The sequence below is a fragment of the Melitaea cinxia genome, chromosome 20, assembly GCF_905220565.1.
Source record: "Melitaea cinxia chromosome 20, ilMelCinx1.1, whole genome shotgun sequence".
NCBI lineage: Eukaryota > Metazoa > Arthropoda > Insecta > Lepidoptera > Nymphalidae > Melitaea > Melitaea cinxia.
Window position 1 is genome coordinate 2,801,017 of NC_059413.1, and position 72,089 is coordinate 2,873,105.

General features: G+C 33.1%; 2 protein-coding genes and 1 long non-coding RNA gene across 3 annotated transcripts; all 3 read left to right on the forward strand.

The window, feature by feature from the left end:
* Window positions 1-29,549: 29,549 nt before the first annotated feature.
* On the forward strand, window positions 29,550-32,338 carry LOC123663633. Its single transcript, XM_045598301.1, has 3 exons — window positions 29,550-29,771; window positions 30,274-30,445; window positions 32,100-32,338. Exons 1-3 carry the CDS (start codon window positions 29,550-29,552, stop codon window positions 32,336-32,338), a joined length of 633 nt encoding a protein of 210 aa, XP_045454257.1.
* A 1,612-nt stretch (window positions 32,339-33,950) lies between these two features.
* LOC123663634 lies at window positions 33,951-35,765 on the forward strand. Its single transcript, XM_045598302.1, has 3 exons — window positions 33,951-34,038; window positions 34,512-34,639; window positions 35,598-35,765. Exons 1-3 carry the CDS (start codon window positions 33,951-33,953, stop codon window positions 35,763-35,765), a joined length of 384 nt encoding a protein of 127 aa, XP_045454258.1.
* A 6,705-nt stretch (window positions 35,766-42,470) lies between these two features.
* LOC123663412 lies at window positions 42,471-43,109 on the forward strand. Its single transcript, XR_006744654.1, has 2 exons — window positions 42,471-42,548; window positions 42,906-43,109. It is a non-coding gene; the product is annotated as an uncharacterized LOC123663412 (long non-coding RNA).
* Window positions 43,110-72,089: the final 28,980 nt, after the last annotated feature.

The following is a 72,089-nucleotide window of genomic DNA, read 5'->3' on the forward strand; positions in this document are numbered from 1 at the left end:
TATTAAAAGTTGAGATTAAATCTAATATATCAAATTCTCGTGTCATGGTGTTAAACATTGAACTCCTCCGAAACGGCTCGACCGATTTTAATAAAATTTTGTGGGCATATCGTGTGGGTCTGAGAATCGGCAACTTCTATTTTTCATACCCCTAAGTTATAAGGGGGGGGGGGGATTAAGCGGGTTAATAACATATATGGCAAAGAAACGTTTGCGGGGTCAGCTAGTACTTATATAATAATGCTCATTTGTGTAGTTATCGCTTTATACAGACTAATTTTCAGAATCGCATATTGTAGCTTATAAGACGCATTTGCATCTAAATTTACAAACTTTGGGAATTTATGAGTCTAAGGGCCTGAAGTTACTGATAAAGCTATCTCATATAACGGTATCTAACAGATAAAAAATTATAATAATTATACTACATTTTTCTTTTTGCCACCAATCACAACTTTATCCATCAAATATTTTCACAACCCAAATCCAAAACCTACCATTTGTTAGTTGAGGTGAAACAGGTCCTATTTACTCCTATTCCTTGCTGATATATTTATCAGTATTTATGCGTGAAATAAACTTTAATACCAGCAGGTCGAAGAGGCCCTCAGACTATTTTATAAAATTAAAGAAATCATTTAACGAAAACATTTCATTAAAAAATCTACTGAAATTCAAATCGGATATGTTTCATAGAGTATTTGACAAAAACTAATGGCTTATTCAAATTTAAATGTCTTTGCTCTGAATTTATCGAGCGTTATAAAGTCAATTCTTTTCAAATCTCCCCAGCGTCGCATTACAGCTTATCTGCCGATGTTGCAGGCGTCCGGACCCTTCGGACGTTATCGCGATACTGCCAGATTTTATAACAATAACACCTCCCCACCCCATCCTTATCTCATCAACCAATCAGGAGGGGAGTGATATGTGCGTTTGAATTTCGAACATCGTAGTAAATTTTATTTTAGCGCGAAAAATTTAGAATCAATCATTTTGCAATAGTGTTTTGTATTTACTTGATTGCTTGTAGGTCGTGACTGTATGTGCTATGCTTATTGTATTTGGAGGTAAGTCAAAAAACTTCACGGTAAGAAAACCCACTGTACTGAATAAGTAGAGCATATAGAAAACGTTGTTTCCTAAATATTAATAACTATATCAAGCTATCTATACCTTGGAAATAACTATTACACGCGGGTTAAGAAGAAACTATCTTCAAAGTAATGTTCATAATTTATGACATATGTATTGGACAAACTTATACTGTAAAACCCGATGACCTAATTTTTTACAATGTTATCGTTCTCTCAAACTTGCTTTAAAATTACATTGCAATAAAAATAGATTATATTTGAAAAATAATTAGTAATAAAAATTAAACATCACTATAGTTCGGTATTTTCCTAAAGTAAGCAACTTAATGTTTATGTTATAAGTAGGTAATAGCCGACTGATATAGCTACATTTGGTTTATAAATATACATCTAAATAACACATATACAAATACCAATATTACTCCCAGACTTAGGCGGGAATCGAACCCACAACCTTCAGAGCAGTAAGCATAGGGCAACTACAAATTGCGCCAAAGGGCTAGGCAGGTTTGAAAATGATAGGTTGACTTTCCCAAAGTTGAAGATATGTTCAAGGTTAACAATATTTTAATAGATGTTATAAATAGTCGACCTTAAAAAAAATAGGTGTAATTCTAGATCACTCTGCCCTCATTTGAGTATTTTGGCCCGCAACTCTATTTTTTTTAAATACGATAACTTAGTTTGAGAGGTTAGAAATTTTATACGTCAGATAGTTTTATCGGCAACTGATAGGACTTGTCCACAGAAATATATGTTTCATGTTTAAAATTAAAAAAAAAAAAGCGAAACAATAATAATCTACAATATATTAAAACTCTATTATTTAACATGCTCATACATAAATCGTAACAAGGGTTGTAGTGCCCCAAAAATTAATAGTTGATAAACGTAATCGAATCGTACCATCCGCGCCATACGGCGTCCTGCGTCTTCCGTCTGATCACACCCTGGAGGGCGGTTAGCATTCGCGAACATACAGGCCAACTGTTACGTTGTTATAGATGCACATGTGCTTTGTGCAAATTAACTTCAGTGGTTGATTTTCTATAGTTATTTGAGTTTTTTCTGAGTTGTTAGTGATATTCTTGTAAGTATGGACATGTATTTATTTTCTAATAGGTAGGGGAAAAGCCGGATAGTTGCCTCGATGGGATGCTTCAGTTTCGAACTCACTATGTTAGGCTTATTGATAGTATTATCATTACATCATAATCAGATGTGCTTCCCGAGCAGAACCACATAAGCCATTCGAGTGCGCACTGGTGTTTTGTTCGTGTGAGCAAAAATATTCCGCGACGTAACTTTTAGCGTTGTAATTATATTGGTAAATAATCTCTGTTGAATTTTTTGACGCGACACCATCTAATAAAGCGATGAGCGCCGGCTACATGTACGAGAAAGGATGACTCGTTGTAGTGTTACACTCATTGTCCCGTTACGTTTAGTGGAAGTGAGATAGACGGGGATAGATCTATCTTCCACTGGATTGGCCTGTGCGTCCGAGGAGATGTTTTGTTATGACGTTATCACGTTAAACTATCGTCCGTACCTACTTTACAGACAGCCAATTTTTTATTACTGGTTGATATTTCAGATTTTTTTTTTGCATGCATTGGGGCTTAAATTATAATGTTTTATTGTTAAAAGTTTTAATTTATTTCGCAAATAGAAATGGTAAGTATTCGTATCAAATAGGATAGTAGCCTCATTGACTTTTGCGGATATTTGCCCCTAGAGAAACTCTTGGGAGTATTACCTATAACACAAGTATATATTCTTTGACGAGCAAAGACAGTTTTTTTTGTTACTTTTTAAACTAATTTATATTAAATAAAATAAGAACTTGTTAGCAATATGCTTCGTAAGGAAAGCCAGCCGTGATGCCGCGCCACATCAACACGACAGAGGGTACTGAGAGGACAGGACAGAGGCAGAAGGCAAGGAGAGCACTTGTGTTCGAAGAATTGGATAAAAATCAAAAAGGAGTCAGCGAAACATCCCGGATTTATGTGATATCCTCGTGAAATTTAGGAAAAACTAGCAACTGGTAACCCTAGCTATGTCATCGAATTAAAGTATTATTAAGTAGTATTAAGTAGATACTTATTCAATTGTATTTTTGATACTTTTAGGAAAGTGCCCTACCCTTAGTTTCTAAAATTAAATAATTTTGGTAAAAAAAAAACATATGGAGGAGGATTAACAAGAATCAGGACTTATGCTGTTTTCAAGTTCTTGTTTTTTCAACCAACTTCAAAAAAACGGGGCGGTTCTCAATTCGACTGCACTTTTTATACGTGCATTTATTCGTACCCAATGCCGTACTTCCGCGATTTTGTCTCCGTCTATCTACGGCAGGGTATTACTGTACGTATATTTATTTAATAAGAACACAAAGAGTGCCCTATGGAAACTTTAGCAAGGAACAATTGGGTAGGTACTGGAACAAAATAAATTAGTGTAACTAAATAAAAAACTAAATCTATAATAATTTAGTAAATAAAATTGGATATATAAATTCCTAACAATATTATAAACATAAAATGTATGTTTATTTGTAATCAACAAGATAAATAATACTGATTATAAAGATATGTTTAATTTAGAAAGTTACTTTGACTAGAAGTAATAGACGGTCCCAAGCCGTCTGCCCAGCGTGGTGACTATGGGCAAAACACATGAGTTCGTACCATTGCTGGCGCGAATTTGTAGAGGCCTATGTCCAACAGTGGACAGCGATAGGCTGAAGTGAATGAGTGAGTGAATATACGGTCTACAAACTTTTACGGAAAATACGGAACACAAAAAACGGAAATACACAAAAATATACAAAATACGGAACAACATTATACAAAATACGGAATTAATTATATCATCATATAAGCCTATTACAGTCCACTGCTGGACATAGGCCTCCACAAGTTCGTGCCAAAAATGGCGCGAACTCATGCGTTTTGTCCATAGTCACCAAGCTGGGCAGACGGGTTGGTGACCGCAGGGCTGGCTTTGTCGCAGCGAAGACGCTGCTGCCCGTCTTCGGCCTGTCTATTTCAAAGCCAGCAGTTGGATGGTTATCCGGCCATCGGTCGGCCTTTTAAGTTCCAAGGTGGTAGTGGAACTGTGTTATCCCTTAGTCGCCTCTTACGACACCCACGGGAAGAGAGGTGGCTATATTATTTAATGCCGTAGCCACACAGTCAAATAATAATAATGTTTTCTTTATTATACACCAGAAAAAAATCATATAAATTATGAAAATTGGAAAAAGTACAAAAGGCGCCATACTTAATTTGATGGTAAATATAATATACCTTTCGTAAGAATTTAGGCGTACTGAATCAAAACAAATAGTTATAAATATAAAACGTCAATAAGTAATGTTGTACCCAAAACACATGTCATATAACACATCGCTATTGTTCATACCACCAAATATGAACGTACAAATGCAAATTTCAAGTTCTCTTTACGTTAGAAACAGAAAGGAAATGATTCTTGTATTACGAAGAAAATCCCTTTCACACATCTTACTAAAACATAAAAATGTGATAAAAAATGTAAAAAATCTTGTTATTTTTTCCTCCTACATCAAACCTAAAACGCAAATACGACAATCCATTACGAATATAATTTTGGCTTCTAAATTGTTACCATTTAGTTAAGGGTTAAGAAGCCATACATTGTCACAATGGGGTGTCTTTTTAACGCCGACTATTTTGATGGGATGGGTCTTTTTGCCCCTTTGAATGAAGGGTTAGTGCCCCCATAATTTGAAACGTTTTTTATTCCATTCTGACGGGTAAATCGGAAACTTAACATTGATATAACAAAGGTTTTTGAATTGTACACGACTCTTAACAATTTTTTGATAAATTACTATCAATTAGTATTTTAACGCCTGTTGATAGTGTTTAAGTACGAAAAATAAGTGAAATACTTCTCAATGCAAAATATTACTTTTTAAAAATCTTTTGGTCTTATTATTTATCCTTATAACGGCCGTGGTATATATTGAAATGGAAAAAAAGTTACAATATCGCACCGATCTTCTAGTAATATTACTTGTACTACTTATATTTTTGATCTGTGAAATTTTGCCACGTTGTATTAGACGAGTAACAAATCATTACATGGTAATAACAAAGTCGCTTTCCGCCGTCTGTATGTTTAGATCTTTAAAACTACGCAACGGATTTTGATGCGGTTTTCTTTAGTAAATAGAGTAATTCCAGAGGAAAGTTTATACGTATAATACATGTATAATATAGTAGAGGAACACTGATAGTTTTTGCAACTGTGCGAAGCCGGGGCAGGTCGCTAGTATATTATAAAAATACACGTGAAAAAGACTCAAACCATATACCTACACGTTACTCAATGCTTTTTATTTATTTATTAAATTCCACGTAAGAAAAATGTATACCGCAAGCAGTGTTTAATTGTGTATTAAAACTAGATACCAATCATCCCAACAATCGTTGAACAGTTACCATAATCTCGGCAAATCTAATCATTCATCATGCACATCTGTGTTGCCATCAAACGAACGTTTATAAAGTCGGCCGTGTCGACCAACAGTTGGTGTCCAACCGGGGGTTGTTTAAGGTTAAACTTAGGGTGACATTTTACTGTCGTACCCGCGGAGTTACTATGGCTGATACTGTTATGTTTAAAGATTTTACTGCGGTACCCGCTGACTTAGGTAATTTTGCGAATAATACTTAAAGATACTTTTTAAGAAATAATTAATATATTATTACTATTTTTTGTATTGTTCTAGTATTTTAAATTAGAATAGTACTGTCTCTTTTTGTTTTGTTTAATTTACGGAATTCCTAGTTATTATTAGATTTTTAATCTGTGCTCTTTTAGCACCATTAAAATATAATAAACCAATAGAAGCTAAACTTGACGTAAAGGACCAGAAAGTAATGAAATATTTGTTCTATATAGGATCAGGGTCAAATTTTTTAATGTGCCCACAAATAATTCGTGTGTGTTTTAATTTTTATATATTTTAGACTTTTTGTAACTGCAAATATGTATTGTAAAAGTTGTAGGTATTATGGTAAAAATATTTAAATTTCCAAGTCAATTGGTTTTTTTTCAATGACACAATTTGTCACCGATTTAGGGTAGAATTAAATGGCTCTTTGTTAGGTGACACTTGTTAGGGTTCATCCACACAAGTTGAATATTTAATTGCTTGTTTACATTGACAAATGTTTAGTTCAGGCAATGCGGGTGCAACTTTACTTCTGGACGTATTTATTACATATGATTGATTGTTATTATTTTGTTTGCTTTTTACTATGTACATCGAAGTGAGTATATATTTAGTATCTCATAAATTAGAAACAGAAATAATTATTGATATCTTTATTTTGGTAGGGCAGAGAAGACAACGTTTTGTTCAAAATTTGCAATAATAATCTGACTAAAAAAATACCTTAATTTTACAGAAGAATACAGACAAATAATATTATCCTCAAATAATGATGTGTTCTTGTGGTGAGTAAGGTGCCCAGAGAATCTGTGATGTGCTGCCCTGACAACGAGAGTAAGGTCGGTGACGCGCTAGGGCTGGCGGCGGAATAGAAAAGTTGCTTACCATCAGGCGGAGTGAACGATTTGTTTTTTCCACACTAGTGAACTTATCATCATTTCAGCCTATCGCAGTCCACTGCTGGACATAGGCCTCCACAAGTTCGTGCCAAAAATGACGTAAACTCATGTGTTTTGCCCATAGTCACCACGCTGGGCAGGCGGGTTAGTGACTAGTGAGTGAACCTATATAAAAAATTAAAAAAAACATTAAAAATATTATGACAGCATAAAATCTGCAGCATTCAAGTCCTATATACCTTTAATCTTTCTTACATTTTAATTGATTAAATATATACCATTGTTTTGCATATTATAATTCTTAACGAATATATTACTCGTTATATTTAAATATTGTAAGGAACATGAACATCATTATTAGTTATTATATAGCCTTCAATATAAACTCTTATTATGTTTTAAGTTGATTTAAAATAACAAATTAGCTATGCAGGTACACTAAGTTGTACATATGCTACGTTTATGTACCGTTTGACATCCTCGCTCAGGCAGCCAGGCACCCACACGGCTCAGTTCTAAGCTTAAAAGATTTACCTAATTCGACGTGACACGGGCTTGACGAGAAAAAACGTAAAAAACATAAGTTGACAGCTCTGTACCTTACGACATCGTTAAATCCCGTCCTCCTGATAAAGATCTCTGTGACACCTTTAAAAAATATACAAAAAATAAAAGTGTCAGATAGGATCCACCTGGGCTGTGCTACTGTATTCAAATCTATTTTTTTTTTCCGAAACCCCGCAGTTTTCGGGAAACCACCCTTATCGTGTGAGGTCGATGTCTTTAAGATCAGTTTTTGTTGTTGAGTTTTATGGTCATTGTTGTGTGGTTAGTGATATTGTTGTTTGCGGCTATAAATTGATACTTATTTAGATAACATCGAGTGGGCCTTTTGAGAATAATTATATCCTTAAAAAGGTTTCATTGAATGAAATGCAAAAATATAGTTTATTAATTTAAATTTAAATTTAAATTTTAAAGTGTATTAATTTTTTATAAATTATCTAGCTATGTTCTGAGATTTTCTTATCGTTTATTTTATTTTGATATATATAATTATTATATTTAAGAAAAAAAGCGATACGAAGTTCGCCAGGTCAGCTAGTATATGTATATGTTTAAAAAATATTCAGCTATACAAAATATCGCTTTTTGTCTATATCCGTCATCTGTTATTTTTAGTGCAGGATTGGCACAGTGGTCGCAGTAACAGTCTGCTGTGCTAGTGGTATCGAGTTCAATTTTATTTTTTATTTTTTATGTCACTAGGTCGTCAAACAAGCGTACGGCTCACCTGATGGTAAGCGATTACCGTAGCTTATAGACACCTGCAACACCAGAAGCATCGCAAGCGCGTTGCCGACCCAATCCCCAATCCCCCCAGGAGCTCTGGTCACCTTACTCACCAACAGGAACACAATACTGCTTGAAAACAGTATTATTTTGCTGTGATTTTCTGTAAGGTAGAGGTACTACCCCAGTCCGGCTGCTCCAAAATTTCGCTCCAATTCCGCTCATAACAAATGTAGTCCATATAGGTCTTAATAGAAAAAAATCATCTCAAATTTCCACTTCATACGGGTAAAACTTTACAAAATACTTTTGGAGCAAAATTTCCTTACGCACCGCTTGACTTGAGGCGTAAGATGGTAAATGCGTGACGAGAGCGTTACGGAAAGTGTGATCGGTAGAGGCGAACGGAAGTTGAGAGAGAGAGATATAAGTTAGATGGAGCTAGAGAAGTTTTAATTCAGTCGTGTAGCGCTCGTTTTTTTATTCGGTATTGATTGTAAATGCTGGAAAATATTGTCTGGCTTTTGTACTTAAAGCTCGACAATGACGAAGCAGTATTTAGTCATTCTGTTGGAATACGTTGCTTTATTTTTCGTAAAAAACAACCGCTGTGGTGTGGTCGTGCATCTGCCGTTTACGCGCTTAAATACTTACGGTTTACGGGTTCGGTTCACGCTCAGGATGGATAATTGTATTTGTATAAATATTTCGTTTCGTTTTGGATGTCTGTCCTTGTGAGTTTCCCCACTATACCTCGAAGAACACGTTAAGCTGTTCGTCCCGGATGTTATCATATACACCAGAATAACAATCGTCACTCTAACTATAGTAGAGACTTAACTATAGTAGAGAACATATCCGCTAACCCACAGTAGAGCAGCGTGGTGGATTAAGCTCCAATCCTTCTCCTACGTGGAGAAAGAGGTCTATGCAGAGTAGTGGAATGTTACAAGGCTGAATCGATTTACATTAATAGCTATAGGTGTAGATCTAGTAAGGTAAAGTATAACTTTCAAACTGGTTCAGTTTTAAAATCGTTACACTTTTCTCATGCCCTCAATTTTAGAGCATCAACTTTGTTAATTTTATTGTGACTATTTTTACACAATTCGTAGTAATATGTGTCAGTATATCAATAAACAAGACTATCACAATTTCTATTCTATTACATGTGAATAAAGTTCTAAGTTCTACATTTATTGTATAACGTGTCTCGCCCATCCCATTATTGTCTGCAGGATCGATCTCAGTAGCGTCATTGTATTCAAATAACTAGAATTTAAATACAAAAACGCGATTATGTGACGAAGGAGCACGTTATAAGCAGTTACGTCCGCTGCGAGATTGGCATCTTGTCCATTTTGTGTATGTTACGCACTACCCGACGCTAACGTCGCGATTATGTTCATTAACCGACTTCTAAAAAAGGAGGAGGTTCTCAATTCGACTGTACTTTTTTTTTTTTTTTATGTATGTTACATCAGAACTTTTGACCGGGTGGACCGATTTCGACAAATTTTGTCTTAATTGAAAGGTGGTGTGTGCCAATTGGTCCCATTTAAATTTATTTGAGATCTAACAACTACTTTTCGAGTTATATCTAATAATGCGTTTTTACTTGACGCTTTTTTCGTCGACCTACGTTGTATTATACCGCATAACTTTCTACTGGGTGTACCGATTTTAATAATTCTTTTTTTGTTGGAAAGAGGATATCCCTAGTTTGGTAACCTGATAAGGAAACCAGGATCTGATGATGGGATCTCAGAGAAATCGAGGGAAACTCTCGAAAATCCGCAATAACTTTTTACTGGGTATACCGATTTTGATAATTTTTGATTTAATCGAAAGCTGATGTTTATCATGTGGTCACATATAAATTTTATCGAGATCTGATAACTACTTTTTGAGTAATCTATGATAACGCGTAGTTACTTGACTATGTTTTCGTCGATCTACGTTGTTAAACTCGTCGATGTAATTGAAGTCGGTTTTTTTTTCGTTTGCGAGCAAACACAATTATTTTTATACAATGAAGGTATGTGTGAAAAAAGTAGTCAAGTGTGATTCCGGATTATAATCTATCTCTGTGTCGCATTCCATCAAAATACGCTAAGCCATACTGGCGTGATTGAGTCACAAATGTCTACTTATCGAAAGTATAGAAAACCGAAAAATATAACTCAAGAAGCAGTAGAGATCAATGAACTTACCCATAATATCGATATAGATCTCTATAATTATGTGAAAATACATATTAAAAAAAAAAAAAAAAAACGAAGCGATTCAAGAAAAAGGTGGTAGAGCCCTTGCACTTCACTTCGCTCGTCTTGGCGATATATATGGGACATATTCTAAGATAAATTCGTATTCGCTAAATGTAACATTTCTATTAATATTCATTTAATTAGTTCTTTTTATTATCTATCATCATTACATCATTCATCATCATTACAGCCTATACAGTCCACTGCTGGACATAGGCCTCCACAAGTTTACGCCACAAATAACGTGAACTCATGTGTTTTGCCCATAGTCACCACGCTGGGCAGGCGGGTTGGTGACCGCAGTACTCTGGCTTTGTCGCACCGAAGACGCTGGTGCCCGTCTTCGGCCTGTGTATTTCAAAGCCAGCAGTTGGATGGTTATCCCGCCATCGGTCGGCTTCTTAAGTTCCAAGGTGGTTGTGGAACCTTCTTATCCCTTAGTCGCCTCTTACGACACCCACGGGAAGAGAGGGGGTGGCTAAATTCTTTAGTGCCGTAGCCACACAGCACTTATTATCTATACAAATAAATTAAATTTGAGTGTCTGTTTTTAATATTAAAATAACCGCTTTTTACTAAATGTATGTGGATGTATACATGGTACATATACAGAAATAACATTTTTTACACTTTTTGTCTGTCTGTCTGTTTATTACGGCTAGTCTCTGAAACGGCTAGACCGATTTTGACGGGACTTACACTGGCAGATAGCTAATGTAATAAGGAGTAATTTAAGCTACTTTTATTTTAGAAATTTATTTATTTTATAACTCTGCGAACTGAAGAATAACTTTTTTGTTAAACGCAGCGTTTTACTAAACTCGTGCGTCGTGCGAGGTTCCTTGTTTCATTCGAGATTGAAATGCCCGTAATCTGTCTCGTTGCAGTTGGATCGCACTAATATAACATGCCTTTGTTCGTTTGTTCGTTCTTCCGGTTTAAGTTCAAGCTCACTGAGTTCCCATGTTGCTATGTATGGTGATTTTAGTTTTTCGACGAATAAATGTTTGATTCGAAAGATCAAACATTTATTCGTCGCTAATTCCAGATCTCAGACCTCTTTAACAGATTCAAAATGTTCTTTGTGTGCATCTTTGTCTTCAATATCTGACCTACTACTAAAATGAGTCCATATAAAATGCTTTTACGCTTCAGCCTGTAATATCCCATTACTGGGCATTGGCCTATTTCCCCATGTAGGAGATGGATCAGAGCTTAATCCACCACGCTGCTCCAATGCGGATTGGCGGATATATACTATCCCTATCCCTACTATGAGTAACGATCGCTATCAGGTGTACATGATAACAACCGGGATCGACGGCTTAACAGTGGGGAGACCCACAAGGACTGCACAAACACCCAGACCACGGCAAACACCTGTATGGCCAATACAAATGTTTGTCATGTGCGGGGATCGAACCCGCAACCGCCAGCGCAACAGGTACAATCCATGGCTGTAACCGTTGCGCCAACGCGGCGTCATAAAATGTCATTAATTGACACATAGGCGTGAGAGAAAAACAGTCGACTAGTTGTATCATGTGTGTGAGTCTTCGGAGAATATCAACTACGAGACCCATACATACCGATTAATGATCAATTTTGATCATTGGTGCGAACATTTTGACGTTTATCATAGAGTCGTTACATAGAACTGTTACTTATATTAAGTTTTAATAATGGCTATTTTTTTGTGTTCTACAGACGACTTCCGTTCCTCCAACAGTTCCATTACCACCCTGGAACCCAAAATGCCGACCGATGGCGGAATAACCATCCAACTCCTGGCTTTGAAATACACAGGCCGAAGACGGGCAGCAGCGTTTTCGGTGTCACAAAGCCAACCCTGCGATCACCAACCCGCCTACCCAGCGTGGTCACTATGGGCAACACACATGAGTTCACAGTTTTGGCGGGAACTTGTAGAGGCCTGTGTCCAGCAGTTGACTACGATAGGCTGAAATGATGTGGTGATGAGACAACCTAGTGTAGTGTGTTCTTGTGTAGTGGTACGTGTCGTCGAAATACCGGCGGGCAAGTGTTAAATTCCTCGTCGAGAAAGAAATTTGTTGATAGACATATCGTTTCTAGTGTATTTTCTTGTGAGGTCTTCTCACTGCGCCTCGAAAAAAACATGTAAAACAGTAGGTAGGTACCGTTTGTTATCATAGACACTTTTTAGGGACCATTACTCGTATAAGGGAAATAATTTGCCAAGTCTCAGTAAAGGAGCGTAGTAGGCTGAGATCTCTCTCTACTCTCCGGAGTCTTCTCTTAGATGGAGAAAGAATCTGCGAAAATTCGTCACTATTAAAATACTCAAATTAAAAATAAATAAATAATAAATTCTTCACGCTGAACAGTTATGATAACGTAGTTAGTTGAACGTTGTGTCGGGGATTCGGAACCAACACAATCACAAGCGCACAGAACCCAACAATAATCTATGTAACCTATACAAACTTTTGTCACATATATAGGTTCAAAACTGCGACCACTAGCGCTACGCCACCAGGTACTGTGATCACGTCAATAATATATAAATTTGTAGGTATGACAGCAATTGTAATGAATTTTTAGGGATATTCCTAATCTAACATATTTCAGATTTGGCTAGGCAAATACCTGCAGCTTGAAACTGATAACTGAGAAGACTTCCCCAGACAGTTAAATAATAAGAAAATTAAAATTTGCCGTGCCCATAATATTATTACCGAAAGCAACAGTATAAAACGATCATACATAGTTTAATGTTTGCATTTATTTTTATTGGATTGCCTTAATTTTTTTTTATATATACGTAGTTAATATCAAATGTCATTAAAAGGCTTTATAATATTACAAATGTGAACGATCAAGAACTTAATCGTAAACCTATTAAATTAATAATAAAATAATAAAATTTACTATTTCTATTGAATCTATGAATCATATCGTGTGTCATTGGGATTAAGGCGCGCGCGCAGGTAGTCTGAATGAATTGTCAATGTCTTTCCGATCTGACAGCTCGATTAGGGCTATCAAGACATTATAACAGATACAATAATTATAAAAAGAAATATTATTTTGTCTGTGTTATTGTAGGTTAAGAACAAACAATTAAATTAACACAACTCAAAATGTCTCTATTTAATTAAGTTAGGATTCTCAATCTCATCGTCATGTGACATGACAATTGAAATTTCCGAAACTACTTGTATCTGACTGACACAGCTAAACGCCATAAAATGATTAAAAAAAAAACAAAAAAAAAACAAAACTGTGATATTATGCTAGACAACTAACGAATGGACCTGCATTTATTTGTTTTTTCCCCCTTTTTTTATAATATTTAAAACGTTGTAAGCAATGAATGGGGTATCCAGTTTTTACCGGTTATAATCAGTTTTAGGATATTTCTATTCTTTAAAATAAAGTTCATGCACAGAAAGTAAAGTTTTACTAAATGTTTGTATTGTAGGTGTTTTTTTTAGCTATATAAAAATGTCTGTGTTTTTCTACGTCTAGACCATTTAACGTTGAGAAGACTATTGATGAATAAAAACAAGAAGTATTAATAAAATAAACATGATTTATTTCAGTAAGTCAATTGTGAATTATATATTTACCTAAGAAGCTTCTAAAAAATGGAACGTAACTCTTCTAATGTTAAAGTTGTATTCATTTTAATATATTTTTTTGTAATTATTTGGTATTTATTTGTTTGCTTTATTTTGTACTTCTTGTTGGCTTGGTTGTCTGTAGCAAATTGATCTTTATATGGAAATAAAACTTCTTTACGTCGTGAAGCTAAGTAAGCTGGTGAATGCGTGACGAAAGCGTTACGAAAAGTGTGATCGGGCGAGGTGAACGGAAGTTGAAGGAGATATAAGTTAGTGAAGATAGAAAGAGAGACTTACTTTTCGTATATACGAAAAAATAAAATATAATATAAAATATAAATATGTCAGCAATAGCACTGTCGTACGCAATTAGTAAGGAATTTATAAACAACAGATGCACATCGTTCGATAGTCAACTACCCTCACTTATTATATTACTCGAGTTATTCTGACGTGTATAAAACGAATAGTGCAACCGCCGCTAAGGCAGTCTTGGCTCTGGCTTGGCACGATACATTTGTTGTATCCTGCTTGTAGCTTAACCTAGACTCATTCGATAATTAATTTGTGCATACGAATTAATTGTTACGTATTATGGCGGATAACTCGAGCAGTGAAGGTGAGCGTTGATACGTATCTCAAAGGAGATCTCCTTAAACCTACACCTGGGTCGCAAGTCCTAGGCACTGCTCTGAGTTACTCCCTCCGCCACACGGTAGACTCGCAGACATCCACGTGTTCGGTGGACGTTACAATTTTGTTATAATCTTTTTAAGTACTACCTACATAATATTGTAAAGAGTACGAGTATAACCTACGCCCGCGCCCTGCAAATATAGAAAAGGAGCTTCCAATTTAGTCGAAAGACTACAAATATAAAAATATAATAAATAAAAAATAATATAATATAATAGTTAAAGAAGTTTTACTTCATTCGTGTGATCTGAAGTACCCTCGTTTTTTTATGATTGGTCACGAACTCACGATCTTTCTGCCTTTCTCTCTACGAATCCTTTGCTTATTGCTAAGCTGCTCTGGTTGAGCGATAAAACAGCCCTTCGTACTCATTTTGTCCTTCTATATGTTTCGGTGTACAATAAAGCGTATTTGTATTTATTATATCAATGCTAATTGCTAACGATATCTACTATACTTTTAATCGTAATACTATTATGTAGATGAGATTATAAAATTTATCTACAACGATCGAATCGTAAGTAAAAATGTATAATAATCTCGATGTGTCAACCCTCAATTTCTGTCACATTTAATCCTCGTCAGCATAAAGCAACACGGGTAGCGCGTGAGAACGTGTGGCCCACGACGAATGCCCTCCACACCTCCTCAAGGTCATCACTAATTTAGTACCGTAACATAAATTTTATCTATACCTCAGTGAGAAACGAAATAAAATCAAATGAAATGAAATTGAAATATTTATTTTAATTTTCGTTTTTTCCTTTATCAAGAATAAGATAAAGAGAACATGATATATGTATATCATTAGTATGACAAAATAAAAGTGGAACAAGTAAAAACAAGCTGTAAAAATTATGCACAATGGGTAAACATTCATTTAAGTACATATAAATATTATCGGATGATTTGACAATATATTACATAGATTTATGCGAACAAAGTTGCGGCCCATAGCTAGTCATACTATAAACATAAAAAAATCGCAAGCCTCAGGGCATGCACACTGCACCTCCGAAATCTCACCAGACGTGGCTCTGACGGCGGCTGCCACTCAAAACGGCTTTAACCTAATCCTGGGTTGGATTAAGGAAAAAATACACCGACGGACCCCTTGTGTCCCGCGCAAGCGTTCATGCTTCGCCGCGTATATGATCAACCAAATACGAAATGCTTTTTCATAAACAAATGCCTGACGAAAATGAATCTTAAGCTTATAGACATAGGGTAATGCCGTTTGATGTATGACGTTAAATAAATCTTGTAAAAAAAGTTCGGCATTTGACGCTTGAGGTTTCGCGTTATAATGTAATTGTTGGATAAAGGTTTGTGTTTTGTATGGTGTCTGTTTCTTAGGTGTAAAAAACTATTTTTTTTTTAATTTGCTGTACTCTTAAAATAAATAAGAATGACAGGTTGACGGCTTCAAAGAGTATAAAAAATGACATTTACAGTGTAATAAAGTTAAAAGAATTGAAATGCAATTCCTTTTATTGTTATTTATATATACATATATAAATGTGTGTGTGCGTGTGTGTACTTATGTACGCGCGTAAGAAGTTATACTTCATTGGCTAGCTAACTTAACGTTGCTAACTTCTTCGTTGACTAGCTAACTTCAGGGTGTCAGTTTTTTATGACGGTGTGCGCGCGCATCATAAAAATCTTATCATTTTTCCCAAATCCTCCAAAAGAAGCATAACTTCAATAATATAGGAAAATATAGAAATAAATAATATAGATAAGGGACAGTTAATTTATAAATTAGTATCCATTGATAATGAGTGCAATAGAGACTGAAGTTTTAATAGTAGGTACTCGTAGGTACTACGGATATGCGGCTAACTTGTTGACGGACTATTTGACGTTCCAGGGTTGTGGATACGATTCTCACTCTGAGTCTAGGTGTACTATTTGTATATGTAAAGGTATAGACATTTACTTTAAAAAATACTTAATATGTTGCTATATCAGTCAGTGCTTACTCTATTTCGATTCAAGCATTAAGTTGCCTACCTTAAAAATAAGCTATGTAAGCTTTAAATAATAAATATATGTGTCAGTGTTATTATTACTAAGTTTTATTGAGATATCGATGAAATTTCGTCCGCAACCGATCGTTAAAGTAACCACAATATCAAATTCACTTTCTTAAGCATTTGCGGTTTCTGCAAACCAGGAAAAGAAAGGTGTACACCAGGTACAAACACTACAAAAAACCGCCATTGAAAGTAAAATTTTCTAGAAGCCTTTTGACGGCCCTTCCGTAAATATCACTGTCAAAATTTGAAAAGACCACACAAACTATCATATTATTCGCACTTTGGATTTATATTCCTTTCCCGTGAAACACCTTTTACTGAATACATGGATAAACCAACAAAGAGGCGTCGATATCTATACCTTTTGCTAAGCCGCTAAAAAAATATACCGGACTAAAGTTGCCAGACCGAAAAGTAGAAAAGGCGCATCGAAAAACAGATTATGACAAGCCCCTATTTTGTTTGTAAACATATCTACGGTGATCACAAAAGAGGTTCGTAATGTGACACCTTTGCTGATAGGATATAATGTAAGTTGATCATTGATACGTGAATTTTTCATTGTGGCAATACTGGGCGCGGATTGGCGGTAAATAGCCAAATTGTTGACGTTTCGACGCATTAAATGGCCGCATCTGCACGTTCAAATAGAATTGTTGTTGTATAATTTAATTGGTTTAAAAAAAATGTCATTCAGTATCGGATGTACCGATCAATGGGGTATAGTGCTTAGTTAGTAAAAGTATAAAAATCTAAATCTTATAAAATTGAATTAAGAATTTTAGTTTTTTTTTTTTAAATAGTCAGATATTGTATAAACGCATAGTAAAAATTTAATGCAAATATTGTAAATTTCTATTGTGATTTATAATTAAACTGATATTTGTTAAATAAATTTGTTTAACTGTTTGCATTTAGAGTTTTGTAGTTCATTTTAAATTGTACGGGAACGGGCTGATTATTCTAAGCACTGGTTATTGTAATAACCCGTGTTTGCATTTAACCTGTAATATCCCACTGTTGGTCACAGGGCTCTTTCTCCATGTAGGAGAAGGATTTGTGTAGGAGGAAGGAACGCGGGTAGATCTTGACGGCCTACCTCCTTTTTCGTACGTTTGCTACGCAGCAAACGTACGCAAACTTCGATCTCGTGAACAAGACATTCATAGATAATGCCGAAATATCGAAGTCCACAAAATGAAAAAAAAAAAAAGAAAAAAAAATAAAAAAAAAAATTGGCAAATATCTCGTTTTTAAATAATTGTAGTGATAAAGAAATATTTTTGTATGCCATTGTGTTTTTGTTGACCTTGTAAGCTATTAATCTTCCGAAATTATGGACTGTTAACGAACTGAATAGTAACAATAGTCAAATAAAAAAACGATTGTCTTACAAATAGTATGTTTACTCCGTCATTATTGTTTAAACACAATAATGGGTTCTAAGTGTTACCACCTCGGGTGATAGATGCTTTTTCTTTGTTAACCAAAACATGGTCATACTATATTTAGACAAGTAATATGATTGTGTGTAGGTATAGCCTTACTTTCAGTGTTAGGAGTCTGAAGATAGTAGTGTAAAAATATCTTTTGAGAAGAAAAATTTATTTCAAATTGAACAATAAGGCGGCCTTTTTACTTTGTCTTCTTTTTGTAATCATTATTATTATTGTTGAAAGGTAAAAACTATTAGTACTGTTTTTGTTATTTTCGAACCCTGAAAATAATTTTATTTATTTTTTTGACGACGCGTTGGTGTAACGGCGACAGCACTGGTTTGTGGCTGTTGCGCTGTCGTGTCGCTTAAAATATAGGTAGGCTATATTTTATTTCGACATATATTATATGATTATATATGCTCAAAATATAATAAAAAGGCGATACGAAGTTCAGTTGTAGTTATATAATTATCTTGTTAACATTTTAAATCTATACAAATAAATAAAATTGGAGTGTCAGTTTGTAATATCAAAATAACCGCTTTTAACTAAAACAACATTTTTTACAATTTTTGTCTGTCTGTCTGTCTGTCTGTTTGTTCCGGCTAATCTCTGAAACGGCTGGATCGATATTGACGGGAGTTTCACTAGCAGAAAGCTGATGAAGTAAGAAGTAACTTAGGCTAATTATATTTTAGAAATTTTTTATTTTATAACACTGTGAACTGAATAATAACTTTTTAGTTAAATTCCACGCGGACGAAGTCGCGCGCAGAGCGAGTAGTTAATAAAATTTGTGCATCCTCTCAAAACCAAAAAGACCAAATACATTTTTTTAACTTGTAGTGGTTGATGCTTTATGTTAACAGAGTTTTCAAATATAAATTAATTCAGTAAATATAATAATATAATTTTAGTGTTAGATGCGAGAAGTTTACCTAAATAGGAATGGACTTGAATTTTCTTTTTTACATTATGTGTATAAAAGGCGCTTGTTATTTTAGTGTAAATTTTATTAGTTAGTAAAATTTATATCAAGCGTTATACTGTTTAACAGCCGCAGTTTGATTAGATTGAAGATTATTATCAGGCGTTTACAACTGGCATCAGAAGCTTGACGACCTCGCCGAAATTAAGTTAAATTTATTGATACATTTTTTAAATAAAAGACCATAAAACTTGTCTTTCCATCTTTCTTCTTATGTAAATATTTTTTTTTTTGTTTTAGCAAAAATGCAGTATGGAAATAAATGTACGCACGTAGCTTTCGGACGACTAAATCATATTGTAAATTTCTTTTGTTTTCATTGTCATGACAAGATTTATTTAAAAAAATGAAGGTACGTTTTAAGTTCGTCACATTATCACCAATTTCAAAATAATTTCGAATTCGTCGAGTTAGCAAAGTCATTAGTCGAGTTACTTAGCTCGACAATCGGTAGCATGCAAAATTTTCGTCCGCCACTCTGGCCACTCGGGGACTAATGATCGCAGATAGCAGCCGCCCTCATCCGACAGGGGTGACGGTGTAAATTATTCGACATTTTTATAATCATATTCGTTGATAGTGTTTACTTGGTTGATGAAAATGAGGATGGGGTTTGTAGTTAAAATGTTTGTGTGATTTTTTTTTTATTATGTTTTTACGAGTTTAGTAGCTATTCTATTCTATGAAACTGTTTTGGCAAGGATTCTTGAAGTTATAATTCTTTTGGCGCATAAGAGAAAAATTATTACATTATGGTCAAAAAAAAAAACCGACACCCTGAAGTTATAATCAACGTAGAAAAAGGTAGCAACGTGAAGTTAGCTAGCCAATGAAGTATAACTTCTTACGTGCGTACATAACGTGCATACACACACACTTTTTGAATAATGTATTAATTTTACTAGGCACTGTTTGTTGCTATAAAATTAATAAATTAAAAATAAAATACATATTTATTTTATTTGTATATTATTAGCAAAACAGTATAAATAGTAAAGCACTAATGACATTTTATAGAAGAGAGTATATAGACCATAATTATCTTAAAATAGAATACATTTTTTGATACTTAGAATATTTCAAAAAACGTTCTCTACAATTAATTTACAAAAGGACATTTTTTTTTCTAAATAAAACAAATGTTTGAAAATACATCGTAAATACTATTTCCCTGTAGACAACCCTACACTCCAGCGTCTAGTTCTGTAATGAAGCAATTTAAATGCATGAGGCAGGGCGCGAGTGCCGCTTGGAGGGGGGATGAGCTACTAAAAATAAAAGATCGTAACTGCCAGACTACTACAAACTATTGTGCATTCTAACATCACGAAAATAAGATATGATTTTCGTTGTAGAAAAAATAACTTATTAAGTTTTTTTATAACTAAGTACGTAGTAGGTATGGATGATAGTGGCTGCTCGGGGTAAGCACGGTATATCTCTTCAGGTACAGGATTATACGAGGGTACGGCGACGTAGGCGAAAATGTTTTCCTAACTTATTCGGACAGCGAAAGGAAAAGTGGGGAAAGTGGTATTAATTCAGTGTACAAGTTCACTTTTCTCGATTCCAAGAACGAAAGTGGTAAATTTATTTAAATTTGTCCTTCGGATTCATGATGATTCTTGAACCATAGAAAATCGAGTTGTCCATTTCTTTATTATAGAGTAAAAGTTTGTGTTTCACGTTAATGTGAATGAGCTTTTTGTTTTTATATTTGTGAAGTAGGCTATAAAACGTCGTGCCATCGTTAAGGAGTGCTCCAGTGAACGTATACGTCAGTGTGTTACTACGACTGTTGAGTAGTAGTTTTATAGGAGATAGTATTTTTAACTTCACACACACACACAAATCAGCCTATCGCAGTCCACTGCTGGAATAGGTCTCCACAAGTTCGCGCCGAAAATGACGTGAACTCATGTGTTTTGCCTATAGTCACCACGCTGGGTAGGCGGGTTGGTGACCGCAGGGCTGGCTTTGTCGCACCGAAGACGCTGCTGCCCGTCTTCGGCCTGTGTATTTCAAAGCCAGCAGTTGGATTGTTATCCCGCCATCGGTCGACTTTTTAAGTTCCAAGGTGGTAGTGGAACTGTGTTATCCCTTAGTCGCCTCTTATGACACCCACGGGAAGAGAAGGGGTGGCTATATTCTTTGCTGCCATAACCACACAGCGTCCGGAACCACACAGCGTATTTAACTTAATCAATAATAATCATAGTTCAACTAACCTGTATTACCATCTTAATTTTTCAGTTAAATCTAAGTACATATTATAGCTACATATAATAGTTATTTAGTTTTTAACCGTCTTAAAAAAAAGGAGGAGGTTACTCAATTCGACCGTATATATATATTTTTTATGTATGTTTGGGGTAACTTCGTCGTTTATGAACCGATTTTCATAATTCTTTTTTGTTGAAACGGAGATATCCCTAGTGTGGTACCATGATAAGGAAACCACGATCTGATGGTAGGATCCCAGATAAATCGAGGGAAACTCGAACATCCGCATAAATTTTAACAGGGTGTACCGATTTTGATAATTTTCAATTTAATCGAAAGCCGATGTTTATCATGTGGTCACATTTAAATTCAATCGAGATTTGATTACAACTTTTGGAGTAATCTTTAATAATGCGTATTTACTTGACTAATTTTTCGTCTACCTACGTTGTATTACTTGTCGATATAATTGAAGTCGTTTTTTTTCGTTTGCCTGCAAACACAATTATTAATCCATAGAGTAAATAAAGTTTTAATATCACAGCTTTCAGTGTATCTTTCAAGGTTTATTCTTTTTAGTATTCTAATTATTGTTTTTGAATTTTCCTAGAATATGTTTAGGAATTATTTGATTAATTTTTCGTGTTTAAGATGCATTTCTTTAAAGGTCTGATATTTTAATGATAAATAAATAAATAATAAATAATTTATTTCTAATATAGTTTATACTGTCGAATAGCTAATTCTTTATCCTTCAGAATTTAAGTAATTTTTTTTCAATTATGTGTTGGTCTGATATTAAATTAAATGGTTGGTCTGGTATTTTAAAAATGATATTAAATTTAAGAAACTGCTGAAATGATTAAGTTTTAATAACAATATAAAATTTGAAAAACTACGTATAGGTTATAAATTTTGACCAGAGTTTGCCCGGATATACTGAGTGGGTTAAAACTAAAAATTATAAAAGTTTATCCGGAGTATATCTTAGCTTCAGACGTATAATAATAATAATAAATAACTTTATTGCACACAGTAACATATAACAATTACATAAGTATAAAGCTTAAAGGGAAAAAAAATAATAATTACGTCGCATGCAACGGGCGGTCTTATCACTAGATAGTGATCTCTTCCAGACAACCCACCAGAAAGGAGCTTGTTGAATTTAAGGTCTTGTGCAGCTTAAGAATATAATATAATATATAATTAAATAATATATACAATCCATATACGTATATATTTCTTCAGTGATATTTATATGTATACGCATAAACACTTTACGTTGTCATGTAGTATGTACAATAAAGCCGATTTTTTTTAGTTGCGAGACCCAGCGTCTGAATCTGATCTGAATTGTAATCAGATAAAATTTTAGTTCCGTAGAAAGTTTTTAACGTCGCGTTGGCGCAACAGTTACAGCCATGGATGGCCTGTTGCGCTGGCGGTTGCGGGTTCGATTCCCGCACATACAGTTTTTTGCCGTGGTCTGGGTGTTTGTGCAGTCCTTGTGGGTCTCCCCACCGTGCCTCGGAGAGCACGTTAAGCCGTCGGTCCCGGTTGTTATCATGTACACCTGATAGCGATCGTTACTCATAGTAGGGAATATATCCGCCAACTCGCATTGGAGCAGCGTGGTGGATTAAGCTCTAATCTTTCTCCTACATGGGGAAAGAGGCCTACGCCCAGTAGTGGGAAGGCTGAAGCGAAAGTTTTCAATGAGAAAAATACTACTTATATATAATGATAGGCTTGCGTTTGACCACTATTTCACATGATGATAAGTAAAAATGCGGTCTAAGATGGAGCACGCTTACCTATAAGTAACCTATTCACTCGCGACATAAAGATCCCCAGGTATATATAGTTTTCCGAAACACAGACGCTGGTGAGAGTTGGCCGTACGATTAAGAATGTACTCGTACTAGCGAATCGATTAGTGCGTATAGTGGGAATAGAGTATAGTGGGAATAAAAATACAAAATAAATAAATAAATCTAATATATAAAATTCTCGTGTCACAGTTTTCGTTGCCATACTCCTCCGAAACGGCTTGACCGATTTTGATGAAATTTTTTGTGCTTATCCGATATCTATGAGAATCTGCCAACATCTATTTTTCATCCCCCTAAATGTTAGGGGTAGTCCACCCCTAAATTTTTTTATTTTTTATTTTTTAGACAAAATTTTTAATTTCTATTTTTTTATGATGCAACATTAAAAAATACATACAACCCTAAATTTTCAACCCTCTACCATCAACCCCTATTTTTAATAGCGTTTAGCGGCAAGACAACGATTGCCAGGTCAGCTAGTATCTTATAACATACACTACGTCTGTTCCTATGGTAAGCAACTTAATGCTTGTGTTACAGGTAACAGCCGACTGTTATAACTATATATTTTTTTTATAAATATACTTAGAAATAATACATATTATATAAATATATAAATTCAAATATTGCACCCAGACTCAGGCGAGAATCGAACCCGCAACCCGCGGCACAGAAAGCAGGGCCACTACAAACTGCGCCAACGGGCTAGTCACTACGGATAGTACTACAAATACATAGCATAAAAATAAAATTCAATTCGAGCGAAGTCGCGGGTAAAAGCTGGTTTTGTATAAACGCAACAGTGGTGGTACTTTATCAATGCTGGTTGTGATACAAAACGGGATTAATAAATAAAATTATGTATAAAAAAGTTTAAAAAAAAGGTAAAGGTGTAACCAGAAAGCGCGTCTAGCTTAATACATAACTACAATCCTCTATATCTATATTGTATGTACATTATATATAAACATAAAATACTGTTCAGTAGGGTTATAATACTCGTTTCGTGAGGGCTCTTGATCGATGTCATCTCATTTCGCGCGGTTCCTCTTCTTGACACTTCACAGGGCTGACTATGAACTAATATTTCTTAGAATATCATGTATAGAAATATCATTTATGTTTCATACAACTTGCTAATCCGGCAGATGTCGCCCTGTCGTTCAAACTGATAAAAGCGTGAAAAATTTCCATAAAATATAACAAAACTAAAAAAAAAGAATTAGCCAAATTACTCTTCAGTACAATTTTCTTCAAAAATGACAGAAATGCCTCACAATTATTCATCCTTTATTTTACGCACACCCCTCACCACACACACAGGTGAGTTTTTCAAACAAGCTAAAACTCGTTTCTTTTTCATTTTATTTTCTTATAGACAGTCGTCGGAAGATCTGTAAAGATATATGCGACTATGACCTTTTTTTTATGAGTAGATCGGCAAACACAACTTAGTAATAAGCTGTGATCTTCTGCAAGCTTGAGGTACTTCCCCAGACAGGCTGCTCCAGGTTTTAAGAAGGATGTCCTGCTGTGCTCTACCTCAATAAAAACCTGCAACTATTACCTACAGAAAAAAGATAATAACTGTAACTCAATTTTTTTTTATGGCAATTATACGAAATTGAAATACAAACTTTTCTATTTTATTTCACTCACAGAATAATTTGTAAAAACGACATGTTATTATTCTAATTTTTACATTTTTGGCTATAACTAACGTTCGGCTATCATAAATTCATCGATAAGAAAGGTTAAATTTTTATGTATTTAGTATGAACTACTTATTACCATGTTTTATGACATTTATTTCTAAATAATTATGTTTGCACGCAAACGAAAAAAAAAAACCGACTTCAATTATATCGACAAGTAATACAACGTAAGTAGACGAAAAAAATTAACAAACGCACTAGTCTCACTACGATTTTCGAGGGTTCCCCTCGATTAACCTGAGATTCCATCATCAGATCCTGGTTTCCTTATCGCGGTACCATACCTGGGATATCTCCTTTCCAACAAAAAAAAGAACTATCATAATTATCCCCGAATATACACACACACACGCACACACACACACTATTGAGTAACCTCCTCTTTTTTTGAAGTCGGTTAAAAAGGTAGGCAACTTAACCGGACATTGGAAATAGCGAGAGCGTGTTGCTGACCCTAATCCTTTACCTTATCCCGGAGCTCTGGCTGCCTTACTCATCACAGGAACACAACACTACTTGATAGTTGCCCAGTCGGGTTTCTCCAAATTTGGAGCAAGATATTTCCTGCTCTTCCCTACCTCAATAAGGATAGCATATACAATATACATTTAGACATATTATATATATAAATATTATATGCAGGCGCTAGGCAAAATTCGAAATTTCAACTCTAAAATAAAACGTAAAGTCGTAACCAATATTGCCAACGGGCCCGTTCAACTTGTGTTCGAGTGAAATTGTTTACGGTACAATATTTTATTAATATATAATATCCGATATATCAATTCCCCAGCCCTCAGCGCTGCGGTGGCGTTGTGTCTGACAGGTCACATTTCACCTGATCGAGGGGCGACCGCGATCTCTGTTTCTGAACGATTAATCGAATTCTCCATTCACGAGCTCCAACAAAATGAGCAATTTGAACGTATTGTCAGGAAAAACTGCGAAATGTGATTTTAATTTAAAATTGCCTTAAAATGTATTAAAGACTTGTGTTACTTAGCATTAGAAATTAATTAATAACTTAATGATTTATTAATTTTGGTCTTATCTCTTTATTCTTTTTTATTAACATAATCGGAGACTATTTATTTTGTGGACTAATTTTTGTCTAAATAAGGCACTATAAGTATCATTTATGTAGGTTAAAAACAATTATTTAAATTTTTATTTTGCATAGAACTGGAAACTTTGTTCTTCCTACAATAGTGACTGTAAACTATTTCCATTTCTATTAGATACAAAATAGTTTCCGCGCAGCATCCAAGCTGACATGCCTCATTACAACTACCGACACTCGGACGACGCCTGCGGTTAAATTGTTCTTCGTATAGCTGCGAACTAGTCTTGTATAAAACAGTCATGTTTATATACTTACAATTCTCTACATATTCTAGATTTTTTAATCTAGGCTACGATCCGTCTGATGTTTCAGTAGTCATTGTCTGATAAGGTTGATATACTTCCCAAGTCACGCTGCACCGGATTTTGGGTAATACATAATACTGCACCGGATTTTGGGTAATTCCTGCAGAAAGCTGCTGCCAGTTGTGATTTGACTAGGGCTATCCTATTTTGGATACTTGTCTTATGAGTTTTTTCTGATCTCTCTGGTGTTAGTTTTGGAAAAGGAAACGTGGCGTCGCTCCGTCACCGCGAAGATGATGAATGTCGGGATTTCCTGGCCCGAGATTTAGCTGATAGCCCAAGAACGAGCGAGATGGCAGCGCACTGTGGACACTCTCTCTCGATCCAGGGGACATGGGACTTGATGATGATGATGTCTTATGAGTTTTGATACTTGTGTTATCAATAGAATACGACTTCTACATATTTGTGAGGTTAACATGATTATTTGTCTCGTGTGAAGATTGTATACGTGACTTCTTGGCATCTGTCTGTGACCAATGAACCAACACATTCTTAGATAATTAGTTTCATAGATTAGGGAATAATACTATACACGTGTGTAGTGGTTCAGTTAACAGTTAAAAAGATAGAGCAGGTATTTTTTAGCCAATTATTTTTGCAATTAACTTTTTAAGATATACATTTTGCTTGTTATAGGTAACGGATAATAATTATGAATTGAAAAATAAAACTAGTTATTGTTCATGTAAGTTACAACGAAAATATATTAAATAACGTGCAGCGTTTTATTTTTCAAAAGTACATGAAATTCATAATGGAAAAGAAAGTAGAGGCGTTGTTGGTAGCGGTGAGAGGTCGCTATAAATAATACAACCGCCCCCAGCCGGCGAGTTCCGCCTTACGTCCGCTAATAAATATTATATTCCAACATAGATTTTAAGATATAAAAAAATAAGTCGGAGATTTTTTTTTCGAAAGGCGGAATGGATTAAAGTCGCCTCGCCCTAGAGTCGCTCTATCTGTATTTTTTTTTATATAAAAAAATTCAAATCCATTTTTCCTTATATTTCTTTAGTTAGTTTACTTATGAAAGACTAGAAGCATCGTAAGCGCATTGCCGACCCTATCCTAAATTCCCCCCAGGAGTTCTGGTCACCTTACTCACCACAGGAACACAACACTACTTGAAAACAGCATTATTTAGATGTGATCTTCTGTAAGGTCGAGCTACTACCCTAGTCGGGCTACTCCATATTTTGAGCAGGAACTTTTTTGCTGTATCCTACCTCAGTTAAAACATGAAAAGAACTTAAGGTAGCAACAGAAAAGAAAAACAAAAACAAAGTTACAATAAAAAACTATGTACAGGCAGTCCTCGTACTTACGACATGTTAGGTTTCTCGAAATATGCGACGTAAATCCTAATGACGTAAGTCGAGATATTTTTTTTTTGTCCATATCCTTACATGTAAAACCCAAGGGTTATCCCTTTGGTTCGCAAGGATTAATTAGAAAAATGAATTTATAACTAAAGATAATTATGCTTTATTATCGAAAGTAAGTATGAAAATAATTACGTAGGTACTTATAAAATTAGTAGTTATTTTAGGTATACAACTATACATATACAAAAACTACTATCAATGAAGTTAATAAATAAAATAAATTGATATATGCTTTTCTTCTTCAAATATTTGTATCAATTTGGTTACTTTGACTATTGTATGAATCTTACAGAACCACTGTTTTGGGCGATACGACTTCGACTTCTACTTAGAGGTGCCGAATCGTAATTAAAATGATGTAGGTAAAAAAAATATATTTATTTTGAATGCTGCATGTGGGTCCATATGTATCTTTTTGTCTGTCTTTAATAGTAAAAGTATATAATAATAATAATAATATTCTTTATTGCACACCATTAAAAGATACAAACAAAAGTAGTACAATTAGAGGAAGATGTACAAAGGCAGTCTTATCGCTAAAAGAGCGATTTCTTCCAGACAACTTTTGGGTATAGGACAGGGCATAGAAAAGCGGTTAGGAAGTGTACAAATAATTGATCAATCTACTTGACTGTATACATAAGTACTATAATTGCACAAAGCAGAACTTTAGATGGTTTTTTTTTGGTATGGTATCATTATAAAGTAAATGGTAATATGTTAACCTACTAGTTTCTAATCTACAGTCAAAAGAAAACTGCCATTTTAGAACAAATAAATAGCTCACTATCAATGACTTCCAGTAGGATGTATTCCTGTTTCATGGGTTGAAAAACACAATGCGAAGACAAACGCTAACCACGACAAATATTTGACATATACAAATGTTTGTCACGTGTTTCGGTCGAACCCTCAACTGCCTATGCTACAACCGGTGTTGTACCAACACGACGAAAAAAAAATTTTTTTTTAAATTTGGCAGTGGTAGACAACTACCATTTATAATACACAATTACGTGTACATATAAGATACAAAGAAAAAAAAAATCAAAAAATGGTACTAAGATTCGCCATCACCACGAAGACCTTATACAGTTCCTAACTCATTGGGCACACATTGTTTATTTTTTTAATTTCAACTGGGCGGCGCGGTCATTAAGTTCAGCTTGGCTGTCACTGTATAACGACTTGTAATATTATTCCGCCCACCAATTCCACCTATTCTAGAGATACGCATCGGTGGCCGAACACGCCTACACAACAAATGAGTGCAGTGTTTTGATCACGCGAGCGTTGTAGGGTTAGAAAAAGTTAATAAAAAAATATAAGAATTTTGAACAATTAATTATAAGAAAAGGAAATAGCACCCTTGTTTAATTTGAATCTGTTGATTTAAAAAAAAAAAACTTCGTGAAATCCCTTCTCTTTAAGACATATCTTAAATATTGTTATTTTATCCGCATATATGTAATTAATTACATTATTAATTTTATTTACAATCTCTTTACTTTATAAGTCTCTTTTATCATACATTTTTTGTTTTTAAAATATGCATTTTTACGTGTTACATTCCCTACCTCAACACATATTCTTAAGATTATTATCAAGATTAAAAAAAAAAAAAACAAAAATAACTGTAATAATGTAATGGAAATATTGTGCCATACAAATAAAAATATACTTTACGATTGCTACTGTATCGCATATGTACACACTAAATAATTTATACTTAACATTATCACCCTTTTTTAAATCGGCTATAATGTTCTCACAAGACAATCACATTCAAACACCAAGCAACACGACAATGAAACCGTCACAAGGAAATGTAAACATTCCCATGATCTGTCTTTAAATTATTGCATCAGCTTTAGTTTTGCATTCAAAACGACGGTTAAAGGTAACATGCATATTTTTATCATTTTCTGCTTTGTAATAAGTGCATCCGGTCAGTTAATGAAACCTGAATTTGTGAAAGAGAATCGACAAGTATGCATGAAGATATCAAGAGACCCATTCTTTGACATAGACTTAGTTGTTGGTAAGCCGTGGCGAATTTACCACACTTGGAATATGAAACTGGACACTAAATGTTTGGATATGATTATCAAAAATGCTACTAGATCGGTTTGTACGTTTTTAAATGTCATTATTATTGATGCTGTTTTGTTTGAATTAACCAAATTTATTCAAAATTTGTTTTGATTATAACCTTATTTGTGATCATATATCTATAGAATACTAGCGACCTCTGTCTGTCCATACTTTTTTTACACGATAAGTCATCATCAACATATTATATATTAAAACTTTCTCCGAAACATGCTGCATCTTGTTGTATAAGTATTATTCCGATCGGTTTAGTAGTTTTTGCAGTATAACCGAACAAAAAAAAAAACCAGTTCTCCATTTCTTAGTATATAGATGGTTAACATATAAACGCGGTCGAATGGTATACTAATTTATGACATATTTTTTGAAATAAATACATATATAAGCAGTACACCAAGATCTGAGACAGTAATCGATTGCCCGATCCTGGAGTAGATACCTGGGTCATTATAAAATGCGTTAAGTAGCTAGTCATCTATAACAATAATTTCATCATTTTGGTATATAAATTTTGCAGATAATCAAGAGAATTTGGACAGATATGTATGAGTACTTAGAACAGCAGCCTACATGGGATGCCGCGACTCTCCATATAACTATGGGATCCGCGAAACACGAAATGCTCCTGTTTGCTGATAATGGACCAGCTGGAGCTTTCTTGGCAGTTCCTAATGTCATTAGAGATGCTAGTATGTATAATTAATTATCTAATAATAATAATCTTTATTTCCATTAAAGTATAGAACGAAAACTGTTATTATTAGCCACTGCACTAAACACAGCTTGTATCGCAGATGACCATTTTTCTTTTTCTAATCACCAACTTATTTCTGTGTTACAGTAAATAAATAGCTTGTGTTTTTCTAAGTTTTTTCTGCTATTTTTACTAGCGATCTGCCCCAGATTCGCACGGTTGCAAAAACTATCAATGTTCCTCTACTATATTATGCATGTATTATACATAATTATAAACCTTCCTCTGGAATTACGCAATTTTAAAGATCTAAGCATACAGACAGCGGGAAGTGTCCTTGCGTTAAACCAAATAATACTTAAAAACATAAAAGGAACACATTCAAAATTATCACTATGTAATAATAATAATTATGTCCTCAAAAAAAAAAACCTAATAAAAATGTACCAGTTTCAAAATAGCGTCTGCTATACATTTCTTTTTTACAATTTACTTTATCCCTCTTTTTTGCGTGTATGGCAAACGCAAAAAAGCCATACACATATTTTTTTAAGGATGATCTGAGTGTACGTTTTGATTACTGTACACTGTACTATTTGCTAGTCATGTTGTAAATTTTAATTGCGCTCCTCCCTCAAAACCGATTCGTAATGTTTATTGATAAAATATAGTTGTAACTTGTATCAATTGCACAACGCATGTATAATCAACATGGAATATTTTTTAATACACGAGGACCATATTGAAGTGAGCCAGTCGATTCGCCGCGATTTGTATTGGATAGTCTATTTATCGAGGAAGGCTATATATATATATATATATAATTTTAGTAAGATGTTTCCCCAAATTAACACGAACGAAACCGCGGGTATCTGTTACTTATTATATTACTAGCTGACCCGGTGAACTTCGTATCGCCTAACACAAACTTTATCGTATGGTATTAAAGTTCAAATTGACTTTTAAGTATTATCACAAATCTTTTGTATGGGAGTATAGAAAAGTGTTGTTTTTAGACTTTTTCAGGAAATTTTAAATTTTTTTTTTTTAGAATTTTTCTCTCCGTAAGGACTATCCTCGTACTTCAAGGAATATTTTAAAAAAAGAATTAGCGAAATCGGTCCAACCGTTCTCGAGTTTTGCGCTTAGCAACACATTCAGCGACTCATTTTTATATTATAGATAGAGTAATCTATACTTATAATAAAACTACAATATGACATATAGTAGACCTACTGGATTTGAAATTCACAACAAATAACACACTTTATATTTTAATACGTTTTTAATTTTACATTTTTATTATATTTTTGTGCGTTTTTTCCTAAAGTTATCATGGGTGTAGCCGCGGGGCACAACAAGTAGCTTATAATTATGATTTTAGTGAAAAGGGTGGCGAATATTATTTTTGCCCAGAGCGGCTAAATAGCTTTATAGGACCCTGGTTAAAAATAGTTGTAGAATTTCGAAAACTTCGATTCTGAAATTTGTTAAAGACGTTTTCATTTCTAAACTCAAAGTAAATAAACAAATAACTACTAGAAATATTTTTTTTTTGTATAAGAAAAAACAACCAGAACTATTTCTATTAGAAACGGTTTTTGTCCTGGCATTATTGTTATCATAATTAATCCAATCTCTTTTTGCAGATATCAACCCATTGCTCAAAGCGGTACCACTTCTTAAGTTCCAAATGAAGTTATTACGGGAAGGCAAATTTCTTCTTGTAATGGACTGTCACCTTGGTGGAGCGTCTCTTGCAGCAAGGTCTGATCAACCACCGTACCGTTCAGAGATCGCTGCTGAGGTAGCAACCCTGGATATTGGAGACGGTTATCCAGCGTGCACAAAGGAAATAAATAAAGAAGAACAATTCTTTCTGAAATAATTTAATGATATACAAATAAAACATTACTTACTACAAAAAAAGCTAAAGTCAATTCCTATTCATTTTTATGTATGAATAGTAGAAATTGAAAAAACTAATAAATCTTTGAGACAAAATTGACAATATTATTTCAATCACAGAATGATCTGTATAGTTTGGTTTACATAACTTTTAGCTCATATAAACAAATAAATTGTTATTTAATCAAGAAATAAAAAATGTCAATATTTTGCTATCGATGGCTCAAATGTAAATTAATCTTATTTTCATTGCCATTTCAATTATAAGTGATTGAGTTCCAAGTGGTCTTTGATAGGACTTTAAAACAAAAGTGCTTTCTTTCTTATTCCTACGTGGTCGATTCCCTACTACTAATTTATTTTTAGTTTATTGGTTATTTAATACTGGGCTTTTCTGGGTACAGCGAGTCATTCAATTCACGGACTCTGTTTTTTTGTGGTGCTTTTGTACATTTCTTACAGTTCTTTGGACAGTTGATAATATCATAATTATGATATTTATTTTTATTGTTTTTTTAATAATTCAAAAATCACAAGCATCATATATTACTGAAGATCTTACGACAAATAATTGGACTTCTTGTGAAGACTTTCTTATGAATACAACTTTTGATATTCAAAGTGTAATTGACGTGGACTGGAAAATATTTTATTTCTGGAACTATGAGGTTGAAAGGTCTTATAATATAAGATTTAGTTTAGCTACTCCTATAGTAAGTATAATATATTTTAATGATAATTAAACGTCCAGAATGTATGCACCTCATCACTCACAGTATGATATTGATCACGATCTAAGATAAACATCATGGCCGTCTCATGACGCTCACGTCTTTCGTCACAGCTACCAATACTTTTCCAGATCTTTGGCATCATCCATTGTTACTTTCATCATTACATCATTACAGCTTATACAGTCCACTGCTGGACACAGGCCTCCACAAGTCGCCAAAAATAACGTGAACTCATGTGTTTTGCCCATAGTCACCACGCTGGGCAGGCGGGTTGGTGACCGCAGACGCCGCTGCCCGTCTTCGGCCTGTGTATTTCAAAGCCAGTAGTTGGATGGTTATCCCGCCACCGGTCGGCTTTTTAAGTTCCAAGGTGGTAGCGAAACTGTGTTATCCCTTAGTCGCCTCTTACGACACCCACGGGAAGAGAGGGGGTGGCTATATTCTTTAGTACCGCAGCCACACAGTAACCCAATATTTTCTTGACTTGGCTATTGGCAACTTTATTGACTCTCATATGATGTCACGACATTCCGTGACTCTATTACACCTTCGTAATTACTAATATTTGTAAGAAATATAAGTTTGTATATTGTATTTTTCTTTTATTTATTTTTAAATGAAGTACGATAAAGTTTTCAATAAATACGTAATATATTCATCCACGTCTTTTACCCATAGTTTGTCTCAAAAGAATCGCTCGTATGTAGCGATGAAACTCGCGCTTTTTGTTCATTATATAATAAAAATATTTTTACTTGTAATTTTTATATAAAATCATAATTCCAGTTAGTGGATCGTTTCAAAGTGGCATTAAAAGATATAGATAATTCAGTGAATTGGACTGAAGCGGTGCTCTTTATGGAGACGTCGATAGATTTCAGCGCTCTCTTTCTGACAACTAACATGTCTGGACAGTTTAGGATTATCCCTTCGTTTGCTTTTCAGAGTAAGGCAATGTTATTGATAAATATTAATTATATTTTGATGGTATTTTCTGAAAAATTACTAAAACTACTTGATGTAATATATATTGCATCAACTAAAATCAGGATTTATCCATAAACTCGGATATCCATAAACTGTACTTAATTAAGTTTAATCAGTCTGTCATTGTCACATTTATAGGCAACGGCCTGTTGTATATATAAGAGAAGGATAAACAATGAGATACAATTATTGTGACATCGTGTGACAGAGGAGGCTGTTGTCACGAGTAACAAAGCTTTAGCACGTTACACCCAAAATATTGATAAATACAATTTGTATCACGTAAATAAATCATTATAAATAATTTATAGAAACAATGAATGAGTTTTTATATACTCGTAATAGTATATATAAATTTAATTATTTGAATAATTAATAAAAAAAATATCAATTTATTTATAAAGCCTAATGTTTTTTTTTAATGTTTTGTAGTGGAAAAAATTCCTTTACTGATATTTGGATTGAAGATTGTTGAGCCTGGATATTTGGGTATTATAAACTGTCAACATCGGTTCTGTTACGCGTTAGCACCTGTTGACAAAATACCGGAGGAAAATAAAGTAAATATATTAAAAAAAGTATTTTTTGTAGTAATAATATTTTGCTAGGTACGGACTCGGCCAGTAACTATACCAATACTGGGCTAAAGTTTAACCCACCACACTACTCTTCTGCGGGTAGATGAATAATTCCTCTAATGAGTAATGAGAGGATCGCTTTCTAATGTTTATGATAAGAATCAGGATCGATAGTTTTATGTGCTTTTCATGGCACGGTGTGGGAGACTTATAAGACCTTTTAGACTACATAGTAGATAAAAATATAGTATTTACTCCGAATGGGGATCGAATCCCGCTACTGCTAATAACTTTTCAACTACATAAGAATGATTGTCAGATAATACAACTTTCTGTACAACTACAGCAAAAGGGGTGGTAATTTTCTGATAACTGAAAATTCAGATATAATTAACTGAAGTAGAGCACAGCAGGAAATATCCTGCTCAAAATCTGGAGTAGCCCGACTAGGGAAGTATCCCTTACAGAAGATCACAGCTAAATACCTGTTTTCAAGCAGTGTTATGTTCGTGTGGTGTAAAGTGACCAGTGTTCTTAGTAGTATTGGGGGTAGGGTTGGCAACGTGCTTACGATACTTCTGCTTATGCAAGCGCCTGTAGGCTACGATAATTGCTTCTTTGCCAACCTAATTGCATATTAAAAAAACTAAACTCGACATCGGCTGGACCGATTTTGACGAGACTTTCACTGGCAGATAGCTGATGTAGTAAGGAGTAGCTTAAGCTTATTTTAGAAATTTATTTATTTTATAATCTGTGAGCTGATCAATATTTTTTCTGTTAAATTCCACGCGGGCGAAGTCGCGGGCACAGCTAGTACATAATACACACACTTTTTTTAGTATTAATTAATAAGATTTCATTTATACATTTTAGTTTTATATAGGAGACATTGATCTAAGTAAAAATTCTTAATTTTTTTATAATTTTCGTTTTTAAGATAAACTTAGCAGCTGAGACGTTAGGCTTCAAGGGTGAATTTAACCGATCATACTTAACTAACGAGCATGACCCGCCCGTCATTCCATCAGCGTATTCTGACGATGAAGATGAAGACGAACAGCTGGAAATTGAAAATGAAGAATACGTATTGAAAAATAACAAATAATATCAAACATACGATATTAGATGTACACGAAATAAATGTCGTTTTGAAATAATATTAAGAGAAAAAAGTAATTTTAAACAAGCAAAATACCAAGGATGTTATAATATGTTAGTTACAACATGGAATAAACTCATTATATAAATATTACGATTTATTTATTTTTATTCACTTATATTTTATTTTATTTATTTATTTGAATATTTATTATAGATTTGTTGTAGCTTGTACACCTATGCTGAGGTTAGACCTGCCCTTCCCCTAAGGTCGCCTGAAAGAGATCGTCGAGAGTTTTTAGCGATAAGGCTTTGTACCTAATGAATATATTGTTAATATTTTTACTTTCTAAGCTATGTATTATTTCTGTTTTGGTGTACAATGAAGTATATTGTTATTGTTACTTTATATTGTATACCAAAAACAATTTACATATCAACAGATAAAGAGATCTATTGGAGGCGGCTTTGTCGCTACAGCAGCGAATCCCTTCCAGGCAACCTTAGTAGAGGATAGTTATTAAAATACGGAGTGTTGGTAACATTTGCTTATTAATACTTTTAAATATATATCAATATATATTTTTGTACATATATTTTTATTTGTATATAAAGATTTTATTTTTATTTTTAATGTTCATTCATATTGTTAAAAAGTAATGATTTGTTTATATACGTTTTAAGAAATATTTTTTTTTTATAATATTACAGGACCTGGGTGACCGAGCTTAGCTCGGTATTCTTAGTAAATCGTGTTTTTTGAAAATCATATTTAAATACGAATTACATATTGATAAAATATGAATAATATTTTTCGATTTTATTTTTTTTAGAAAAAAAAAGAAAAAAAACGATAATCGATCTGGAATACGTGAGGATTCGAACCATGATCTTTTCGGCCGAGCGCGATCGGCCGATTTCCCCTGAGCTATTACAACTTTATTGACAGATGTGAAATTTACCTTCTTATTCTAACGATATTGTAGCCATTTTTTCATTGCCTAAAAACAGGGATAAAAAGACATTTTCTAAAAATGAATCCTAGCTAGATTTATTTATCTCCCCCGTAATCCCCTGTATACTAAATTTCATGAAAATCGTTGGAGCCGTTTCCGAGATTCAGATTATATATATATATACAAGAATTGCTCGTTTAATAGTATAAGATATAGTTTCATTTAATTTATTTAGATTAATAATTTCCAACAGTGCCACAGTACTTTAATATATTATTATTATATGTATATATCTCGTTTCACGATGTTTGTCCAGGCTAGTATCCAAAACTACTGGACCGGTTTTAATGAAATTTTGCACAGACATGTAACTTTGTCCAATTTAAAATAGAGAGTATATTTTATTTCGATTAACAACTGCGATATTTTTTTGGAAAACTAAAAAAATACATATGATGTTACGAAGTTTGAGAAGTCAACTAGTATAGCTATTTATATTTTAAATTTGAAGTTAATTGAAATTTCATAGTTAATATTGAATCGATTTCAATGTTATGAAAAAACCGACACCAGGAAGTCGTGAAAATATCATATTTTACAATATGCAGGAGTTGTAAACTATGTCATATTATATACTCAAAATCAAAATCAAAAACAGTTTTATTCAAATAGGCTCCAAGAGCACTTTCTAATCGTCATTAATTTTACAAATTAAAACTTTAAAAATAAATAATTATTTTTGTAAAAGTAAAGCTACCACCGATTCGGAATGTAGAATCTGCAGAGAAGAATAAGTAAGAAGCTCCGCAGTTATGACTCAATGATGATCATTGATTTAAGTATATATTTATCATTCTAATACCTATACTAGATTTCTAAAACAGATTTAATATTTTAGAACACACCCAGTCGTCGGTTCCTACGGTAAGCAACTTATTTATTTATTTATTCCTAATGTACACCGAAATACAGACACATATAAAGAAATATACAATACAAGATGCACAAAGGCGTTCTTATCGCTAAAGAGCGATTTTTTCCAGGTAACCTTTGGGTACTGGACTTAATCGCTAATTATATATATTTTTTTGATAAATATGCAAAGAAATTATACATTTATAAGTAAAAAATAGCTTTGTGGCTACGGCACCAAAGAATATAGCCACCCCCTCTCTTTCCGTGGGTGTCGTAAGAGGCAACTAAGGGATAATAAGGTTACACTACCACCTTGGAACTTAAGAAGCCGACCGATGACGGGATAACCATCTAATCGCTGGCTTTGAAACACACGGGCCGAAGACGGGCAGCAGCGTCTTCGGTGCGACAAAGCGAGCCCTGCGGTCACCAACCCGCGTGTCCAGCGTGGTGAATGTGGGCAAAACACTGAGTTCACGTTATTTTTTGGCGTAAACTTGTGGAGGCCTATCTCCAGCAGAGGACTGCAATAGGCTGGAATGATTATGATGATGATGAAATAAATACAAATACTAAACCCGGACTCAGACGAGAATCGAACCTCTCATCATCATAAATATATTACTCATAAATATATTACTTATTGTTAGCACACAAGATACTAAAAAAATGTTAAAAAAGTCAATCAATGAAACAATGTACGTAATATAACGTCGCTGTACACTCATATCTTAATTTAGCCATACTTTAAACTAGAATGGAATGTTTTTAAAAAAAATATTGAAAAAATTTCGTAATGCAACAAACTGTTTCAAACATCTGTTTTAAACACCTTTTCAATATAAAGACAACCCATCTCAGGAAATGTATACATAACTGAATAATACACGGAAGAATGCACGTTTTGTTTGCATTTATTCTGTTTGGGATTGTAGAAGGTAAAAGATCATCACATAACTTACCGATACCGCGTAACCAAGAGATAAGTATTAGAAGACCCGGACCATCTCAGCAAGACTTTGATTTTGGTCACGTGTACAGAAATGGCTTTCGAGGCTCCAATCAAAAATTTGATGTCCAGGATGATATAGTACAAATAGACATTGATAACTCTAAAGACGTTAAACAAAAACCACGTAAAAGTATGAACTTACAAAATGTACGTCAGCCTCTATTCCTCAGTCCTCGAGATGAAGTTCTGTATCACAAAAAGTATAATAAATCCTTTACACAAACACAAGACGAAACAAAGAAAAATAATGTTGGTAATACAGATGCAATAACGAAATCTGTAACCAGACCTCCATGGATTGATTTTTCAAGAATTTTAGAAAGAAATATAGCATCTCCTATTGCTAACAGAAGGAGAAAAATATTCGGAACAAAAGACGATGGAAAGATTAAAAAAGTTGAAAATAAAGTGAAAACTCTTAACTTATCTTCTTATTTTGAAAACAATACGTTTCTCAAAAGACCAAAAACTAAGTTAAATTGGACAACATGTAGTGAATTTGCGAAGCGAGCTGTTTTTCATCCAGATGACGTGGTCAATACAGTGTGGCTTCCTTTCTACATTTGGTCTACAAGAGATTTTTCATCCTCAATAACTCATACCTTTTCATATCCTACAAAAAAGGTAATTTAAGAAAAAGCTAAAATATTTAATACTTCACTTAAATTTTTAAGAAAAGAAATAGCTAAAATATTTCATGCATCCTGTTCATTTTTTAAGAAAAGTTAGAAATGGCCACGTAACTGTTTTACATTAATATTATATTGTATGATCTTTTTTCAGGTTGTCCAATTTTATAAAAACACATATGGACCTTATATGCAAAAACTAAATTGGAATGAACCGAAATTGATGTTGAGGGAAAGTAGAGAAATTCTTCTGATTGCGGGCGATAGAAGGGGTCTGTTTTACGGGATACCCAAGCTAGAATTGCCATCGTATGTTGAAGGTAATTTTATAAGACTGTTTTGTGTTTTATTTCAAAGTAGATTTTTTGATTTCAAAGTTTAAAAGGTAGCTATAATTTTTTATTGTTAATTGATATAATTATATACTTTAAGCAACAAAATTATTACTAAAACAATTATTTTTTAGCATTATAAAAAAAAATTAGTGTTAAATGTCCATAGGTCAAACAGAATAAATAATTTACATTATAATGTCTAAATCCAAATAATAATGTGATTTTTAGGTAAAAATATAACTTTACCCACTATGATACTAAGAATGAAGATACACGATCCGTATTTGGCAATTATGTACTGTGACGATAATTATGCAGTTATAATGGCAGAGTTAGGAACTGAACCCCATTCTGACGAAGATAAAACTCTCGAAGCTAGCACCTTAAACTTTAAAGGCATAGGAAAGCCTATCAGTCGTGATTTAGAAGCAGAAGCAATGTTAGCAGAGTTAGAGAAGAAGAAGAAAATAGAAGCTGAATCAAGAAAGATAATACCAATAGAAATATCAAGTTTTGATTTAAGAGTCAGACATTGATTTTTTAAACTTTTTTTTCTTATAAGTGAAAGGGAATAGAACAATAAAACATTTTACGTATTTTTGAATATCCGTATGGCAGATCATTGTTCAACATCCTGTAGACCGCTTCACAGAAATGTAAAACATCCTTTGAACAATCTAAATATTTGTTTTTATGTTCTTGCTCGCTACTTATGCCTAATAAACGATATTCATTAATCAATTTTCTTGTAGCTATTACTTGCTATTAGTTTAAAATTAACCATTTGAAATCTTTTTGAAAATTTAAAATCCTCAGTAACTGTTATGTATATATTTACTGATATGTTAGTCAGGGTAGTTATAGTTGTAAATTTGTATATAGTAGTTGTTAGTTGTGGCGTCAATCCAACTGGTTTGCATGATGACGAGGTAACGACATGTGAAGAATTTAGCAGGTTTGCGAGATTTAACCCGCATTCAATACTGGATTCAGAGTGGATGGTTTTCTACTATTGGGGTCCGCCCCAAGCTCCTATGTTTGTAAAGTTTGTTGTACCTACAACTAAAGTAAGTGATAATAATTGAGTCATTGTTAATTTTTATGGCATTATTAATTTACTATTAATTTATAAAATTATTAAGTATGACCCTTTAAAAACCAATGTTAGATGAAATAACTCAAGATAATAAACGTTTCACAAACTTTGGCCCTTAGAAGAATAAGAATATTGTATCGGATGTAATTTTTGCCATCAGCAGGGATCGAACCCGAGATGGCAAAAGTTAGTCGATGTCATCTTGTCTAACTCGTTATCTTATCCTTGATAGGATATCTATATCTCGATAGGATTCTATGTGACTAATATTAAAAACGCAAAAGTTCAGAAATAATGAATGATTGTTTGTCACTTATTGATATAAATACTATTAAATAGAATTTAGTGAAATTCGATACATGGATAGTTGGACATCCAGGAATATATTCCTTAAGCTACTTTTGCAGCTAATTATCATATAAACATAATTATATTTGCTTAACAACAAATAATTTTAGCAAAAAGCCTACCTCAAGCGTATTTTGGAAGGCCATATAATGGAACCGATTGAGTGGTCGGCTAGAAGTTTACTCATGGTAGAGCGGGATAACAGAACTTATTTCATTGTGGAGAAGAATGACAGGGGTCATTATTACCTGTATGAGCCGTACAGGGGTAAGTATTATTAATAAATTTATTTAACCTACACACGCTTTCGACTGTTCCTAAGATAGATAACTTAAGGCATTATTATGTAACGATTGAACGTTACCCTGCCAACTGCGCTAATAGCCGGTCTTGTGGAATTATATTATTTTATATTAAATAAATCGCTCCAAGAAGATTTATTGGTATTCTTAGCCGATAAACAGGGATTTTTGGTCAATTTTATAAGAAGCGTATTTACTAGTAAATCTTCTCATTTTCAATCACTTAGAATTTCGCTTTCCTTCTAATATATATAGCTCATATCGTTTTTTATAGCCTATATGTTCTAAATAAATAATACTGTTCGTAACAACAATTTTGCTAAATTAATCTTATTGGTTTCTGATATAAGCTAATTAAAATTCTTCTCTGCAGAATCTACATACCGATTTGGTGGTAGCTTTACTTTTACAAAAATACTAATTTATTTTTAAAGTTTTAATTTGTAAAATGACGATTCGAAAGTGCTCATAGGGTCTCTCATATTTGAATAAAGCTGTTTTTGATTTTGATTGATTTTGATTTTAAAGAAAAATATAATTAGTCGGTAAAAAATCAGATTGTAAGAGCCCCAGTAAAGAGCAAAGGCAGCCAATCCAATCAATATATGAAAATAGTTCAAATATAATCCACCTCGTTACTCCACTGTGGATTATATTTGTGTAGATTGAATTGAAAAATAAGAATTTATTGCGTTAGTAGATATTTGACACAAGATTCGTCGGAATCTGTATAAATGTTTGTGTATTTTTTATATCAAACAACAAAAAAAAAGTACACTGGCAACAATTTTATATGTCGTTTTACAAATTTATATAATAAGCACTTACAGGAAACAGATATTTTTAATTGCACAATATATCCCTACTTAGATTAGAGATTTTTCCTTTCTTTTATACTAAATTTAACATTTTTTTTTCGCCATTATGTTTTGTTTATTTTTTTTTCTCCCAAACAATATGTCTCAAGCAATATTATAGGGCTATTGTATGTAGTAGCTAATAGTCGAAACTTTACTGATTTCAGTTATTGTAATTAGTCATAATATGATGATGTAATATAAAATTGTATGTTTTCCAAATGAAAGCTAATTAAAATTTTATTTTATAGGTATGAAAGAAGGCCATATTGTTAAGAGGATAAATATTCGAATTAAGCAAACTGGCGACAACTTATACTTTGGCATTATGACTTGTGACGTAAGCATTTAATTTATATTTTTTAGCTATTGGGGTAGGTCACTGGAGGAATCTTCCTAATCGGAAGCAGCCTGTCAAATGCGCTGTTTTGACTGAAAGAATAGGTTCGACAATGAGTTAAAGATGCTTTTGGTGTTGCATGGATCTGAAGGCCAAAAAAAAAATACGCTACAACAACGGCTATCAGGCGGACATTAAGCTCTTCTGTCATCCTTATGGATAATAAAAATACAGAGATTAAAAAAATACATTGAAAAAAGAAAAAAATTATCTGTGTTATAATTGACCTATTCAGTTTTCGAAATTTTTTAATTCATTGAGTTTTGTGATTAACAGAAGATAATAATTAAATTTCAGGATAGGAAAGTTTTCATGTTTGCAAGGCTAAATCAAGTGCCGAAGAAGGGAGAAGTGCAAGAGGCAGCCGCCAGGTTGGGCTACCGCGGTCGAGGCGGCAAGTCATACTTGTATCAAGGCCACCAGTGGATGCCAATACCGGAAGCCGAAGACTGGGAATTTGAAGATTCTTTAAAATATATCAATAAATAATAATCTACAATACTCTTTTATAATTATAATTTTTAACTATTCAAGCTCTGCTCTCAAATTGTGCTGAGTAACTCCTGGAGGGTCAGGGTTAGGGTCGGCAACTCGCTTACTATACCCAGGAGTAACACCAGAATGCTGCAAACATCCATAGGCTACGGTCTCGCTACGGTAATAATTTACCATCAGTTGCGCCGTATGCTTGCTTCCTCGTTCCTAATATGCACCGCAAAAATTTGGAATGCCCTTCAGGCTTCCGTTTTTCCAACTAACTAACTTGGGTATCTTGAAATCAAGAGTGAATAGGCATCTTCTACGCAAGCGCGCACCATCTTAGGCTGCATCTTCACTTACCATCAGGTGAGATCGCAGTCAAGCGCTAGTCTATATATTTAAAAAAATGCTTGTTTGACGCCTTATTAGTATAAAAAAGGAGGTACTAATTTTTCACTTACAACTTAAAAGTCAATTCAAAAGTTGAGTTAGTTCACTGTATATGAAGTCAGTGAAAGTCAGTCAGTAGAGTCAGATAGAGGTAGAGAGTTCAGATAGTAGAGTAAGTCAGGTAGTCAGAAAATCACATTAGATGATCATGTAGTTGTTACGATAAATGTTGCACCTCTCATCCATCTATTAGCCTTTAGCCAACTGCTGGACGTATATCGATATTACCATCTATCAAGAAGGGATATGACAGACGAATATACAGTCGTTTTTGTCTGTTTCACTGTTGCGAAGTGCAATTTCTAAAAATAATGTAAGTATGAAATTATTGTTATTTATTTATTGTCTAACAATTTAAAGTAAAACAGTAAGAAACAAAGGCTGATATAATTATATCTTCTATATATTAATTCGTGAAGATAAAACTTTGTACCCCTTTTTACGAAAATTGATATAGAATACGATATAGAGAAGTAGTGCAGAATACTGATATATGTATGTTTTAAATTATGTATGAAAAATACACTAAATCAATAAAAAAAAAACACACACACCATAATTTTTTATTTTAATTTGACTCACACGCATATATACTTATCTACTTACTCTTTTGTTAAATGTTTAAACTTATAATTTAAATAAATTATGGAATTTCGACCTCTAGGCGATTACCAGTTTATGGTCATTTTGAGTGCCCGATATTTCGGCACTATTGCAACGCAAAAAGTAAAAAAAGAAAAATATTATACATAAATCATAATTTAAATTTTACGAAAATATAACAAGTTATATGTAATTATTATTATACAGATATGTATTTTTATGTGTCAAACATATTCACTTGACGTCTTTGTGTTCACAGATACGCCAAGGAACATTATATGTAATTACGCAATTTTCCTTGTAAAGGAAAGTTTGTTTTGCTAATTCGTTCAAATAGGTTCCTATTAAGCGTGTAAATATTTAACGCTATTGTTAAGGGCCTCGGGCGCCCTTAATAATTACTGTTTTGTGTAATCATACTATTTTAATAAACACTTATTTAACTTTTGTAAATTTCTTTAAATTGAACGAAAATTGAAATTTAAAATTATTTTTGAAAAATATAAAAATGGAAATAATTAAGACACATTTAAAAAAAAGTATTGTTAGTTATTTTCTTCATGATATATTTTTAAACGAAATAAAAAAAAAAGTAGTCGATTCGATTGTATTTTTAAGCTCTGCCTTTGCCTTTCCCTATGATTGGGAAAAAATTATATAAAAAAAAATGTATTTTTAATGTTTCTTTCTTTGGTGGCTGTTGCTTGTCATGTGGTTTTATTTAAATTTTCATCGAGATCTACTTTTTGAGTTATATCTAATAATGCGTATTCAATAGATTGTTGTACCGACTACCAGCGTCTTATTATTTGCCGATGTAATTGAATTGGTTATGTTTTCGTCTGCGAGCAAATTATACTTATGTTTGCTATTGGCATATCCAAAACATTAAGAATACTGTTCTCGTATTAATTTGGGCTATTATTTATTATATTTATTTATTTATTTAATATTATTATAAGCTGTATTAATTTTGTGTATTATTACTACTATTAATAAATATAATATACGCGTATTTTATATAGGCGTAGATTGACTAATTAAAAATCAAAGGGCTTACAGCGAGGGGATTATTAAGCTAAAATAACTCAAAACAATCTCAAGTTAAACGTCTATATCGCGTGTACTGTTACAAAGCCACAAATAATCGTAAAATAGCTTTATTACGATATTACTAAACTTTAACATAATTAGTAGTTTATAAAATTAAACCTAATACTTAGCTATTAAAATGTAACTCTTACTTATTAAACGTTTTAATATGTTGCTGTAATCCCAAAAGAAATTGTTACATTAATAGCGAACTTATCATATGTTCACAAAATGCAAATCGTTCCTTACATACAAAAGTCATAAAATAAAAGCTATACGGGTCTTCGAAAAACGATTAAGCATTCAAAATGGGGTTATTCGGATTAGTTTACAACGACGTTTACTATCTAGACCGCTTTTATGGCTAGGAAGCGGCGTATGTAAAGCGGACGATTACACATTATGTTAACGTTAGCCCGTCTGCTCGGGGAATAAATTATATAATTTATGGGAGATTTTTTTTTGTTATGGCGATCTTCTCACGAACTATCTACTATTTGTTCTCGAAAGTGAGTTGTTTATGAACATTATTTAAGTTTTATCAAACTACATATGATAATTTTTTAATCAGAATATTATATTGATAGAAAAAATATGGATAAAATTATCGAAGGAATGTGTTCTGCACTTGTAGTTGTTGTTGTTGTAATTGTATTAGCAATGGATATTTTTAATTTAATATCTGTGTTTTGTACGTTTCATAATTAAATTAAAATAAAATCGAGTGTAATTTGATAGTGTGGTAGAAGTCAAAACGTGTCAGTAGTAGTGGTCACTATTACTGCATTGTAGACAAATTCAATACTTCTATACAATATTCATAACTAATCATTGATTCGTTTCTCAATAACACACGTCTCATGTTAGTTTGATTCTGTTGACAACGGGTTAAGCTCTATTCTTTTTTTTTTTTTCTTAAATGCGACGTATTTAATACGCAGCCACAAAATATTAAAACCTTTTTTTTAATTTATTTCATACTTTGTAGATTAATATTGTACCTACATGTCACACGGCATACAAGAAAGACATATAAAATTCTTGTGTTACAATGTTAGTTACCATACTCCTCCGAAAGGGCTGGACCGATTTTTATGAAATTTTGTATGCATATCAGGTAGGTCTGAGAATCGGCCAACATCTATTTTTCATACCCCTAAGTTATAAAGGGTCCATCCGTTAATAACATATATGATAAAACAACGTTTGCGGCAACAGCTAGTAACTCTATAAATATCAATTAACTAGTATGAAAACTATTTAGTTTTGCTTTAATAGGTATTACACTAAAATATGAAACATCGATCGACAGCGATAAAAAAAAACCTTGTGACAATAACGTACGCACACAAACTTACATTACTTAAAAACACTTTAAAATAAATGTTACAAACTATTATAATACGAAATATTATAATAAAATATTTAATTACAAGAGAAGTAATTAGACAATTAACATTGCAGTAAAAGTTTCTATTTGTGGGGCTGCGGAGACTTATGTGAAGACCTTGGCAGATAAATGTACATTCTTAGACCATTACAACTAATGTCCCTTGCATTAGTTTTAAGTTATTTTATTTATTTACTAGCTGACCCCGCAAACCTTGTTTTGCCATCTACTTTATTAACCTTCTCAATCCCCCCCCTCCCCTTATAATTTAGGGGAACGAAAAATAGATGTTGTTCGATTCTCAGACCTACCCGATATGCACACAAAATTTCATGAGAATCGATCAAGCCGCTTCGGAGGAGTTTAACTACAAAACACCGCGACACGAGAATTTTATATATTAGATTAGGTTAACCAACAGTTGTTTACACCGATTCATAAATGTTTAGCATTGAGAAATAATACATCATACATAAAAGCAACAACCACCTAAAGGCTAACGCCACATGCAAAAATCAGTTGCACTTAGTGAAAACGATGAGGTAAATTAAAACATTATCAAAAAGGACAATATATTGTCAAGTAATACTAATCTAGTGTACTACTAAGGATATATTCTTATATGTGTTTTATTCATTCTTTAGCCTTAGTCCGTCTATTGCAGACGATTTAGACACTGTCAGACAGACACTGTGTCGCCTAGGACACTCTTTAGGAAAACGCAGCGTTGCCTCAGCTCTACGCAACCCTATCGACCTCATTGGCTGCTTTCAGATAGTGTTGTGTTCCTGTTGGTGCGTAAGGTGACCAGAGCTCCCGGGAAGCAGTTCGTCAGCAGCAGCAGGTCAGCAACGCCCTTGCAATGCTTCTGGTGTTGCAGGGGTCTACAGGCTATGGTATCCGCTTACCATTAGGTGGACCGTACACTTGTTGTCGTATAAAAAAACTTGTTACAATTTTGAAATAAATATAACTAATAAATTTATAACTAATATACTCGTAGATTGTTTCAGCTACCGGAATATGGAAAAAAATCAAGATCGCAAGAAAATCGAGAATTACTTCTACAAATGTTACTTTAATTAAAAATAAATTGCGTTACTAAGGCCAAATACATTTTAAATAATATATTTTGGCTATTAAATATTTAATATAAAGTGTAAAAAAGTTTCTCGGAATCGTTTTTCGAAATTTATTACATAGGTATGCGAATACCGTGACCTAATAAAGAAACACCTACTTTACGACGTCAGGCAACTTAGAATTACAATTTTATTCGTCATTCTTGTGTTTACAGCAAAAAAAAGAAAACAAAATACACTTAGTAATTTCGAACACAATTTCGACAAATTTAAAATTTCAACAAAAAACCCAAAGAAGGCACCTTGCGTTTGAAAATTAATAAAGAAAGAAATTATCACCTGATTCTAACAAAGGGCTTATCGTCTGTATCGGTAATTATCGTTTTGAAGGTAGGGAGCAGTCCATCCATCCAGTCATCCATCCATCTTCGGGAACCAATGACGTGCGTGGATGATTGATGAATTTAACTTGTCGTCGGTACAACGGAGAGATATCATAAACTATCCATTTGTTTTTAATCCTTAAATAAGGAATTAAAAAAAAAGAATTTTAAATAGATAGAGTGTAATACCTAATTTATCAGGCCTTCAGATATGTTGGTGAATGCTGTATATTTTCAACTGACTTCCAAAAAGGTGTGTTACCTCCGAACGTTTGACTGTCTAGACCGATTTCGATGATTTTTTTTAAATCGAAAGGTGGGTTACGTGTCTCGTGGAACTATTTAAATTTAATTGAGATCTGACAAGTACTTTTTGATTTATCGCTATTAATAAGTATTTACTTAACTTAAAAAAAATAATAAAATTGAATTTATCATAATGTATATACACTGCTGTTATAAAAAAATCGATTTCCAATTTAAATTAGAGACGTAGAGATATGTAAACAAAAAATAAAAATAAATAACGAAGTTAATACACAAGCAAAACCCTTCGTAACTCAAATGAATAGAATTTACATTGGGTATAACACACATTAACATAGATAAATCCCACCAAAAACATTTTCATGTAAAATGTTGCCAAGACGAGATCATATAGCTCGCACTGTCAAAAAGTTATCAGATCTCATGTAGAGCCAAGCTTCTAACTCTACACGTCCTAACTCTACAAGCCCTAACTTCACAAACTCTACACCTTAGTCAAAATATGTGGCTTGGCCGTTTCGCTACCTTCACGAGGGCGTAAGGTGAAAATTTTATTCACTGTTTATTACTTTTCTGTTATACAATAGTTCTATTAAAGAAAAAATAAAAAGAAGAAGAATAATTGATAAACTCGTACATATAATACAAATAAAAATAAAAAGAGAAAATATATATATATATATATATATATAAATGAGACAGGAAAGTCGTCATCTACAACATCGGCAGCCGGTAGTAACGAAACGGCCAAGCCACATATTTTGACTAAGGTGTAGAGTTTGTGAAGTTAGGGCTTGTAGAGTTAGGACGTGTAGAGTTAGAAGCTTGGCTCTACATGAGATCTGATAACTTTTTGACAGTGCGAGCTATATGATCTCGTCTTGGCAACATTTTACATGAAAATGTTTTTGGTGGGATTTCACTTCTTTTTGTAAGTTGCTTATGACAATATTATAGCTGCATTTTACCTCCGACACATTTTATACCATAAATATCATCCAATCTTCATCATATTCGGTTTAAGCACGCTGTTTTCGATTTTATGTTGAACTGATATGCAAACGGACCTCCGCCAAAACTTAAATACCAAAATTACACAATGTAAATTTTCAACCTAAACTAATAACCGATTTTTATTTTTTATGTATTTTATTATTATTATTTATAACAAGGAGTAACTAGGAGTCCGTATATCAATTTTCAGACCTCTAGCATCAAAATTTGCGGAAGTCTCATACAAACTTCCATCCCCTAGTTTAAGGGGTTGGGGGGTAAAAGTTCCAAGTTTTAGAATTTTTTTCTTGTTTGTGTACTAATACTAGCTTACATACCAAATTTCAGCTTTCTGGGACTTCAGGAAGTACTCTAAGAATTTTGATGATCATCAGTGAGTGACGAAATCGGGGTTTTTTAGGTATCAATAAAATCTAAAGTATAAGAACTAAGTAATTGAAACTTTATATGTTTAATAAGTTTACTATTGACATTATATTCCGAGAATTTTGTTTATCTAGTATAATCCAAACCCAAGTTATGGGGGTTCAAAAAAACGACGAAGCACTTCGAGAAAAGATAGGTAGTGCTTTTCGTTTTTTTTTTTTTTTTTTTTTTGGCTCGTCTTGGCGGGGGCACTACCGTGCCCCCAGATAATGCAAATATATTAACGCATTATAAAAAAATCGGTAAAAAATCCTTAACACTATCATAAATGACACTTGATGTGTTTCTGCAGATCACCGTCTACAGATAATCTAAACATAGATAATACAAGAACGTAAAAACTACTTTTTTACATTAAAAAAAAAACATGTCACAATTCACACAAAAAACAACTGTGTTAGTTGTTGAACCGTCCACAATTGTCACATTAACGACGACTACACGTTATTCATTAGCCGTTATACAACCACGATTATCATAAAAATCTAGTAGAAAATAATCTCAGAACCCCAGAACCGAAATGAATAAATATGCCAAGCGGGAATTTAGTACCGAAAGTTGGGAGACCCTGCTGTGAGTAAAGGGCCCGCGGGGTATTGCGTGGCGCTATGGTCTTTTTATTATTATTTTTTTGTTAAGAAAAAAGTCGCCTAATAAACCAAAGACGGCCGCTATCCATACTAATGTGTTTTATAGGAAAAAATTGACAGATAAGCTGATAAGTATATTCTTTAGATTTTTTATTATAGTTAATTCGAAATCCTTGTTTTTATCTAAGTATGTATATATAGTACATGTAATATAATATTAACGGTAATTAAACCGGCAAAAAAGACTATTTCTATTAAAATACAAATAATATCGAACGCATGAGCGTTAATTGTTTTAAGCTATGGTTTATTTGTCTTTTTTCAAAGCAGGAAACAAGCTCTCGCTCGCGGCTACGTTCACATAAAATTTTCGTATTTAAAAAGCAATGTAATTTAAATAAACTTATTATATGAACAAAAAAAAAAGAACTTTTATTCGAAACAATAATTGTATTATTTCACTTTTTTTTTCGTACAGAAAATAATGAGAAACGTAACGGACAAGGCTTTGAATCTGAGGTGTCTAGTTTGTATATTTCTGAAGTGTCATCGGGAACTAATTTCGGAAGGCTTTATGGGTTTTTTCATCTAATCATTTTGAAGAGTTTTTCTAACACACTATTATAATATACAATGATAATATGTTTGTAAAAAATATATATGTAGCGTCTGGCATCCTTTAAATAACTTACTAGCTTTCGACCTTGCTTTACTGCTCTGTTTTGTTACGAATCAAGCCTCCATTTGGGTTTAATAGTTTACACCTATCATTTATATGTTACTAGCCGTAACCTTAAATATAAATATTAAATTAGTTAATATTAGTTAATGTTAGTAGTTAGTTAGTTTTTAGCTTTCCTTAGGAATACACGATCGTGTATAAAATATATTAATTCATTTAGATTTAATTATATATTTTATGTTCACTAATAAAAAAATCAAGACATTGTAACCTTCTCGTACAATACATAAGTAATATTTATATTATGTTACATTAACAGTTAAATTTTTCATTTACCTATCTATACAAATAAATAAAATTAGAGTGTCTGTTTGTAATATTGAAATAACCGCTTGGATGTATGTATACACGGTACAAAATACATACCAAATTAACATTTTTTACAATTTTTGTCTATCTATCTGTTTATTCCGGCTAATCTCTGAAACGGCTGGACCGATTTTTATGGGACTTTCATTGGCAGATAACTGATGTAATAAGTAGTTCCTTCAACTCAGGCTACTTTTATTTTTGAAATTGGTTTAATTATTTATTTTATAACTCTGCGAACTGAAAAATAACTTTCTTGTTAAATTACGCGGTTATTTTAATATTACAAACAGACAATCCAATTTTATCTATTTGTATAGACGATGGTAGGTTTTGCAACCGTTTGTTTGTTGACAATTTAATACGTAAATTAATATAATTTGTGTAGTCACGGGAAAACTACACTAACTACAGCCACGCGACTTTCCCGCCCCACAGATATAACTTCCCAATTCTCCACCGTAGACAATTCTATTTATCTATTTCATGCTTATAAATCTTAAACTAACTCCCTTAAACATTATTCAAATCCATTTTCAACCTTATTTTGTATGAAGTAAGGTGCATGTTTACTCGAGCGGACCATCAATTGATACGGTATTAATTTTTGATGATCTCTTAGGCGTAGCAAAAGATGGCGCGTGGCCGTTTCGTGCAATGGGAAAGTTATTATTGCGATACAGAATGCGGATTTAAATACTACTAGCTGACATAGCGAATTTGGTAGTGCTATATTTTTTTTTCGTGAACATTCGATTTTTTTTTTTTTTTTTATACAGAGCTTGTCATTGTCCTTAAAAGCCTACTCTTCACACTACCACATCTAATAATACTTCTCATTTATATCTCACCAAGTTATTGAGCTCTAAGCGACGTGAACCTCCACTTGCTATAAAAATGCAAACAATAAAAATAAAAACCGACCGTATATCTTCCGGCTATTTTTTTTATACAGCTAAATCGGCAAACAAGCGTACCTGATGATAACCGATTGCCGTAGCTTATACGCACTTTCATCACCGAAAGCGTACCCCCCCCCCTAAGATCTCGGTTCACCTTACTAACCACAGAAACACAACACTGCTTAAAAGCGGTAATATTTAGCTGTAGTCTTCTGTAAAGTAGAGGTACTTCCCCAATCGGGTTTTATTACGTAAATAAATGTTACAATAATATAAATAATGTATTTAATAAATATATTAATATTAGTTATTATAATATTTGGTGACACTCTTTTTTATCAAATTTAATTAAAAAAGACCCTTTTCCTCTCTGTTCTATATCCATCAATATCTATCTATCTCTTTCTATCATCTATCTGTCCATCAATATCTGTCTATCACTTCACTTAAATCAGCCCAAATAATGTTTTATACATCAATATTACAGTGATCTTCTGTAAGGTGGTACATCTCGAGGTCGAGGTACATCTCCAGTCGAGCTGCTCCAGACCTGGAGCAGAACATTTCCTGCTGTGTTCAACCTCAGTAAAAAGAAATAACATAAATATGATAAGAAAATATATTTTAAAACAATATTTAATTTTAATAGTCTCAAATAAACAAACGAGTTATTCGTTACGCAAAATTAATTATTATGACGTCATAGCAGAGGGTCAGAAAGACCTCGGGCATTTTCTGAACTCAATTTGCTAAAACTCGAAAGGAATGCAGGCTATCTGCAGTGGTTGAGCATCGGTACACGTTGTGTGAGAAGTGTTATCTTAAAGATTAAAGCGTATGACTAGGTTCCTGATAAAATGTTTATTTAAAAAGCTCTTGATAATTTAGATAACAGTTATGTTTATTTATGGACTAAGTGCTTTGGACGTATATAGATGGTGTTTTGTATTTTTTAAGAAAAATGAATATTCTTACTAAGTACAAAAAAAAAACTCTTATGAGGAAAATGAGAATATTTTATTATTGAATACTTTGATTATTATGTTAATTTAAAGTAACATAATATGAGAAATGCAATAGTTTTAAATTATAATTGTTTAATAGTTTAAAAATAATTTATGAATTGTTCAATTTATTGTATTTTTTGTAATTGTATTACAACTAACAAATTATTACATGATAGCCGACCCGTGCCCACTTCGTTATTATTTTTGTGATGCAAATATATAGTAAAGTTTTTATCTTTCTCGCATTTCTCCGACTTGATTTACATATACTATTATTTTTTACTGGAGTTTTGGAGGTTTTATTCAATAACAATAAAATATAGCCTATATTACTCCTGAATAGTCTAGCTTTCTGTTAGTGAAAGAATTTTTATGATTAAATCAGTATTTGCGAAGATTATCCCCTACAAACAAACAAAGTTAGAAACTTTACCTCTTTATAATATTAGCGTAGATTGTATTGTTACAATATAAATACAATATTGTATTATTTGTTAGAAATTAATTTTATTTACTATTAAATAATATATATAAAAAATAAATAAATTATATAATCAATTAATATCCAACCTCATAGACCACACAGGTCTATGAGAAGCCCGGTAAGGATTTTAATTTAGCGAACAAAACTTTTGTTCTTGTCTGTATTTCAACCCTAAAGGGACGGACCCCACGTGGAAGGCGCGAGTGTCAGAAAAACAGCTCGCAGCCGCAATGAATAGCAAAAATGTAAATTTCACGCAACTATACATCGCTTTAGACGACTTCGTTGGGGTGAAACGGTCCAAGGTTAAAGCGAATTACGACGAAAGGTACATTTTTATATGTAAGCTAAGTTTATTTAGTTGTAATGTAATAAACAAAGTCCTCATTTTACTATCCATACTTACGATATATCATGTTACGGATTTTATTCAAATGAATATCGCACCACCAAAAGTATATACTTCAACGTTTTTTAACATAACTCCCTTAAGGGGTAAATCGGGTTTTAAGATTGGTACGGGAATGCAACTTATAAAATTTGTTTAACTACAGCAAAAAGACATCATCATACGCTCTTTCGATTGAAATAGGATATCTAATAAGTCTATTAAAAAAAGTAATCATTTAACACACTAAAATACATACAAATACAGGTACATTAAAATATACAAAGGCGTTCTTATTGTTAAAAGAGCGACGTCATCCAGATACCTTTTGACCATAAGACACAATATAGTAGCAGCGGTCACAATATCTATATGTATATAAAAATTTCGTGTCACGATGTATGTTAGCGATAAACTCCGAAACTACTAAATCCATTTTTATGAAATTATGTAAGAATCTGTAGTTTGCTCCAACTGAAGAGATAGGGTAGTTTTTACCAAAATTATTGATCTCAATATTTGTTATTGCAAATTAAATGTTAATTTAAGACTTAAGTGTGTACTTATCGGTCATTCCTATAAAATTCTAATAGGTGGCAGTTTGGCATCTAAATTGCACAGATGGCGCGTTTAGATATAGAATTAACATATATTTTCGCTTAATCCTGTAATATCCCACTACTGGGCATAGGCCACTTTTCCCATGTAGGAGAAGAGATATATTTTAATAAATTATAATTACTGAGTTTTTTTTGAATATATATTATGTAGATTTACAGTGGATTCAGCGACGTTACAAAAATATATATTTAGCGTATACAAAAACGCGTTCTCTTGTTTATTGGGATGGCCCAGGCGAATAACTTTATGCATTGAGCGGGTACAACTTAATGATTGCTGGGGTATTCTGAGCCCTTGTTTTGGTCGGCTGTTGGTATACGTCATACTTTCGTCTTTAATGCAATTAGTAGTACAATAATAAACTAGTTATCTCAATTCCCGAATAAAATACTTTTTTTTTCTCTATTTTATGATTTAATATTCTATATTAGGAATAATGAACTAAATTATTGTTTTATTTTCCGTGACGTATAACTCCGGTTTCAAAACATCGTTTTATCGGGAAAACAAATATATTTTGTTATCAAAGTGTAGCAGACGACATCGCGGAGACGTCTTAGTTTCAAACAATCACATATTAAACATATCGTAATGTGTCGACGAAAATGTCAAAAAAAAAAAACAAGCAGTAGAAAGGCGTGTTAGCTATAAAAAAAATTTAAGGACTGTATTAAAATTTATTTTTTAATTTTTTATATACAACTAGGTCGACAAACAAGCGCAAGGCTAACCTTGAATGGTAAGCGATTACCGTAGCTTATAGACGACTGCGTCACCAGAAGCGCGTTACCGACCTTACGCCCGACCCACTCCATGAGCTCTAGTCACCTTACCCACCATAGAGACACAAAACGCTTGAAAGCAGTAATATTTAGCTGTGATCTTCTTTAAGGTCGAGGAACTTTGCCAGTTAGGTTAATTTTGGGCGGGATATTTACTGCTAGGCCCTACCTCAGTTAATCTGATTTTAAATTTGGCAACTTATTGCCTGTTTTACTGATATAAATATGCTTAATTCTATTTTAGTGCATGTATAAATTACACCCAAAATCTACCAGACCCAAGCGGGAATCGAATCCAATACTCTAAAGAGGAATAGTGGCCAGTTTTTTAAATAGACGACAAAATTTTAAAATAAAATAAATAAAGTAGCAAATATCGCACCTCGAATTAACCTTATTAGTTACATTATTGCTTTTGTGAAAAATTTAAGCTCGTTTTAATATATTAATATATATGTATACTTGTGTCTATTTTGTGATAATTTTATAATAAATGGTTTCAGAAATGAAATTCCTTCATCATCATCATCACTTCAGCCTATGGTAGTCCATTGCTGGACATAGGCCTCCTCAAGTTCGCGCCAGACATCCCGGTTTTCCGCAATCCTCATCCTGCCTACACCGGCAATCTTACGTAGATCATCGGTCCAACGGGCCGGAGGACGTCCCACACTGCGTTTGCCAAGACGCGGTCTCCACTCCAGGACCCGTCTGCTCCAACGGCCATCGGTCCTGTGACACAGATGACCAGCCCACTGCCACTTCAACCTGCTAATTCTGTGAGCTACGACGGTTACTTTCGTTCTCTCGTGGATAGTCTCATTTCTTATTCTATCTTTGAGAGAAACCCCTTATTATTATCCTTATTATTTTTTATTTTTTGTCATAAAACTGTTAAATATATAAATCAACATTATATTAAGTACGATTATACTAAGTACGAAAAAGTATTACGTAGCACTCAAATTGAGATTAATCTTCTTATGTCACGGACTTGCGTACAGTGAGCGACACGCGTGCGTCACGTGACCTGCGCTGGCGCATCGGTCGAATCGATCAGTTATGGACATAGAGTAATACTAAATATTAAATAAAAGAGAATTCAGTATTTTAGGTAGATTTATATAAACAAAATGGGTTTACTCATATTTATGTGGAGTATACCTACCTACAATTATAAAAAAATATGTATATATGTATATATATACATATATATATGTATATATATATACATATATATATATATATATATATATATATATATATATATATATATATATATATATATATATATATTTCTTTGTAAAATATATTTTTTTCATTTTATGTGAAAGTTTACCTTAGTTTTTATAAAAATTATACTATAATAATCGTTACTCTTAAAAATTAACTAAATATTTATACATAGCGTTCATGTTGTTTTTAGGTATATCACTTATAAATTAAGCTACTTACGATAATTTCCGTTCTTTCGAAACCAATTATATTCAAATTTTAGACGAAGTATTATAAGTATTAGTTTGAAAAGCAAAAATTTGTGTTTGTTTGCAAACGAAAAAAAACGACTTTAATAAAACGTAAGTAGACGAAAAAATAGTCAAGTAAATACATATTATCTCAAGTAACTCTTAAAAGATTTGTCAGAATTCAATTTAATTTAACTGTGACTACATGACGAGCACCATCTTTTGATTAAAAAAAGAATTATCGTAATCAGTCCAACGTTAAAAGCTAAATTTTCTTGAGATAAGACACAGAAAAAAATACAATTGAAATGAGAACCTCCTCCTTTTTGAATTCATTTAAAATATATATAACGACTTTTTTAATACAAATGACGTGTAACTAAACATGTAGCGGCTAGGAAATTCAAGAAATGTTTTTAATGAGTAACTCTTGAATTTGTTACAGCTCTTCTCAGGATAATTTACATTTCGAATCAGCAGTAGTTTCACTTTGATTATAATTAAATAATGAAAAACTACTACGCCGGAACGGTCGCTATTTTTGATATGATATTAAAAATGTTTATAACAAAAGACTAACCCACAGATGATATATGCATTACATAGTGCTCATCATCGCTTTCGACAAAAGTCATTGCACTAGAACTAAGAGTTTTTGAAGTGTATGAGTAGAGCTGATGATGTCCAGTGGTGGATTTACATATTTGCTTTCAGTAGGCTATTCAATTTTCGCCGCCCCTAGGGTTGTGTGGTCACAGCTATCCGAAAAATAGCCAGGTGCTAGTCACGATTATTTCAGCTGACTTTTTTTTAGGTCGCCGATTCTCTAATTTTATAATATAATCGAGTAGGCCATTAAAGTTTCAAAAATAAAATTTATAGCAAAATTTACCGCCTCCTAATATTTGCATAATATGGTAAGTCCGCCACTGCTTATGTCTTTCAGAGGGTGAACAGTGCTCGGTACAAAATGTAATATTATTCTATGACAGAAAAAGTATTATAATATATGTATGTCGTCGTGACAGATTGCACGATGTTAAAAAGGCAGGGGAGTAAATTTCGATATTAATACTGATAAGTTGTTTTTAATGTGAGAAAACCAACACTGATCGCTTCTAGTTTGATATTTGCTTTAATACTTATCGCCGTATTTTATACTTTTAATTGTATTTATTCCCAAAATCAAAATCATCGAAAAAAAAAAAACGACTTTAGTTACATCGGCCAGCAATACAAATAAATAATTAGAAATGAGTGAAGAGTGAATCTAATCTAATGACTATATTGTGGACATATAGTTGTACTAGCTGACCTGGCGAACTTCGTATCACCTTATTTTTTTCTGAAATATAATAATAACATAATATATCAAAATAAAATATAGCCTATCTTTTAAGTTGGATCAAACTGCACACGGTGTGCAAATTTGACTAAAATCGGTTAAGTAGTTTAGGAGTCCATTGAGGACAAACATTGTGACACGAGATTTATATATATTAAGATTAATTAAATAAAAACTCAAAACGTTCTATCTTTCGACAAAACCTTTGGAGAAAACAAAAACTTATTAAAATAATTTCTATACCGATTGATATACCAACCGAAACTGTTACTAAGATTGTTTTTTAATTACTACGTTTTTTACCGTTATGAAATGTAAAATTTAGCATTTTACAAACATTAGTGGTTTTCTTTTGATACTTATAATTGTGAATTTGTACACATAGTTTCCTTATTTGATAATTAATTAAATAAATAAATAACCTATAATTATTACCTTATATGTAAATGTATTTTATATCCTAAAATAAATTGTTGATGTAAATTTTTTTTTTACAAATAACATATAAAAATAACAATGAATATTTAATTATAATACGCATTAAGGCTCTCAAGAGGCTTTGTTTTAATAATAAACCTCAAATATTAGCGTGTCATCCCATATCATTTTCGTTTTGGCTGATTTTTTTGTTGTTTTATTTCCTATCCAAAGGCCGTTAAGGTTTTGCTTTTTGTTTAAAGGTTGCAGGTTCGCATCACACCGTGACCTCTGAATACCACTTTTTTTTAAGAACGTTCATTTGTTACTGATCTTTTCTTTTTATTTCTAATTACATGCTTGGAATAATATTTACTTGTATTTCGTGTATAGTTATAAGATTATTTTTAATTGTCTGTTTGTTATACTAATATTATAAATGGGAATGTATATCTGTCTATCTGTACAGCTAAATTATTGAACGGATTTTGATGATGTTTGGTACAAGGAGAAGAACGGCATTACTGTTATGCTGGAAAATGCTTGAAAGTTAGCTATTTGTGAAATGCAACGTACCAACTAGTAATATTTATATAATTCCATCGGATCTGGTGATACATTTTAAATTTGTTTTAAAAGTACTCTTTTGAAGAAATTTATATTTAAGCTATATAGTAAATTGCTATGCCATGACTGACGCTAGACTGATGATAGTCATAAAGCTGATTGGAACTGTGTAGTAATAGAATAATCTATATGTAATAAATTAAAAATAAATTTTGCGTCACGATGTATGTTCCAGATAAAATCCGAAACTACTGAACCAATTTTGTAGGCATCTGTAATTTGGTCCAACTTGGGAGATAGAGTAGTTTTTATCTCAATTGCACGCGGTAGATGGCACTGCTATCGCTATATAACTCCGAAACTACTGTAACAATTTATTTTTTGCAAATTTTGTAAACATCTGTAATTTGACCGTTCTAGCGCTGATCAAACCTACATCTTCAACTTACCGTGTTGGTGCTTTAGCCAATTAAGCTATGGAACGATGTACTCGCTAGACCGAAATTTTCGATATGATGATTTTATATTCGGTCTAAGCGACCGTGGCTCCGTCTATAGTCGGTCGATTTTTGATATGATATTTAAAAAAATGTTTAAAATTTTCTAATGTGTGGGTAACACAAAAATAAAGTAAGAATCTGTAATTTGGTCCAACATGGGTGTATTGGGCAGGACAGCGTCTGCCGGGTCCGCTAATGCTACAGGATATCTTTTTGTAACTGTGAGTCTAAAAATCATAGTTTATTGATTGAGATGAACCAGGCCTTAAGAATTATGTCCATCATATTTATTATAAGAATCGCAAAGACTATAGACATATTTTATTTTGTTTGTTTTATTATCCTCATAGAAAAGTGCCATCTAACAGAACGTGTCCGGTTATTTGTACATGTCAATTATACAAGATACCTAAACAAAATACAGAAACTAAATACAGCTTGTTTTCAACATTGAGTCTAGCTTTCAGACAAGATAAGAACAGTACAAGCTGCTAGGATGGGAGATCCTACATTAAATTAAATAAAAAAAGTGAATTAAAAGTTATTTTTATTATTATTTATTTATTTACAGAAACACATGAGTTCACGCCATTTTTGGGCGAACTTGTGGAGGTCTATGTCAAATAGTGGACTGCAATAGGCTGAAATGATGATGATGATGATTCACAACAAAAAAAAATACAATTTATGTTATAAACAGTCCAGCAAAAACAATTAGCAGTTTAACAGCGGGCCGTGTTTCTATATTATGTATATAAAATATATACTAATATATTATTACTATACATAGATTATAGACCAGATTCCATAAATACGAGATAACACCATAGCTATTTTTTTATTTAAAATTTCGTACACTGCTCTTGGTGTTAGGGGATGATAGCAGTAGGAGATCCAAACTAGAGGCGAACTTCACCCATCTGCTTAATGGATGAAAGTTATTTTATATTTATTTTAGCATATTTTAAATAAATTTTTAAATTTTTAATTAACTATAGACTGGCTAGGAATTTTCCAGCCAACCCGTTTCGCGGTTTGTCTTTGAAGATAAGTTTTTAATTTTTTTTTCTATTAGGAAATAGCGAGTAATAAAACCTGCATTGTAGCAGCGTGGTGGATTAAGCTCTGATCCTTCTCCTACATGGGGAAAGAGGCCTATGCCCAGTAGTGGGATATTACAGGCTGAAGCGAGTAATAAAAAAATTATTATATTTTATTATTAATGCCAAACTGGTACCTACGGGTAGTTCTCTCAGACAACCGTTCCGGTGTACCTATTAATGTTTGTTTCTGATCTTACACCCATGATCTTTCCGTCGATCCTGACTGTTATCATAGTCACCAGATAGCGATGCTCTCAAGCTCAAGTTAGAAAAAATATTCACTTATCTGCAGTAAGGCAGCGCGACGAATTAAACTACAAGTCTTTTCCTCATTCGTCATTCTTTCATCAATATCACTCTTAATCAATTTACAATAATAACACCATACATTTTATTTACTATTGACTGAGGTAAGGTACAGCAGGTAATATCCTGCTAAAAATCTGTCCTAACTCAACTAGAAGCAGTTGTGTTCTTGTGGTGAGTAAGGTGACCAGAGCTCCTGGATGTGATTGAGCCTCAGCAATACGTCTGCGAAGCTTTTGGTGTTGCATGTGTGCTATGGTAATCGCCTACCATCAGGCGAGCCATACGCTTGTTTGCCGACCTAGTTGTATAAAAAATACATGCGCTTAGCTTCTATCAGAACAACTACGCGTATAATTGAGCAAAAAACCGATGAGGCCTAACCACCAGTCATAATAACATAATACGAGCAATTTCAACGATTAGCATCAACCGGAAGTTATTCCAGGGTATTCGCAGGAAGCGAAGCGGCCGGCGCGGGCGCACAAAAACGATTATTTTTTCCAAATAGATAGCTTTACACAAATTTGACCTTAACTTTATCTAGGATCTCACAGCCCATTCGCTTCGGTAATTTCTTTTATAAATAGATGAAAATATTAGTTCTATTTTTAAATATATTTAATTTTTATTTTATCGTCTATAAATACTATAGAGATAATAAAACTTTTTTCTATGTTAAAGATTTTTTTTAATTATCATTACGTATTTAAGATGGCGTAACTTAAAAATATAACATTTTACGGCCATTATACGGGTTAAACTTGATAAAGATTTTTTAGCATATAAGTTACAGTTTCAACTAAAATATAAAACTACAAATTTTGAATTTACAAGTTGCGAATAGAAATATTTGACTGATGGAGTGAAATTGGTGGTCAATAACAAAGCTATAGGCTAACTAAGGACACACCAGAAAATTTCCTGCTCAAAATCTGGAGCAGCCCAACTGGGGAAGTACCTTGACATTACATTAGATCACAGTCAAATAATACTGTTTTCAAGCAGTGTTGTGTTCCTATGGTGAGTAAAGTGCCCAGAGCTCCTGGGGGAAATTGGGGGTAAGGTGGGCAACGCCCTTGCGTTATTTCTGATATTGCAGGTGTCTATAGCCGGTTGTTGCTTACCACCAGGTGAGCCGTACGCTTGTTTATCGACTTAGTTCTTTATAAAAAATCTTAGATTTATGCCATTACGATTTTACTATAAATTTTATTCTCTTTTTCTACGCTATGTCCTATGCCCAAAGTTTGTCTGGAAGAAATCGCTCTTAGCGATAAGATCGCCTTTGTACATCTTTCTTTGCATGTATCACTTTTTTTTTGTAATGTTTCTTTGTAGTGTGCAATAAAGAGTATTTATTATTATTATTATTACTACTACGGAAACGGTAAGTCAAGGAAACTATGTAGTTTCCTTGACCCACAGTATTTATATACATTTATCAATAACATCAATAAAATCGACAGCGCTTACAAAATATGTAATTATAATTAAAATTACATGCATTATAAATTAATACAGTATCGTAAGAGCATGACATAAATATTATTAAGGTTATCGTTCTTCCTCAAACGCAGATAGGGACTGGCTTTTAACGAGAGACATGTATTTAGGAAAATATACAGTAGCAATAGGTATACAGCAGGGTCGGAGTCTAATATGAGACTATCATTATCATCATTACAGCCTATACAGTCCACTGCTGGACATAGGCCTCCACAAGTTTACGCCAAAAATAGCGTGAACTCATGTGTGCTACCCATAGTCACCACGCTGGGCAGGCGGGTTGGTGACCGCAGGGCTGGCTTTGTCGCACCGAAGACGCGCCCGTCTACGGCCTGTATATTTCAAAGCCAGCAGTTGGATGGTTATCCCGCCACCGGTCGGCTTTTTAAGTTCCAAGGTGGTAGCGGAACCGTGTTATCCCTCAGTCGCCTCTTACGACACCCACGGGAAGAGAGGGGGTGGCCATATTCTTTAGTACCGTAGCCACACAGTACAAAATAAGAGATATGAGATAATAAGTAGTATGAGACTATGGTTACTGTTTTTTCTATTCCATAACATGTTTTTTTACATGTCTCGACTTGATTTTATACTCAAAGCAAGGACCGACTGTATAATTATACATTATTCCACACTTGCTGTTCAATGTAGCTTAAAGAGCCCATGTAATGTTCAATTACGCTCGCCACGCCCAACGATTAACTACGCAAGTGTCTTTTTAGTTACGCCAGTGTTAAAACACGATTTTTTGTATCATGTATGGTTTTTTTTGTATTGCCAAATTTTTGTTACGTACAAGGTTACAAACAATGTTCTTCAACAAAGTTATTACAATACCGAGTCAAGTGGTTCGAAAAGTTTTTGACTAGCCCGTTGGCGCAGTTTGTAGTGACCCTGCTTTCTGCTCCGAGGGTTGTGGGTTCGATTCTCACCCCGAGTCTGGGTGTAATATGTATATTTATTTATATATGTATTATTTATTTGTATGTTTATTGAAAAAAAAAATGTAGCTATACAAGTCGGCTGTTACCTATAACACAAGCATATATATATAAAGTTTTCCGAGTTCCTAAGATTATCGCAATATATTGATGTTTTAAATACACTAGCTAGGCCCCGCGGTTTTACTCGTTAATATGAGGAAAGAAATAGCCTATAGTTTTCCTCGGTAAATGTGCTATCCAACACAAATATTATTCTTCAATTCGAATCAGTATTTCCTGATATTTGTGCGTTTAAACAAACTTTTCAGCATTATAATTAGCGTAGATATATACACTGTTTCATATACACTGCATACATGTACACACATGCACATGGTACGTATACATGTGTATAGCACACAGATAGAATTAAAAAGCAATATCTTCTGTAGAGACTACCATCGGGCAACGGGAATGAAAACAATTTACACGAGTCGAGTAATACAGGCGAGTTACTGCCTTCCATTTCTATCATTCAACGGCAAAATAAGCTGAATTCCCACAGCCTAACAGAAACTATCCATAAGCAATTTTATCCAATTTTTAATCAAGCTACCGAGGAACGGACTTCGGGCAATATCTTAAATTACAGTGCAGCCAGATTGCCGGCTAACTACGTGACGGTCGGAGATACTCCTTATATACTTTAGTATATAGTCTTATAGTCTAGAATGTTCTATGTAACCTATACTTATAAAGTAACGTGATGAGTCTGACCGAGAGTCTGTAAGAATCATCGGAATAAATTATAAAGGTTTGACTACTGAGGCACTTTAAAAATGCTTCGAATTAATTTTTAAAATTTGAAATCGGAAGTTCTGTTCTAAGAAAGGAAAGAAAGTTGTTTGCTTTTTTTATGTAAAAAAAAACAAATACTGTCACGCTGTTTTTTTTTTAAATCTGGTATCTTAATATTTTGGTAAAGCGTATGTTATCTACAAAAAGGAATATAGTGTTAACAACCCTTCCTTGGCAGTCGGGTAAAAAAGGACACATTGTCAATATGTTTTGAATCGTAAATGATAGTTTTATAAAAAAACTAGCGATCCGCCCCGGCTTCGCACGGTTGCAAAAACTATCAGTGTTCCTTTACTTGTATGTATTATACATATGACCCTTCCTCTGGAATCATGCTATTTATTTAAGAAAACCGCATCAAAATCCGTTGCGTAATTCATTCATTCGGAATATTCATTGTTTTGAAATAAATAGTAATAATCGCATTGTAAACACGAGAGGGAATAACAAAATTGTAACTGCGAGATTCCGACTGCGAAAAGTAAACGTTTCCTTTCTGGGTCATGGTATTCGCATGTATAATAAAATTCCACAAACAATTTTGGAATTGTCTCAACATAAATTTAAAGTTTTTATTTAAAAAAATTAATAGATAAAGCCTATTATTAGGTGCAGGATTACATATAGTTGATAAAGATCTGTGGACTTAGTGTCTAGTATATGCAACATGTTACTAATTTTGTACTAAAACACAGTTTATATATTATTTTTCAAAAGAGTAACTGCGGAGTTTCTTGCCGATTCTTCTCTGCGGAATTTACATTCAGAATCGGTGGTAGCTTTACTTTTACAAAAATAATAATTTATTTTTAAAGTTTTAATTTGTAAAATGACGATTCGAAAGTGCTCTTGGGACCTATTTGAATAAAGCTGTTTTTGATTTTGATTTTGAATAAAATCAATTTATCAAATTATTATTTATTCTGCGTATCATTTGTTACTTGTCATTATTATTTATACTGCGTATTATTTTAACGCCAATTATTAGGTATCTTACGCTAGTAGAGTCAGTTCTATACGAGCAGTGTCAAATTGACTACAGATATATTTAACCACGATATATAGCTACTTTATACTTTAATTTATTCATTGACCGTTATTTTGTTGACAATCCATACAAATGCTATAAAACTGGAAGTCAGAGGTCATTTTCAAAATAAGTGGACTCTTCTACACGAGTAAATTTGTGATATTTTTATGAATTACATTATATATGACCAGCATAAAAAAGATCTAAAGAGTCCCAATACTGAGTAGACGAAATTGAAATTTTTTAGAACAGTAAAATTTAGAGATGGCAACTTTTCGTTTTATTAAATTTAACTCTGGAATTTCTAATATTTTAACTATAAACAAAGGTACTTAAATAGTTAAAATACATGACATAAGGTACATAATTATTACTACTTATTCCAGAATTTCGTAGGGATCAAGAATTTTAAAAATAGAATCGGGCGAATAGCTAGTTTCATAATTATACAACTTAATTCGCCAATATAGGGGATGCTTTAGCGTGACATTGGCAGTTAACTACATTAACATCGCGCTGTCGGTCTAGTGGGCCGTGATCCATTATATTAAACACGTGTTTTGTGTTTTATGAAAATTTTCGTCGGCAATTTGTCGCGGTTTTTTCAATTTATACTATCGGCACACAAGCGTACGGCTCACCTGATGATATGCGATTATCGTAGCTTCTAGACGTCTGCAACACCAGAAGCATTGCAAGCGCGTTGCTGACCCTACCCCCAATCCCCCCAGAAGCTCTGGTCACCTTACTCACAACAGGAACACAACAGAGCTTGATAACAGTATTATTTAGCTGTAATCTTCTGTAAGGTAGAGGTACTTCCCCATTCGGGTTTTTTACGTAAATAAATGTTACAGTATAAAAATAATGTATTTAATAAATATATTAATATTAGTTATTATAATATTTGATGACACTATTTTTTATCAAATTTAATTAAAAAAAACCCTTAACCTCTCTGTTTCTATGTCCATCAATATCTATCTATCCATCTATCTCTATCTATCATCTATCTGTCCATCAATATCTGTCTATCACTTCACTTAAATCAGCCCAAATATTGTTTTATACATCAATATTACTTAACCTCCTTCTTTAGGGTAAATGGCTTTCAATAGTGCCAAATGAGCACATATAATTTCGCCAATGTCCCGTAGAATATTTAACCTTCTTTCACCTATCTATTATTACAACAAAACATGTTTGTTACCTGTAATTATTTTTTTTAAGACCGTCGTCAAAACTTGCTTTCAGAACACTTAAGGAGGTTTGGCTTTGACACACAAAAGAGATTAGTGAAAACAAGTAAAGCCCTTCCAAACTCTAACAATTGTAAAACGATTAAAATTTCGTTTTCAAACGACCAGACCCGCCATATGCGTCCGTCAGTCGCGCAGCGGGATGCCTTACGTAAATATTCACATTCGCGAAACGGAATAATTCGCACAAGAACTTTCTGACAATTATAATAAGGATCATTTTTCGATGTCAAAATTATTCTTTGGCTTATTCGAAAATAATTGTATCCCGTGGTTTCAAAAGTTGCAAAATTTCTAGCAAAATTGAAGTTTCGACCTGACATCGTCAATGAAATTGGGGTGATCGTGATGTTCAATCATGCGAGTACTTCATTGTTTACATTTTTGTTTTGAGGGATAAATGGTTTATTTGAGCATAAATTACATAAAATATACATTATATATTATGCAAGATAAAATCTTTAAAGTATGTTAAAATCTTTCGTTTGACTTAGGACGTTCTTATCTTCAACAATATATATGTATCTGCTTGGCATTTGAGCCCATGTACAGTAGCTTTCATAAACATGTAGAATTCACGCTGGCTACTATTGTCAGTTGTCTTAAAAATACAATGAAATAAAATTTTGAAAAATGTATAAATATCAGAATTTAATTAAATAATAATCAGTCAATATCTAGATTTCGATTCTCTCCACGAGACCTAGAACTACAAGACGATATATAATAACCCATTCTATGTGACTTTATTTAAAATTAATGCTGAAATATTTTTTCATAGTTTAAAGTTGCTAAGCAGTATTTGAAAAAGTATTTATGGAATGAATAACTTATACAAATTTGGTTTTTTTTTTTTTTTAATTTGCGTTAGATTATGGCCTAAATATTAGGGAATACCGACTATCAAAACTTAAGGCTGTTTGCCATTCAAGGAAACATTTTTTGTACACTTACTTTTTTTAAATATATTTTTGAATATTACCAAATTGTATAGAATTTTAAACTGAGCTGCTCCTATACTTTTGAAGACTTATACGACTCCGAGCTTAGTATAAAAAATAATTTATTTGTTTGCCATATCTCGACATGCTGGTACATATTGCGTCAGAAATAGTTACTTCTTGTTTTCGAATTTATTTTCTTTTTTTTCCTTCAAATAGCTGTCTATTATAAAAATTATAATAAAAACTTGGTTTTGTAAGTCTAGTTTTAAGTAAAACATTCTTTTAAAGTTTTTGTCAAACTTTTCGTTTTTTTTTTACAGACTAAAAAAAAGATTACTAAAAGTTTTAGGCTAATGGTATTCATTACTAGTTACAGTTAATATTAAGTAGTTACGGAGATTTATCATTTTAGTGACATTTACTAAAACCATAAATAAATATGGTTATTAACTAAGAAGACATTTTGTAAACATAAATACATAATAACAATTTACATACAATTACATAATGATAAATAACAAAAGTGCGTTCAGCTGACGATCAGTAACAAAATGCTTAAAGTTTGATCGACAAACCGCTGTAGGGGCGTCGGGTGGGTGCTCTCTCAAGCCTGAAATGAGTTCGAGTAGGTTGTGGTGCGAGTTGTAGCGACAGTAAAAACAAGGATGAAAAATTACAAAAAAAAAAGAATTACGTATACGTAATAATTAGAAATACGTAATTAAGTTACGTTATAAACACGTACAATGTAACTTAATTACGTATAATCATAATACCGTTAAAAAGGCTAGAACATAATATATAAATGCATATAACAATTTGATGAAAATACTATAATGCCAGAGTGTGTTTTTAGGAACCCTATTACAAAATATTCATTGTCCCTGTTGTCGCAAGGCTGTAATTTTGAACAGTAAAATATGTGTTACAAAATCGCTATTATCTCAAAGAAATTAAATAATAAAGTAATCAATATATAATAATATAATATAATAATAAATAATAGCCTATTTAAATAGCCTACACGAATTTTATATAGCCTATACAAATACAACTTATAATTTTTTGTCAAACTCTCGAACCGCCACCAATCATGATCGTATTCTAAATCATAAAATATAAAACCTCTTACAATGACACCGCAAGCTTTAAGCTCGTGTCGCCCGCCCTTAGTCGGATCCCTGTTTAAATTAGGATAGGCTTTGACATGTCTTTGGTCCATACAACAACTTGTATAAGCTCGTAAATCTCTTTGGTTTGCTATTTCATATATATAAAATGACTGCATATAACAGGTATATATACTACAGATTTCTTATATATATAACAGTGCTAGTACATTTATTCAACTGAGGTAGGGCACAGCAGGAAATTCCTGCTCGAAATATGGAGCAGAAGATCACAGCTAAATAATACTATTTTCAAGCAGTGTTGTGTTCTTATTGGTGAGTAAGGTGACCAGAGCTCCTGGGGGGAATCGGGGGATACGGTCGGCAACGCACTTGCGATTCTACTGGTGTTGCAGACGTCTATAAGCTACAGTAATCGCTTACCACCAGGTAAGCCGCACGCTTGTTTGGCGGCCTAGTTATATAAAAATATATATGTTTCTAAATTTTACAATATAATACATATTACAATTCTCAACTTAAGAACTAAATAATTATAAATAGTTACGGTATAAATCATGTCCGCATTGAATTGTGCCAAGAATTCTGGCAGCATTTCCCCGTTAATTCACTATGCCGATTCTGGGCGAAAATGCACCAGACCTCTTGTCACCAGTGGCGGCAATATAACATATGTTTACATAAGGAGATTATTTTCAAAATAAGTTGATTTTAAATTTTAACTTTGTATAAAATTCAAATGATGTAATTGAGGATTGTAACAGTTTTTCTTTTAAGACTACTTTCATACATTTTTGACCATTTTTTCTCTTTAGAATATGCTTCTCCAGTTAGTGTTTCCTTCCAAAGTTTCACATAAACTTTAAATAATTTGTTATATTTAAACTGACAATTTAATAGTGCTTTTGAGTATTTTATTTAGAAAACCATTTCAATTCTTTTTTAACCAAATGTGTTATAAGGTACATAATATGTATTATGTAAAGTCTTAAAAGATAATTTTAAGTTTATTGTGTCCTTTTTTTGAAACATGGCACAGAAGAAAATATTTTTCTGTAAATCGTAGCAACGTGACTGGGGAAGTTACAGAAAATCACAGCTAAACAATGCTGCTTTCAAGTAGTGTCGTGTTCTATTTTAGGGTTCCGTACCTCAAAAGGAAAAAACGAAAGCCTTATAGGATCACTTTGTTGTCCATCTGTCTGTCAAGATCCTTTTTCTCACCAATGCGTGGAGATATAAAGCTGAAATTCATATCAAATACTTAGGTCTATTGTTGTCTTGGAGCTGTGAAAAAATCAAACTTCTAAGCCGACGCAATCAAAAGATAGGCAAGGGAATAAAAACCTACAGGGTACTTTCCGTGAACTCGGAATCTTGAAATTTGGTACGAAGCAACGTCTTATAGCACAAATTAAGGTAAAATTGCGAAAAGCATAAAATTTTAGTTACATATAATAAAAACATTTTAAATAATTTTGTTTGTACGGAATCATCGGTGCACGAGACCGACTCGCTCTTGGCCGGTGTTTTTCTTTTATCAAACAGCACTTAAAGTCATACTTTTATGCGGTATTTTTGTTAACATTTTCATTTTCAATCAGGCTGCTATTATTCTTAATGAAGATTTTTTATTGATCGTTTTTATGTATTTTTTAAGTCTCCAATACATTCAAATTACATATTTACAAAAGCGTAAACACAAAACGATGAAAGTTTAATTATGCATGCTTCTATAATTTTATTTTTAAGACACACAATATGCACAATTAATGAAAAAAAAAAAGTGAAAATTGAGCAAAACTATTAAAAATAGAAAGAAACACCGTACAGTACCTACAACACACTTCTATCAATAACCTTTGTTATTATATATAAAAAAGTAGTAATGTTTCAGTAAAATATACTACAATACACGATTCATTAATACACCGAACAAGCGCTTAAGATACCAAAAGAAAAATTCAATCATTACAGCCTATACAGTCCACTGCTGGACATAGGCCTCCACAAGTTGACGCCAAAAATAACGTGAACTCATGTGTTATGCCCATAGTCACCATGCTGGGCAGGCGGGTTGGTGACCGCAGTACTGGCTTTGTCGCACCGAAGACGCTGCTGCCCGTCTTCGGCCTGTGTATTTCAAAGCCAGCAGTTGGATGGTTATCCCGTCATCGGTCGGCTTCTTAAGTTCCAAGGTGGTTGTGGAACCTTGTTATCCCTCAGTCGCTTCTTACGACACCCACGGAAAGAGAGGAGGTGGCTAAATTCTTTAGTGCCGTAGCCACACATCACAAAGAAAAAAAAAGAAAAATTACTAAAAACAAAGTTTATCAGAAGATAATAGACATCTATTCGCAACAAGTTACAACAAGTTTACACATTTTCCTGTTTATATCACGTAATAATCAAATACTGAGTTCAAAATTATTTGTCAATTTTCGAACGAACCACCTTGTTTTTTAATTTCCTGTAATTAGATTATTCGGCTTTCTGTCCCGAGACGTATAGAAAAAAATCGACGAGCACGCGTAAAACGGAGTATTTTATCGGTTTTTATCGGTTACCGATTATTTTAATCGGTCCGGGTGTCTGTCGGTAATAGTGGTAATCGTCCGCTAATCGGTGGACAATTTAGTAAATTGTCGATCCATGTCCGCGACCGACTCGATGATCGATACGATAGTGATGCGCTCGAAGTTTACGATGTTTTTCTTTTTACGATAAGTATTAACTATTTATATTTACGTCACTATATGGATAAATGATTAAAAATTAACAGATTTTTTTTTATCTTTAGCAATCACACACTGTCGTCTGCTTTTGGACAAAGACAGGCAACTAAATGCCTGTTATAGGTAAAAAAAACTTACACTTAAATATATATTTGTTTACATATTTTATATCTTGACTCCTTTGACGATATGGTGGTTCAGTGGTCACAGCAAGAGGCTAATGACTTAGCTTTCGTGTACTTGATCTCCACACTTGACAAATGTTTCTATAGGCCACAGATATTTGTGTGGTTGGTGGTTTGTGATTATATTGTGTTTCTAGACGTGGCTCATGATTCGAGAACGTATACCTACCTACTTAGGGCCATTGAGGCCGT

What these genes read in the sequence shown, in the direction of transcription:
- LOC123663633 (XM_045598301.1), top strand. Translation starts at nt 29,550, where the DNA reads ATGCATATTTTTATCATTTTCTGCTTTGTAATAAGTGCATCCGGTCAG. An exon ending in TCAAAAATGCTACTAGATCG is followed by an intron (nt 29,772 to 30,273) that starts GTTTGTACGTTT and finishes TAAATTTTGCAG; the next exon opens with ATAATCAAGAGAATTTGGAC. An exon ending in TAATGTCATTAGAGATGCTA is followed by an intron (nt 30,446 to 32,099) that starts GTATGTATAATT and finishes CTCTTTTTGCAG; the next exon opens with ATATCAACCCATTGCTCAAA.
- LOC123663634 (XM_045598302.1), top strand. Translation starts at nt 33,951, where the DNA reads ATGGAGACGTCGATAGATTTCAGCGCTCTCTTTCTGACAACTAACATG. An exon ending in CCCTTCGTTTGCTTTTCAGA is followed by an intron (nt 34,039 to 34,511) that starts GTAAGGCAATGT and finishes AATGTTTTGTAG; the next exon opens with TGGAAAAAATTCCTTTACTG. An exon ending in AAATACCGGAGGAAAATAAA is followed by an intron (nt 34,640 to 35,597) that starts GTAAATATATTA and finishes TTCGTTTTTAAG; the next exon opens with ATAAACTTAGCAGCTGAGAC.